The sequence below is a fragment of the Lactuca sativa genome, chromosome 3, assembly GCF_002870075.4.
Source record: "Lactuca sativa cultivar Salinas chromosome 3, Lsat_Salinas_v11, whole genome shotgun sequence".
NCBI classification, from domain to species: Eukaryota; Viridiplantae; Streptophyta; class Magnoliopsida; order Asterales; family Asteraceae; genus Lactuca; species Lactuca sativa.
The window spans coordinates 243,737,589-243,809,677 of record NC_056625.2 but is presented as its reverse complement, the minus strand read 5'-3'; the positions used below and the strand labels follow the sequence as shown (position 1 = coordinate 243,809,677).

At 36.9% G+C, this 72,089-nt stretch overlaps 1 protein-coding gene across 2 annotated transcripts; it reads right to left on the bottom strand.

The window, feature by feature from the left end:
• Positions 1-39,514: 39,514 nt before the first annotated feature.
• Positions 39,515-42,960, bottom strand: LOC111883511 (hydroxymethylglutaryl-CoA lyase, mitochondrial). 2 transcript variants are annotated; one of them, XM_023879828.3, is made up of 9 exons: positions 42,803-42,960; positions 42,197-42,384; positions 41,881-42,079; positions 41,606-41,785; positions 41,349-41,429; positions 41,096-41,259; positions 40,791-40,927; positions 40,550-40,665; positions 39,515-39,889 (listed from the first exon to the last, which is right to left on the bottom strand). In XM_023879828.3, exons 2-9 carry the CDS (start codon positions 42,361-42,363, stop codon positions 39,665-39,667), a joined length of 1,269 nt encoding a protein of 422 aa, XP_023735596.1. In that variant the 5' UTR covers positions 42,364-42,384; positions 42,803-42,960; the 3' UTR covers positions 39,515-39,664. The 2 variants fall into 2 exon arrangements, with proteins under 2 accessions (XP_023735596.1, XP_042756302.1); XM_042900368.1 differs by lacking the exon at positions 42,803-42,960 and adding an exon at positions 42,670-42,692.
• Between the last annotated feature and the right edge of the window lie 29,129 nt (positions 42,961-72,089).

Here is a 72,089-nt window from a genome sequence, read left to right as displayed (position 1 = left end):
AGTATATGTGAGTTTATTCCAGTTGATATGTTATGATATGCTGTGTTCAGTTAGCTTTGGACTTCGGTCCGATGGAGGGGACAAGGTCCCAGACAGTCAGCTTCGGACTTCGGTCCGATGGAGGGGGCAAGGCCCCAGTCAGTTAGCTTCGGACTTCGGTCCGATGGAGGGGACAAGGTCCCAGACAGTTAGCTTCGGACTTCGGTCCGATGGAGGGGACAAGGTCCCAGACAGTCAGCTTCGGACTTCAGTCCGATGGAGGGGGCAAGGCCCCAGTCAGTTAGCTTCGGACTTCGGTCCGATGTCAGCTTCGGACTTCGGTTCGATGTAGGGGGCAAGGCCCCAGTTAGTCCGGACTTCGGTCCGATGCAGTGGGCAAGGCCCAATATGCGCTTTATATGTTTTTGTGTGGTATGTGGTAGATTGGGGGAGCTCACTAAGCTTCGTGCTTATGGTTTTCAGTTTTGGTTTCAGGTACTCGGTTTTCAAAAGAGGAGCTCGGGAAGATTGCAGAGCACACACCATAGTCAGTTAGCCTGGGAATGTTTGACTCTGATAATGATATTATGTTTTGAATTTAATACTCGAAAGTTATGTTTGACTTATGATACGTTTTATAAATCCAGTTTTAGTAATGTTTTAAAAGAAATTTTTAGTCGTGATTTTTGGGTCGTTACAGACTTAGAACACCAAAATCGGACCAAATGGGGAGTAAACATGAGTTTATGGTCTAAGGATGTTCTTAGACCGTAAACCCATATTCTTAGACCATAAACACCTTTTAAGGTGTTAAACTACCCCTCAAACACATCCAAAAGCTTCCACGAGTGCTTAGAGCCTTGTAATCCTTCGTTTGATGCACCAAAAACATGATTCATGGGCTGACATGAGTTTAATGTCGTAAACTCATGTGTTTAAGGTAGTAAACTCCCCAAGAACATCTTCTTAGACCGTAAACACCTTTCCAAGGTGTTTAAGTGCCCTAAACACCTTCCTATGCTCATAAAAGTGACTAGAACCTTACATGCATGAGTTAGAACCACCAAACAACAAAAGAAATGGACCAACATGAGTTTACTACCGTAAAATCATGTGTTTATGGTCGTAAACTCCACAAGGAGCAGTCTTAGGCCGTAAACTCCTTAAATGGCCCATTTTGAAGCCTTAAACCCTTCATAAGCACTAGAATTAAACCTAGCCTAATTCCACAAGCGTTATAAGACCTTAATGCATCAAAGAACACACCATCCAAGATTTTACGGCCGTAAACTCATGGGAATAAGGTCTTAGGGCCGTAAACTCTATAAAGAGTTTACTCTTGAAGAGTAAACTCCCTAACTAGGCCATACACACCCTTAGATGTTACCCGGGACACTCCTAGCACTTGACCAAAGTGTTTTCCGCACCTTAGGATACGTATACTTGTATAATTAGTATCATATGTACTAATTGTATGTAAACATATGTTATCATATGTTAATAGATCACTAAGTGTGTTCAAGTCTTTACTTGACACCGAGCACCCAACCGGCACCTCCGTTAGATCCACTTACAACAGGTGAGTTCATACCCCTGAATTAACCTTTTAAATGTTCTTACATGCTTTTATGGGGGGGGGAATACAAGTTAAAACATGCTAGTTATCATATCAATCACATGTGATTGATAACCCGCATGCACAAGGATTTATTACACTGTCAACTGTTTTACCGAGTATGATACTATAAATGGTTTTTCCAAAACGTCTTTACTTGACCAATACTTTTCTCAAATTGTCTCTTGCACTGTATGTTTTACTTCAGATTCAGCTATAGCAGTATTTTAAATAAAGGATTTCTTTACCTATAATGTTTTATCAAAGTTTCATTAAAACTTGTTTATGAAAGGTTTTCAAAGGATTTCTAAAGGTCTTCAAACTCATTTTACAAAAGATTACCAAGCCGTGATTTTCTTAAGTATAAAAGTTTTCCAAAGTTTTCATCAAAGTTTTCTTCCATGTTTTTATACTCCTACTTTGTTAGATGTTACTGTTTCATTATACTTCCACTTAGTTAATGCTCTTACATAGTTAAATGCTACTACTTTGTTAACGCTTTTACTTCGTGATACACTTTTACTTCATAATACGCTCCTAGTTATTAACGCTCCTACTTCACGATACGCTCCTACTTCACGATACACTCCTACTTCACGATACGCTTCTACTTCACGATACGCTCCTACTTGTTAACACTTCTACTTTGTGAAACACTTCTACTTCGTTAAACACTTCTACTTCGTTAAACACTTCAACTTCGTTAAATGCTTCCACTAAGTTAAAAGTATGCCTGTGCTTATATAATTTATATAAATAATGTTTAAAGGACTTAGGAAGGCTAGTTCGCCCTATTTCCTTTTCTTCGTTGAGATGTGGTCTGGTGGGATCGGGTATCCATCCGAAGGTCATTTGATCATTAGTTATATATTATGAATACAAGCTTATACATATAGGGTTACGTCGGTCAGTCCAGTTATGAGTCTCTACTGCTAGTCCAGCAATTACATCAGAATTCACTATTCGAGATACATCTTCAAGACGCGGATCTCCCCGTCGTCGAGTTGGTAACCAGAGTCTCTTGTAGGGAGAGCGGACATTGTGTGTATAGATCTATACGGGATTGACACCCCCGCACCCTGACTGCTAGCTACATTCCATGGCCTACCAAGCCAAGGGGTGACAAATGTCATACTTACACCGACGCTTGTAGGGCGTCAAGTACCCTAGTGTCGATTAGTATGGTTACGAGTATCTCCATGTTACCTTATAATTCATGGTCTTAAGGTAACAATATTTAACACTGTATGCTGGAAACACACTCTTAGAATTACACTGTTTTAGACCTTGTCAGCTGTATCTTTCATTTGATATTGTCTGGGGTCTGTATTCATTGTTTTAGACCTTGTCAGCTGTATATTTCATTTGATACTGTTTGGGGTCTGTATTCACTATTTTAGACCTTGCTAGCTGTATCTTTCATTTGATACAGTCTAGGGTCTGTGTCTCCTTTCGTTAGAATGAGCCAGGCGTACCGTTCATTCGATACTCTCCTGGAGTCTATGATTTCTTTTGCCTTAGTCAGTAGTCTTCACTACTGAGGCATATGTTATTTTCCCTGATATTCTCCTACTTTCTTTAAAAATCAACACTGTATTTTGATAATGATAGTGTTAGGGGAAAAATTACTTTTTACAATATAACTTTGTCCAGTCTTGGTAGAAGACTGCTTTTAATTAGAAAATATAGGATTTTCTGGAAAGGACTCTAATTCACTGTATACTCTAAAACTACTACTTATATAAAGTTATTCGGATAAAATGACACTAAATACTTATGAACTCACCAGCATTTGTAAAAATGTTGATACTCGCTTTCAAATAACTTGTATTCTTAGGTCAGCAATAGACAGGTACATCTCAGTCGCTTTTGGTGAAGACCATTTAGTACCAAGCTGCATCTACATTATTACTTGTATTACTTTGATGATTTTATACAATGTAAAACTATTACTTTAATGCAATGATTTTTGTACTTTGATTACTATACTACATATGTTGTGATACTTGACATGACGTCATCCACCCCAGAACGTTTCCGCCGTTCCGGTTTTGGGGTATGACAGATTGGTATCAAAGCATTGTTTATAGTGAGCTAAGTATATCAATTCATAAAAGATATACAGCCTATAAATACATAGGGATAAAACACTCTGACCAAGAATTATACTTTAAAATATAACCATATTATACCAAAGTATAAGAACATCCAGAATCTAAACACTCGAACACAAGTATCACAAGAAGAACAAGAATAAAAGTCTTCGGATGTTGAGCATTACCGTCAAACCTGGGCAGTTATGTAATCGTAAGCTGGAATAAATGTAACCTGATCAACTACATTTATTCGAGATGCGATGAACGTGTGCTTGGGAGTGATAGTGGTGTTGCAACAAGTCTGAAACTTACCAACTAGGAATGCTAGAGCCAAACATAAAGTTTAAAATACGATGGGAGTATTTCGGAATACTAAAAGACTCACATTAATCCCAGAATCATATTCAGAAGATAAGAAACAAACAAGAAATTAAAATACCATAGGGGTATTTTAGGATCCATAGATAACCTTGTGTGAAGAACTAAAAAGATCCTTATTGATATACCTAAAATTACAGAGGGTATAATCCCAGAGTTATATATAATAAGGATCCCATAGGCTAAGAATGTGTGGTTTCGCTCTACTTCCTTTTCCTCGTTGGGATGTGGATATAGAGTAGTATCACATATTCGAAGGCCTATCGGATCTAAGCTATATATGATTTGTGTACCCTATGTAATCATAGCAGGACTCGATATGGATCACCCAGTGAAACGTTAATAATCTCTTAGGATTCTCTAGACATTTCGATTCTCGCACGAACCCTGTAGAGAACCCTGTCCACTTCAGTATTCGGCAGAAGAGTTGATTCCGACCCCAAAGAGGTTCATTGAGAAGATTTCTAGTTCGGAAATAAATGAACCAGGTCGAGACTATTGAAATCACCAAGTGCCTATATCTTTTAGGGACATCGGTGAGAAATTCGCCTGAAATTCCGAGATTTCCAGTCATCCATCACGAAGTGATGACACCCAGAGTCAGTATCGGAAGTAAGGCAGAGTAAAAATTCAATATGTCTATAGGAGAAGAGAACCCTAGGTAACTACCCGAAGGAAACCAACGCCGGTCCCAGTCAAAGATACGAGGTAGACAGAGGGAGCCAATACATGGAACCCAGGAAGTGTCTTTTCCTCGTGATTCGTCACGCTAATACATCCATAAAATAATACAATTTAGTGAGTTAGTGATTACACTACTCACTCTATGTGTTAGGTAAATCGCCTTTTTCCCGTTGCAAGTAATACGCTTAGAGCTGATCCCCACACCTCTGTTGAGGTTGTTTAGCCATAAGTCTTCATGAGCCTTTCTTCCCGCGGTCTTCGTTCCGAGCTGTTCTCAGATCTTTCCAGGCCGGAGAGTGAAACCTTTCCCAGTATAAAGGTAACTTAGTAGGAACGACTCCCATCTTATGGCTTTTTCCGATACTCATACTCCTACCTTGAATACTCGGACTACATCATAGGGATGTAGGTCGACACTCAGACAACCAGTATCCGAAGCACGGAAAATTTTTTTGCCTAATATAGTAAGGATAGATACGTCCAGGGTTAACCTTCGTCTCTCATCAGCTTGTGTACCTTTCCGTGTAGGAAGAACCATGCCTCCGAAGAAGCGTAACCCATCCGCCGGCAAGAAACCGACTCTCCTATTCGACGAAGCTACGTTCCAAGCTGCAGTCTCGACAGCCATAGCACCTGCCATGGCTCAACTGAATGCTAACAACACCAATGTTAGCCAGAAATTCTGATCCTAGCAATGGACAGCAGCAACCAACACCTGCATACCCAGCCACCTAAGGACCTCAACCAAACCCACTGAAGAGAAAACTCAAGATCGAGGAGGGAAGTACCTCGGCTCAAGGACCTTTCGAAGGAAAATGAGCTGAGACAGTCAATATCCATGCCAACCCTCCCATCCCTACACCTAGGAGACCATACCTAGGAAACCTTCCCCACTTCAGCAAATGTAGCTACCATCACCATGGTATATGCCGAGAACTCTATTGTGCTAGGTGCCACATGAAGGGGCATATTGCTCGCGTCTGCAGAACCCCGGTTGAGTTTATTAGATCAACCACCAATGTGGCGACCAATACAATTTGCCACCTATGTGGTGAGATTGGACACTTCAAGAAGGACTGTCCAATTGAAAAAAAAAAAGACAAGGACATAGGAGGAGTCTAACTCTAATGCTTAGGGAGAAGCATCAAGAAACCCGGTAGATTTTTGGTACGTCTCTCAATCTCAGGTAACTAACCAAAAACATTAAAAGACTAATTCAAAATGTAATTACTTCCCCGTTAAGGCGAAAGTCGCAGCATGGTTATAAAATTTAAAATTTCATCAGGTAAAACTATAATGGCTAAATATATACGTTACGGTCATGTATAATTGAGATGGATAGACCTAGAGTGAGTGAAGGCCGCCTCATTTCCTGTTCTTCGTTTGGTTGTGGATTTAGGGCGGAGTCGCTCAGTCAACAGTCCTCCCCACCTTAATTATACATGACTAGTATATGTTAGGCGATTATAGAAATGCCTCGTGAGAATCCATTCATGAAAAGTACTCCACTCAGAAACACTCAGGATCCTCTATAGTTCTGCGTTAACTCTATCGGTCCAAGTATCCGCAGCAGCGATACACGGGACAAAACCTGAGACGTCTAGAACTTGTGTGCCCGTTCGGCACATGACTCTATCGACCCTCATTCTATATCATGTCGAAGTATGCCAACTTCAACGCCTCTATTAATCATGGTTCGACTTCGTGCAACCATGTGTAAATCCTTAGTGCTGTGTAAAAAGAACATTCCCCGTAGCCATTCGGCAAATAAAGGTTCTTCCGAACCTAAACAAAATAAGAATAATGAAACCTAATGCGATCCGTCAGTTGTCCCTCTTATTTCAAACCTTCCGAAGTACCCAGGAGAAGGGTACCGCATGCTGTTAACCAACCCTTCTTAGACAGATAGAAACCGAAGCGAAAGACACTGCAGATATTCTGGAAGACGATAACCACCCGAAGCATACTCTGTAGATCCCCCAGAAAGACCCTTCGCACTTCGCAATCCGGTTCGTGAATCAAGAGGATAGAACTAATGGGACTGACCACTATAACTGGGTATATGCATAAGGGTAGTATATAATTGAGATCAAAAAGATTTAAGATGTGTGCTTCCTCCCTACTCCCTGTTCCTCATTGGGTTGTGGGTCTGGGGTGGAGTCACACAACTGAACATCCTGCCGACCTCAATTATATACGGCTCGCATACATCAAGTAGTAGTGGTTAAGCCAAGTATGATCCCTACCACGAACCTCATAGTAAAACCCTTCATCCTATCCCACAGAATGGGAGCTTGAGTCAAGAGAACCACTGCGGGTTGAGCTACTATAATGACCGCAAATCCAAAATTTGTTGTCATCCCGATTAAGCCAATATAGTAGTTAACACCCTCGGTTGGTAAAGAAATCTGGGTCGTAAGAGTCAAGGACATTGACTATGACCATCCATTCACACTTAATCCCACGAATTAAGCATCTCAACGGATTTCTCGGAAATCCAGAAGCTGCGAGGAGTTAAACTCCGAGAAGAGTGGGTGAGTAGATTAAAGCTCCGAGTGATGGAACCCTATACTCACTAGATTTGACCTAGATAGAGAAAACTCAAAACCTTCGAAAGAGTAGTTGCAGAAGATGTTCGCACTACTCAGGCACTTCGTCCACCCCGTTACCGACGAGTAGTGCCTAGGACACTCCGCCCTCTCATGTGAAAGAAATCACCGTCGCCCGTAGACGATAGACTGCATTCTCCGAAGTGAACACTAGGATACCGAGAACCACAGGATAACTCCGCAGCCAATAATACTTGATTTAAAGTGCGAAGGTAGGTTGCGTTAAGCCTTATAACCCAGATCCTAAAGAGATTATAGACTTGACACCAGTCTAGGTGTTAGCCTATGGGTTATACCAGAGCACACAATTTCTGCAACTGAAACAAACCAACACATTGGGGAATAGGACATGTCTTAGAGATTCATTGGACTACTAGGTGTTCCACGAATACTATTTCGCACAGAAATAGTAGAACCACCTCCCGAGATAGTCCAACACTTGACTGGTGAAACCCTATCTCCCCGACCCTGAGGGTTTCCGTAGAAATATCTCAAGAATCAGAAGTGCAGGTTTATTTTGCACAAGATTGAGATAGACACTCTGCAGCAAACAGATACCCGTAGACACACAATCCATCTGATGATCTAGAAAACCTTGGAGAGCCAATCAACAGGGAACATGAATCCAAGGACAACCCGAGCTTTCTAAGAAACAACTTGAAGTACTACACTTCCAGTATGAGAGAGAACGTTTGGGACTTCGAAATGGCGATCACGCCAGTGATGATCTCGCCATAGAAGTACACTATGTTTTAAGTACTGAAAAGCCCTACCCTTCCGAGAGCTTAGGACCATCCAAGATTCTTTACGAAGATTTGTCCAACCCTCGTCAGACCACTACTACTTTCGGAAATTCCACAAGTTTCACCCCAGATCAATCCACTTCTTAGACTTGATAAGTGTTTGCCCGACATCACTCTTTGTATCCCACTCATCTTGATAGAAACCATTGGGAACTCTAACTTCATAGACGAACCTGTAGGAATCGCTAATGACACGAGACGGAATCCGCATCCCGTAAGTGAAGTTTTGTTAGAACGCCAAGCAAAGGCCAGAGTTCACTTGGGAGTGCGAGGACCAGCCAAATAGGAAGTACCCTCATACCACTACTCGATCATTCATACCTACTTCCGTGCCTAAACCTGAATTTCGGGACGAAATTCCCTCTAACGGGGGGATGATGTGACAACCCAAAATTTTCGTTAGTTTTAACGTCGAAATTAACGTTGAAATTAACGTCGAAATCTATTACGTCAAAAAATAGTCAAACTATACCGAAAATATTTTTGACCGGATTTAAAACCGTTGAAATATTTTAAATAATATTCGTTAAGCAAACAAAAATTAAAGCGGTATAATTTTAAAAATTCGCCGTGATTAAGGAAGTGGTGAAAAACCCGTTCGCGGTTGGTGTCAGGAGAACCCCAACCTTACATGCATGAGTTAGAACCACCAAACAACAAAAGAAATGGACCAACATGAGTTTACTACCGTAAAATCATGTGTTTAAGGTCGTAAACTCCTCAAGGAGTAGTCTTAGGCCGTAAACTCCTTAAATGGCCCATTTTGAAGCCTTAAACCCTTCATAAGCCCTAGAATTGAACCTAGCCTAATTCCACAAGTGTTATAAGACGTTAATACATCAAACAACACACCATCCATGATTTTACGGCCGTAAACTCATGGGAATAAGGTCTTAGGGCCGTAAACTCTATAAAGAGTTTACTCTTGAAGAGTAAACTCCTTAACTAGGCCATATACACCCTTAGATGTTACCCGAGACACTCCTAGCACTTAACCAAAGTGTTTTCCGCACCTTAGGATGTGTATACTTGTTTAATTAGTATCATATGTACTAATTGTATGTAAACATATTTTATCATATGTTAATAGGTCACTAAGTGTGTTCAAGTCTTTACTTGACACCGAGCACCCAACCGGCACCTCCGTTCGATCCACTTACAACAGGTGAGTTCATACCCCTGAATTAACCTTTTAAATGTTTTTACATGCTTTTATGGGGGGGGGGGGGGAATACAAGTTAAAACATGTGATTGATAACCCGCATGCACAAGGATTTATTACACTGTCAACTGTTTTACCGAGTATGATACTATAAATGGTTTTTCCAAAACGTCTTTACTTGACCAATACTTTTCTCAAATTGTCTCTCACGCTGTATGTTTTACTTAAGATTTAGCTATAGCAGTATTTTAAACAAAGGATTTCTTTACCTATAATGTTTTATCAAAGTTTCATTAAAACTTGTTTATGAAAGGTTTTCAAAGGATTTCTAAAGGTCTTCAAACTCATTTTACAAAAGATTACCAAGCCGTGATTTTCTTAAGTATAAAGGTTTTCCAAAGTTTTCTTCCATGTTTTTATACTCCTACTTTGTTAGATGTTACTGTTTCATTATACCTCCACTTAGTTAATGCTCTTACTTAGTTAAATGCTACTACTTTGTTAACGCTTTTACTTCGTGATACACTTTTACTTCGTAATACGCTCCTACTTATTAACGCTCCTACTTCATGATACGCTCCTACTTCACGATACGCTCCTACTTCATGATACACTCCTACTTCACGATACGCTTCTACTTCACGATACGCTCCTACTTGTTAACACTTCTACTTTGTGAAACACTTTTACTTCCTTAAACACTTCAACTTCGTTAAATGCTTCCACTTAGTTAAAAGTACGCCTGTGCTTGTATAAGTTATATAAATAATGTTTAAAGGACTTAGGAAGGCTAGTTCGCCCTATTTCCTTTTTTTCGTTGAGATGTGGTCTGGTGGGATCGGGTATCCATCCGAAGGTCGTTTGATCATTAGTTATATATTATGAATACAAGCTTAGACATATAGGGTTACGTCGGTCAGTCCAGTTATGAGTCTCTACTGCTAGTCCAACAATTACATCCGAATTCACTGTTCGAGATACATCTTCAAGACGCGGATCTCCCCGTCGTCGAGTTGGTAACCAGAGTCTCTTGTAGGGAGAGCGGACATTATGTGTATAGATCTATACGGGATTGACACCCCCGCACCCTGACTGCTAGCTACAGTCCATGGCCTACCAAGCCAAGGGGTGACAAATGTCATACTTACACCGACGCTTGTAGGGCGTCAAGTACCCTAGTGTCGATTAGTATGGTTACGAGTATCTCCATGTTACCTTATAATTCATGGTCTTAAGGTAACGATATTTAACACTGTATGCTGGAAACACACTCTTAGAATTACACTGTTTTAGACCTTGTCAGCTGTATCTTTCATTTGATATTGTCTGGGGTCTGTATTCATTGTTTTAGACCTTGTCAGCTGTATCTTTCATTTGATACTGTCTGGGGTCTGTATTCACTGTTTTAGACCTTGCTAGCTGTATCTTTCATTTGATACCGTCTAGGGTCTATGTCTCCTTTTGTTAGACTGAGCCAGGCGTACCATTCATTTTATACTCTCCTGGAGTCTATGATTTCTTTTGCCTTAGTCAGTAGTCTTCACTGCTGAGGCATATGTTATTTTCCCTGATATTCTCCTACTTTCTTTTAAAATCAATACTATATTTTAATAATGATAGTGTTAGGGGAAAAATTACTTTTTACAACATAACTCTGTCCAGTCTTGGTAGAAGACTGCTTTTAATTAGAAAATATAGGATTTTCTGGAAAGGACTCTAATTCACTATATACTCTAAAACTACTACTTATATAAAGTTATTCGGATAAAATGACACTAAATACTTATGAACTCACCAGCATTTGTAAAAATGCTGATACTCTGTTTCAAATAACTTGTATTCTCAGGTCAGCAATAGACAGGTACATCTCAGGCGCAATGATTGTAAACCGATGTAAAACTATTACTTTAATGCAATGATTGTTGTACTTTGATTACTATACTGCATATGTTGTGATACTTGACATGACGTCATCCACCCCAGAACGTTTCCGCCGTTTCGGTTTTGGGGTGTGACATGAAATGCTCTCCCACGAACCTTCGGTGCCTCGGCCTTCACCGGCCAAACCTCGGTAGCCCTAGCAGCAGGCGCAGATCCCTGATGAAGCTGCGGGCACTCGGCCTTTCGATGGCCGGTCTGGTTGCAATGAAAGCAAACCTAAAATCCCTTGGGGCAATCCCTTGTGATATGCCCCTCCTTCCCACACTTGTAGCACACACCAGCCCTGCACGACCCCTCGTGACTCTTACCGCACTTCCCACAAGTGCGGCCCTTTGCACCCTCAGATCTCAAATCAGCGGGTCTAGCTCACTTGGCTGTCGGTTGAGACTGAGTCAGCCGCCGATCCACCCTCTGTGACCCAGCCTCCTCCCTGGCCCGAGTCTCCAACTTGATCTCCCTCTTCCGGGTATTTGCCTGGAGCTCAACAAATGTCTGGTAAGTCGAGTTCGCCACGAACTCTCGAATATCTCTCCTCATAACACTCAGATAATGGCTCATACGAGCCTGCTCAGATGACACCTGCTCAGGGATAAACATCGCCCTCTCATGAAACTTCCTGGTGATCACTGCCACAGAATCAGTACCTTGCTTGAGGGTCAAGAACTCCTGAATCAACCGTTCCCTCTCCACCGGGGGAACATACTCCTCTCTGATCATAGCGGTGAACCTCTCCCAGGTCACCTCGGAAATCTTAGCCAAAGTGAAGTTCGTCGTCACGAACTTCCACCAATCCTTCGCTCCCAGGTGGAGCTGGTTCAAGGCGAACTGAACCCTCAAGTGATCTGGACAAGAACACGTATAGAAACATCCCTCGATGTCAGAGATCCACCTCATAGTAGCAATAAGGTCCTGCATCCCGTCGAACTCTGGTGGCTTCGTGTTGCTGAACTCCCGGAACAACAACGAGTCACCTCCCTGAGGTCTGGCAGCAGCAACAGCAATAGTAGCTGCAGCTGCAGCAGCCTCAATCAACGTTGCGTACCGCTCATCAAAAGCCCCAATCAACATGGTCTTGATATCCCCAAACATCTCGGGAATCTCAGCCCGGATGGCAGCAGCCACCTCTTCATGAATCAATCGACGGATCTCCTTGTCGCTGGCACCACTGTTCTCAGGTGTGTGTCGAGTCCCAACCATGATGCCTCTGAAATACAACAAAGAAATTATCAGAGACTCAATCGAGCATACACATACTCGATGATGCAACCCTACTTGTCCTCCGTTGTCCAAAAGATTCTTACTTGGAATGCCCACTGATCCGGTGTCTTTAGTAGTACGAGCCCAATACTACTGACCACACCGCATCAGCATTCACTCCAAGTCCTCCTCCTTGGATCTTGGATTACAAGTACTCTATCTTCACGAGCTCCTAACTGCTATCTACTCGCTCTCGAAGCATCTCGGCAACAGAAATCTCCTAGGCTAAGGCATCACAAATCAGGCCACTCTAGTGCTAATATGTATACCTAGCCTACTCTATCATGCATAATGTAACATAACATATCTCATAACACATAATGTAAGGGTACTTTTAGGGATTCACCGTTCGGGCGCTGGCTGATCGTACACATAGCTCTGCTCTGTTTGTCTCAAAACTCTTTTTCTTCTTTTCAAAAATTTTACTTCCTTATCAAAATTTTCCTCAAATCCTCAGTTTGAGTTCAGATACGCCCGAAGGTGTATCCGAATCCCTCAAACCAAGGATCTGTTACCAACTTGTAACAATGTAAATTTTCAAAACAATTTTTCATTTTTAAAACATAACTTTACTCATAAAATATTGTCAAACATATTGTATCAATAGTTATCATCACAAAACGTCTCCTCATAATCTCAAACATAAACTCCATAAGTGTATACGAATCATGTCGGCGCCTTCCCGCGCTCATCACTAGTACCTGAAACACATAACACCACAACTGTACGCATAAATGCTTAGTGAGTTCCCCAAAATACCGCATACAACATATACGCCACTCGAGGCTATAATACGACCCTCCGGTCGACGTGTCTCAACGGGACCCTCCAGTCCCGTAGCTTGTTGGACCCTCTGGTCCGGTCATAGCTCATTGGACCCTCCGGTCCGGTCTATAACATCATACGCATACATATATCACATAGCACATAACTCATACATAACACATAAGACCATTTGGTCAACACATAATACCACTCTAGGTAACGTATAGTGAGAAGACTCACCTCGATGTCTCGGTAAGTATCTGACTCGGTAGAAATGTGATCTAGCCTCCGCCTAATCACATAAAGTAAATACCCTCATAAATACAATTGTTCTCAACCCTAAAAGTCAACAAGGTCAACGGTCAAACTTTGACCCGACTCGTCGAGTGCACTAGGGAGACTCAGCGAGTCCACACGTGTCCACTGACTCTCTTAGTCCCTCTCTTGGCACGTCGAGTAATTCCCCTGACTCGACGAGTTCCACCTAGCATGAATCGCGGGGCCACCCCGACTCAACTCGCCGAGTCTCAAGAACAACTCGGCGAGTTCCAACTTGAACTCAGACTCCCCTGACTCTCCCTGACTCACCGAGTTATTCCCTAACTCGGCATGTCCACTCACTGAGTGATTAACGGGCAACCTTCATACTACTCGCCGAGTCTGTTCTTCGGACTCGACGAGTTCATGCCATGCACAAACTCTATAAAACTCCTGAGGTCAAATCTGTTCCATACAATCATAGATCTGGCCTCCCCAAGCATGATAATCACGTAAAGTTTGGACCTTGGCACTCATATAACATCTAAATGGTCCAAAATGGTGATATAGCCCCAAAAATGACACTCCTAGATCATGGCTCCCAAAAGGACTCATAAAGCTCCAAGGGTTAAGGCCTCTAGACCTCCTTGGGTCCAGATCCAGAACACAAACTCGAGAAAGGACCAAATGCTCCACTTAATCAACCTCTAAAAGGGTTAGAAAACCCTAACACTAAGAATCAACACCAAAAACTAAAGAAGGTCCGAGAAAATACCTCAATACAACCTCTATGAGCTCAAAAACCACCAAAATCGCACCTCCTCCAGCCTCCTCTTGCCTTGAACACTTTCTTCTTGCAAAAACACCCACAAAAGGTTCAAGAATAGCCTCTCCTTCCTCACAGACGCTCTAGATCTCTTAGGGTTTCTCTCTGGGGGTTGGTGGCCGCAAATGACGGCCCTAAGACCCTTTAAATACGTCTCAAACCTTGGAAATTAGGGTTTCATTAAACAGCGTGGACTCGCCGAGTCCACTCATGAACTCGCCGAGTCCAGCTGTGAAATCGCATACGAATCCGCGACCATACTCGGCGAGTCTAGACGCCAACTCGCCGAGTCTCCCCTCAACACCCATAATAAAAGAGCAAAAATATAATACCTGGGAAACCGGATGTTACAACTAAAGATGAGATATGGGATGCTGACCGGTGGAACCCAAATTAAATTTCTCAAATATGGTTTCAGGTTTAGGATGAGGAGATACAAATATATGGGGTCTATTAATTTTTTTAAATATATAAAAAATAAATATATAAATAAGAAAATTAATTAAAAAATAAATTAGTAAGGGCACAATAGTCTTTTTAGTTAAGATATGGACCAAACGCACAACAAAAATAAACATTAGGGACCATCCGAGTTAAAAAAATAAATTATGGACCAAACGCACAAATTCACCCAAACTACAGGGACCATTCGTGTAATTTACTCTGACTATTCGTTTTGTTCATATTTGGGTAACTATTTTTTTACTGATCTATGTAACGAACTTGTTAAAAGTGTTCACATATAACCATTTTGACCGGATGTAACCTGCTACAGCAAGTCATAATTGTCATATGTGAACACTTCCAACAAGTTCGTTACCTAGATGTGTACAAAAAAATAGTTACCCAGATATGAACAAACCGAAAAGTTAATTACTTTAATAAGTAATATTCTCATATTATTAATTGAATAAGAATCGCGTAGTATGAGTACGGGATTTTTTATATAACTAAATTTTATACATTTTTTGTTTTTATAAACTTCTCATAACCTAATTTTTATTTAAAATTCTATTTTGTCATGCTACATCCACATATCAAATATATAGACACTGAGTTTTGTTTTTTCGTTTACATTACCCCTATGACATGTTTAGTTTTTTCGTTCACATTACCCCTACAACTTGTTTAAAACTATACACATTTAGTCGTTATGATCGATATTTTAGTATGGTAATATATTTCTCTCTATGCACACATTTAGTCGTCATTATTATTATTATTATTATTATTATTATTATTATTATTATTATTATTATTATTATTATTATGACAAAATTGCAAGAATGGTCCCTGTGGTATGTCAAAACTAGCATGTTTGGTCCAAAATGGGTTTGGCTCGCAAGGATGGTCCAAAAGTTTGATTTTCTTGCGAGTTTGGTCCGTTACATAATTGGAAGTGTATAAAATGACCTATTTGCCCTCTCTATTTTGTTTTCCTTTTCTTTTTATTAATTTTAATATTTTCGGATTAATAATTAAACAAAAAAGAAAAGAAATACAACCCTACCCCATCCAACTCCCTTTCTATGCTTCCAACTATTCTTGACTGCATCATACTTTGTTTCAAGAAAATGCAAAAAAAAAAAGAAACACATAAATATTGGTCTTGGAGTTCTCGATGATTGAGTTTCTTCTTTTTCTTGTTTGGTTCCTCTTAGAGATTTATCAACTGGAGAAGGGGATCGAACCATCGACTAGGGTCCGTCCGACTGTGATGGTGGTTGTCGTCGTTGAAGTTGCTGTTCCCAGAGGGATGTTGTGGTGAAGGAAAAGCGATCCTCGACCTGCGAAAAGATGTGGTTGACTAAGGGCGACGTATCGAGAAAACAGGGAAGGCTACGATCGTTGTCGACGATGTTTCGTTGGAGGTGCTTTATGGGGGAAGTGACATCTCGGAGGTGTTTTGTTGGGGTCGGCGGTTGCTAGCCGTAGACGGCTGTTGGTGGTTGAGTTACGACTGTCAATGGGGTTTGTCCAGTGGTAATAGTGGTGGAAGAGTAGCTGTCGGCGACCATCAAGAAGATGTGGGTGACCGGTGATGTTTTGGATCATGTCACCGGAAGCAGGGGCTTGGATGCGTAGGTTGGAGGAGGTGGTTAGTTGCGATGTTATGGCTCCAGCGGTGGGGATGAAAATTGTTATCGGAATTTTCTTCCGATCGATTTGTAGGTTTCAAAAAAAGAGAGAGAAGGGGAAACGGGGAGACCATTTTACATACTTGTATATATTGGAATCGATTTTAGGCCATGAAATTGTTGTCTAAATCTGTATAATGGTGGGTCTTAATTTACTCGATTTATTTGAAGATAGATTTGCAGGTGGGTCTCAGTTTATCTCTATTATTAGCCAAACAAGGAGACGCCCAAAATACAAGGTTCTTTCATCTGGTTTTGAATGTTTTATGTACTTAAAAATTGCTGAACATTCATAGATAGATAGGTGTTTTTGAGTTTTGAATTTGATTTTGGTTATGAATGCTAAATATTTGATGATTTCAATCGAATCAACTTTTCTGTTGCAAGAATTTGAAACAACAAACAAAAACGATTTTTGATTTTTGATTCTTTTCTAGTGGTGGCATCCGGTGGTGGTGGTGGTGGTGGCGGTGGTGGCGGCGAGGGGTGGTGATGGTAGCTGTAGGTGGTGGTTAAAGAAGGAAGTGGTGGACAGTTCCAATAGGGAGAGAGAGAGAGAGAGAGAGAGAGAGAGAGAGTGTGTGTGTGTGTGTGTGTGTGAGTGAGAGATAGATCTATTTTCTTTTTTTGTTTTTCTTTTTTTATTTATGTAATAAAAAAATTGAAAAATGGGAAATACCAAGGGCAAATCTTTCATTTTAAAAAGTTTCAAAATTTTTGGACCAAACTCGCAAGAAAATCAAACTTTTGGACCATCCTTGTGAGCCAAACCTATTTTGGACCAAACATGCTAGTTTTGACATACCACAGGGACCATTCTTTCAATTTTGTCTATTATTATTATTTGCAAAATAACTGTTTGTTATTTTTGTACACGTTTAGTATTTATAACCATTTTTTAGGTGTTGCCCATGACATACTTCGTGGGACAATTATTAATGAGGTATCCAGGGTTGTTGATGCTTATGACCACCGTGGCCTTGGTTGTTGGTTGTTTAGATCTTGTGGTTTGACTTAGGTCTTATGTTTGAACATCGTAATTTCTTCATACTATCTCATATTTTAACGATATTTATATCTATGCATTTGTATTTCAACTAAAAAATTCATTTAGATTACTCTAGTTAAAAAGTGATATATTTTTACTTACAATCTTTATATCTACACATTCTTTATTAATGCATCTATAAACATTTTAGCAGTCCAACAAATCATGAATAACATATAGATATAAAGATCGTAAGTACAAATATATTACTTTAGATTACTTCGGTTATTAGTGTTAAAAGGTAATATAATTTTACTTATGATTCTATAAAAAAAACGTCCATACAAACATTCATAAAAACCGTGTAGATATAAAGATCGTAAGTAAAAAAATATATTACTTTTTAACAAGAGTAATCTAAACGAAAGTTATAGTAGACTCAAATACGAATGCGAGGATATAAGGATCAGTGAAATCCGAGATTATATGAAAAAGTTACGACGTTCAGAACGCAAGACCTAAGCCAAACCACAAGATCTAAGCAACCCTGCACCCGGAGCCATGGTAGCCATAAACATCAACATCCCCGAATATCTCATTAAAGATTGTCCTATGTAGTATGCTATGAGCAAAAACTAAAGAAACTGGTCATAAAGACTGTATATGTACAATAAGGTCTTGTTTTGTAACAAGAAATATTAAGAACTAAATGTATACAAAGTAAGAAATATATTACCGTATTAAATCATTTTCCGGCTTACCTAGAGTAGTGAGTCATTCTAACTAAATGTGTACAATTTAAACAAGTTGAACGAGTTGAATGGGTAAATGTGGAAGAAAAAAACTCAATGACTAAATGTATTCAAATAGATAAGTATATTACTTTTTTAAGTCATTATTCCTTTGATTTTTTTAGTTTTATTTTTTGTAATCGGCTGATGCAACAAAAGGGTTTTCAGGTTTTATCTTTGATCTTTTTTTTTTTTTGGGGTGGGGGGGGGGGGAGGGGGCATAAAAGGTGGATTAAAGATGAGTATGAAAAAGAAATATTAGGTTTAAGGGGTGTGAATAACACTTTAGAGAAACACAAGGATACTATAGTAACATATAAAAAATAAATGGACATTTTAAAAAATAGATAAAATTAAAGATTCATTCTTGGTTTAAGTGTCAAATTACAAGTTTAATCAATATTTTCAAAATTAATTCAGATCATTCCTTATAACGTTAAAAGTTACACCACTCGTCCCTAAAATCATTATAGACTTAAAAGTCCATTTTGCCATTATCCATTTTTATAGTTATATATTTAATAATTGCATATAAAAACGGGTCCTCATTTTTCCAAAACATCTTTGGCAACACCATCAAATCCACACCCACTCCTTTTTATCCTCTTAAGACTCCAATATATATATATATATATATATATATATATATATATATATATATATATATCCCTCTCTCCTCTCATTCTATCTTATAAGCTTTTCTCTCCCTCTCAAGACTCCAATTTTTTGATAGACCTGGATGAAAAAGAAGAACATATTTTGTTAAAGAACCTAGATGAAGAAGAAAGAGCACAAAACAGGTTAAGGATAATGAATTTTAAAAACTAACTCAAAGGGAAGATTACTAACGTCTTGGTTCTTTGATTAAGCCCTTGTAAATTCTAGAACATGCAATAGATGAAGAACCCAAAGTAGAATCTCTCTAATTTAGTTACATCCACAAACTCCAAAACCTAACAAGGATTAACCTTATGAAGGGTTTATCAAAAATCATATACCCTAAGAGTAGGGTTATAATTTTTGCAGATGGGGAGGGAGGAAGAGACTATGGACGGTATTAGGATGGAGAATTAGCCTCTAGGGTTTGACCCCTAGCAGTCTATTTATAGTTAGCAAATAAATCCTTTAGGATTTCAAACTCTTCATTATAATCCTTATCTGATACAAAAACTGCCTTATCCTTCTCCAAGGGATATCAAAATCATCACATATAATCTTCTAGGAGCATCAGGACTATTCCAATTAATATCTAGGATTTAATTAATATTTAAGCTCTAATTAACTAAAAATGTTTAATTAATTACCAAAATTATATCTAATTCATTTATTAATTACTTAATAAATTAATAACTTATTTTCTCCATTTGCTTTTAGCTATTTGTTTTATGATGCCAACCCAAAAGGATTTTGCTATTATTAGAATTGTTACCAAACAGTTAATGACCTTGAAAACTATTTTGAACGCAACCCACAACCCTTTTCCCACTATAATCATCATGGAGTTAATCGGGGACCCCTTAAGTGCCATAAAAACCAGTCTCTTCTTTCACTCTCACCTAGTCTGTCTTCCTCGTCTTCTTTTTCTCTGCATATCGTGTTATCTCTTTCTCGCTCTCTCCCTCTCTTAGTATCACATCAGCACACACACACATGTGCGTGTATGTTTGTGTTTCTTTGCTCTCTCTGATCTAGATGTGGGCGTTTGGAAGTGAATGAGGTGGATGGGTGGGTAAAGTGAAGGGCGGAGTGATGTAATGGGCCTTTTTTTATTTATTGAAAATAACATTAAAAACATCAAATTAATTGAAAAATAAAAACACAAGGGTATTATGTTCATTTTGATTCTGGTACAGACTAAGATCACAACAAAATCATCGTTTGGGGATGAAGTGTGCACGTTTAAATCAAACGAGTGACAGTCCAAGTTAATTTTTGAAAAATAAGGATTCAATGTGCCTTTTGACACCTGAACGAATGAACCATTCATGTAATTTGTTCTTTTAAGGAATAATTCCAAAACACGATTTTTAATAAAAATAAATTAAGATACAATATATAAAATAAATTAAAAGAATATGTTAATATTTTCTTATATTTTACTCATATTATTTTATGCATGTAACTACTAACCAGTTGTGTTAAAATTTCTTTATAAAAATATAAATTTTTCAAGTTTACCTATGAACATGCGCAAAACGATATTGTTTCAAACAAAAAACACATGTTGACCTACGAAATTGTTAGTCTTATTATGAAAATAATGATTTGTTTTTCGGAAAATTATTTTTCAAGGTTTTTTTTAGAAATGTTTAAAGCAACTTACACATTGCTAAAAAAAGGTTACAATGTAGTTTTAGGTTGGGACATATTTTACAAAATAAATAAATAAATAAATAAGATGGTGAAACACAAAACACATATTTGAAATGAATCTCATTGAAATTTATCAATTAATTGTACAAGCAAATAACTATTTAATGTAACTTTATATAAACTAGAAAGTTTACCCCGTTATGCGGGGCCAGAAGCTTTCGATACTGTTTGTGAATCGATAAATATGACAGACGTAGAAAGTGCAAGGATGAAAAGCCCGGACTTTGTCCCGAACCGTTTTTTCATGTTTTTATGAAAAAATGTAAAAGTTTTGACTACAAGGACCAGAAGTGTCAAAATGGCTAAAGAATTAAAGGGGTAGGAATTAGCAATGTTTTAGAAAAGGGATCAAAGTTGTCAAATCGTTAAAGTTTTGTGGCCAAACTTTAAATATTAAAAGGTTTCTAAAAAGTGTAAAAATATTGATTGCAAGGACCAAAAGTATCAAAATGGTTAAAGAATGAGAAGCAAAGTTGCCAAAAAACATCCAATTTTTATGAAAAAATGTAAAAGTTTTGACTGCAAGGACCAGCAGTGTCAAAATGGCTAAAGAATTAAAGGGGTAGGATTTTCAACTTTTTAGAAAAGGGGTCAAAGTTGTCAAACCGTTAAAGTTTTGTGGCCAAACTTTAAATATTAAAAGGGTCCTAAAAAGTATACAAATATTGATTTGAAAGACCAAAAATGTCAAAATGGTTAAAGAATGAGGAGCAAAATTGTCAAAAAACATCCAAATTTACTATTCCTAACTTTGAAGCCCAACAATAATACAGGGACCAATTCTGCCAAAAAAATGACAAGTACAATATTCCTTTTTTTGAGAACTTTAATATATATATATATATATATATATATATATATATATATATATATATATATATATATATATATATATTAAACAGATCAAACAGCCCTCATTCTTGAGTTCATGGTCGTGAACCCTTCAAATCTTCAAATACCGAAATCATTTCACGGCCACAAACCCATCAAACCTTCATATTTTCTTCAAGAACACCAAGAACATGCAATAAACCTTTCAAGGGCCGTAAACCATTCAAAGGGTTGTTCACAGCCGAGAACAGTTCACGACCGAGAATAGTTCACGGCCGCAAACCACCCTAAGCCGTGAACTTAGCTAAAACCTGCTTTTTCCGATTTAATCGAGTCCCGATAACATTTTTAAACCAAAAGCAAGTGTTTACCAACACTATAATTAATGGTTTCGCTAATAATAAGCATATGTGTGGTTAATTATTATTAGGATTCCGTTAATTCTGCGTACAACAACTCGAGGGTCCTCATTTCAGTTTCACAGTCCGACACCTTCACGCAACCAACGGTGAGTTCATACCCCTATGTTTTTACTATTTTTAGCGTTTTCAGGGTGGAATACAAGCCAAACATAAATGATTTTGTGAACTTATACAAAAGAATTTCAATAGGTTTAAAACTTATGCAATTGATACAGCCAAAAGATTTCCATATTTTATAAAATATTTATATAGTTTATCCTTTTTGTAACATGTTGAGCATAAGGGACGTTTTCAACTTACAGCCATAATTTCATAGTTTTCAGATCAATACATGAACCAAGTATATAACATGCAAACTATAATAGGTATAGTTTGGGATTTCAATACACAGTCTTACAAATTCAGAGCTTATACATTACTACTTCAGATTTCAAGAGTACAATATTAAATAATTATTTAAGTTTAATTATTATTACTCTTCCAGGTATACAAACGGATTCAAATACAAGATAACAATACAAAACTACACGTAAACTAGTTAATACAGGATTGTGAGACATCTCTTCAATTGTACCCTTCGGGGTACAAAATAAATCCTATCATTTAGTGTAACCAGAGTCTCCTGGAGGGAGAGTGTGAGATTTGTGAATAGATCTATCCGGGACTGATAATCCCACACCTAAACTGCTAGCTACAGTTAGGCAGGCATGCCTGGGGTGACAAATATCATACCGTCTGACGCTTGAAGAACGTTGCAGAAGTCATCAGCCATATCAAGCATGGTTATACAACTCACAATAGTATAAACTAATCTTTGTTTACTGGATTTCATTCTTCATTAGTTTTATTTTAATTAATAAAACTACTATACATTACACTGGAGGATTCCAGGGGATACAATACATGGTTTTATTTTAAGTAATGAAACTACTATACATACTGGTGGTAACCAGGGTTTTCAAACAGAACATTCTATACATCACTGGTGTTAGCTAGGGCTTTCATACAAAGGGTTTTCATTCAAAACAACATTATACAATACAACTGGTAGTAACCATACATACGAACTAATACTTTATGGTATACAGTAACAAACATATATGTTAGAAAATATTGAATTTTCTTGGGAAGCATACAAATACTCTTTTACAGATTCAATGACAGGTTTACATTTCAAAAACATTCTTATGAACTCACCAGCTTAATGTTGATACACTTTCAAAATCGCTTATATTCTCAAGAAATCAGTAGACAGGTACTCCCGCATGCTTTTGAGAAGACAGAGTGTAGAGAGTCACGTCTTTTATATTTTTGCTATACTTTTGATGTATACAAACGACGTATCAAACAGATGTAAATATCTATATTTCAATGTAATGGTTGTGTTTACTTTGATTACTATGATGCAATTATTATGATACTGTACATGAAGTCATCCACCCTCGAACGTTTCCAACATTTCGGTTTGGGGGTGTGACAAAGTCCCCCACCAATAACTCGAGGTCTGAACGTAGCCAATATGCATAACTCTTTTGCTAGCTTTGCGTTACTCACAACCTGTCGCGCACCTGCTAAATCAACTCAATGGTCTCGAGTACTACCTCAGGACTCCCCATGAACCGATGTTCGACCTCCTCCTCCCCCCCCCCCCCAATAAAATGGGGTGTTGCACCTCCTACCATATATACAACATCTCAAAAGGTGGTCGGTCAATACTATCATGATAACTGTTGTTGTAAGAGAACTTGGCCACTGCAAGGTAAGTATCCTATTTCCATTAAAATATAATACACATGCCCGAAGTATATCTTCGAGCGTCTTAATCGTCCACTAGCTCTGACCGTCGGTCTATGGATGGTATGTCATACTAAATACAGCTGAGTACCTAACTCCTCATGAAACTTCCTCCAAAACCTGGAAGTGAAACGAACATCCTGGTCTGAAACCACCAAAACTAGCACTCAATGTCGAACCACCACCTCTTGTGTGTGTGTGTGTGTGTGTGTGTGTGTGTGTATATATATATATATATATATATATATATATATATATATCAGATAGCTTCTCAGTAGATATACTCTCAGCAATCGGTATGAAATGTGCACTTTTGGTCAATCTACCAACAATGAACCAGATAAAATCGACTCCACCTGCCATCCTTGGCAACTTTGTGATGAAATCCATGCTAATCTCTTCCCACTTCCACATGGGAATGGGTAACGACTGCATCTTTATGTGAGGTCTCTAATGTTTGGCCTTGACTCTCTTGCCAGTCAGGCACCGCTCGACACACCAAGTTATCTCCCTTTTCATACAAGACCACCAATAACTCAATTTCATATCCCTATACATCTTTGTATCCCCTGTATTGATCAAAAACTTTTACTTATGATTCTCATCTAGAACTATCTCTCTCTCCCCACCACTTATCGGAACCTAAACTCTACCATACTGATTCAACAACCCTCGACAGTCTCTGACAAATAAAGGAATCTGCCCCTCGATTCGCTCAACCTTCCAATTCTCCTTTTTCAATCCCTCCGCATGAGCCTTTTTTTATCAAATCCAACAAAGGTGAAGTAATAACCATCCTCAAACAAATATCGATGATAAGAGCACTCACTACCTTACGGCTCAAAGCATCAGCCACCACATTGGCCTTCTTAGGGTGGCACAGGATCTCGCAATCATAGTCCTGTACCATATTCAACCATCTCCGTTGCCGCACATTCAAATTCCACTTATCCATCAAGTACCTCAAACTCTTGTGGTCATTGTAAATATTACACCTAACCCTATAGTGCCTCCAAATCTTGAGAGAAAAAGCCACAGCCCCAACTCCAAATCATGCATAGGGTAATTCACCTCATGAGGCTTCAGCTGCCTCGATGCGTAAGAAATCATATGACCTCTTTGCATAAGAACAGATCCCAAACCCGAAATAGAGGCATCACAATAAAGCGCAAAATCATCCAAACTCTTGGGAAGCCCGAGAAATGGGGCCTCACATAATCTCTGCCTTAAAGTCTCAAAAGGCAACTGTTGATCAGCCCCCCACTGAAAAGTCACATTCTTCGTCGTCAAGCAGGTCAAAGGCACTGTGATCTTAGAGAAATCCTAGATAAATCTCCGATAATACCCCATGATACCTAGGAAACTCCGAATCTCAGATGGGGTCCTCGGAACCTCCCATCGCATCATAGTGTCGATCTTGGCCGGGTCGACCAATATACCCTTCTGATTGACGATGTTCCCCAAGAACTGCACCTGCGCAACCAAAACTCACATTTGGAGAATTTAGCATAAAGCCTCTCCCTTCTCAGGGTCTCCAACACCTCTCACAAGTGTTCTTCGTGTTGCTCCTTGGTCTTGGTGTAGACCTGAATATCATTTATGAATGCTATCACTAACTGATCCAGCATCGACCTGCAAACCCGGTTCATGAGATCGATGAACACTGTTGGTGCATTGGTGATCCCGAATGGAATCACCATGAATCGTAATGACCATAACGAGTCCTGAGGCTGTCTTTTTCACATCATCATCTTTGAACCTCATCTGATGGTACCCCAATCGCAAATCAATCTTGGGAAACCAAGATGCACGATGAAGCTAGTCAAACAAATCGCCAATCCTCGGGAGTAGATAACAGTTCTTCACCATTAGCTTATTCAACTCCTGGTAGTCAATGCACATCCTGTGCGAACCATCATTCTTTTTCATGAACAGGATCGGTGCTCCCTATGGAGAACTGCTCGGTCGAATAAAACCTTTGTCTGGCAGTTCCTGAAGTTGCGTAGATAACTCCTGCATCTCTGTTGGTGCCAAGCGACACAGTGCCTTGGCTATTGGAGCCACACTAGGAACGAAATCAACCTGGAACTCAACTTGCCTCTTGGGAGGCACTCCTGGTAATTCCTCAGGAAACACATCAGGGAAATCCCTAACAATGGGCACTTTACTCAACATCATCGTGCCCTCTCCCCGAGTATCCACCACATAAGCCAAATACCTTTAACAACCTTGTTGATGATATCTCATGGTACTCGCACCTGAATAGAGAGTCAGACCATGCAAAGCTCCCTTGCTAGGAATAACCAGTTTTCCCCTAATTGGGGTTCGAACTCTCACTAGCTGATGCTCACAGTCAATCATGGCCCATTTAGGCCCAATCAATCCATCCTGAGAATAACCTTCAATCCTTGTAGAGGAATCGACACCAAATCAATAGAGTAGCTCTCACTAAACAGATTCAGAACACTCATAGTACGGTCATTCACAATCTCAACCTCCAATGGGTAATCTAGAGTCCCGGGAGTATCACAAAACTTCTTGCTAAGCGCAAGAGATACAAAGGATCGGGTAGAACCCGAATCAAACAGAACATGAGCAGACATAACATTGACCAAAAAGGTCCTTATACAAAATCAAATATAAACATGAGCATAAATAGGGAAAGCAATAAAAGTTATGAATAAGTCACATGCCAGTAACCACATCTGGTGCTGCACGAGCCTCATCGGTGGTCTGCTGAAATGCCTTGCTTTTCACCACAGGTGCCTCTGCCTTGGCCTGATGGCCATTAGTAATCCTCAAGGTGGTTGGCGTAGGCACCACCACTCCTACCCCAAACAATCTAGGAAAATCGACATTTTTATGGTCGGTCTGATTGCAATGAAGGCAAATTAGACACTCTTGGGGAATCCCCTACTCATGTGGCCCGATTGTCCACAACTAAAAAATACTGAACCCATCAATCGATACACCCCACCGTGCGACTTGTTTCACTTGCCGCAGTGCCTCCGACCCTGCTGGCCTCTGATTAGAAATTCGAAAGCCTTGGGCCTCTTAGCCTAGCCCACTGCTGACTGCACCTGCTCCGTCTTCCGCTTCATTCGAAGCTCCAACTCAATCTCTCGCTCATGGGCCTTCTCAATCATATCATTTAGCGTCTTACACCCCAAAAATCTCACAAACTCCCTGATATCCTCTCTCAACATGTCATGGTATCTCGCCTTTTTCATCTCCTCATCTACAGCATATTGTTGAACCAGCAGAGCCCTCTCTCAGAACTTGGTGGTGATCTCCGCCACAGTCTCAATAGTCTGGCTAAGCATAGAATACAAACAATCAACATATGACTCATAAGAATTCTCACTACATAGTCCTCCTTAGAGTCACCAAGTCTGTTCTCATCTCAGGTACATTTCTTATGCTTCTAGTAGTACGCGACCAATACTACCTTTCACACCTATTTGTACCTTCCTCAAGAGTCGTCCTGATTCCTCTAATTCACATACTAGAACTACACACCATTCCTATGCTAAATAGCATACGTATCCTAGACTTTCCTAGGAATCCTCAACTCCCACCGCTCATAATACCGAGAACCTCAATCAACACCGTTGGTTTCCTTATACATGCAAGTTTTACACAATTGGAATCACATAGACTCTCAAATGATGACTCTACCCTAAGTCCACAACCAAACAAGGAACATGAAATGAGGCCAAATCAATCATTCTAGGGCTATATGATCCTTGTCGTATACAACTTTGAAAGCATACACTTAGCAATTAATTGAGCTGATACAAATTCCAAGTAATACATAACATCAAATTCCCCTAGGCTATAAGGCATCACACAAATCAAGAAATTTTGTCATATGATTCCTAAAGGTATCCTTACCCCATTCTAGTATACAATTTTTATATTAAGCATACTAATCACAATACATGGGTATGGGTAACTTGGGAATGACTTACTTGAGCTCGGCTAATTGCACACATCACACCCCCTTTTTACTTAGTAAAAATATTTTTAGAAGTTCAATTTTGTTTTCTTTTAAAAATAATATAATTTCCTCAGTTTAAGTTCTTACACACCCGAAAGTGTGCTCGAATCCTTTAAATCAAGGCTCTGATACCAACTTGTAACAACCTGAAAACAGTGATAAAATTTTTCATTCAAAGACTATCAATTTCATTCATTAACTGTTTCAAAAACCATCATCAAATATGATATTCAAAACATCAGAGTATAATTATTCAAAATGCGGAAATCATGAGGGGAGGATGTTGTTCCATCATGTCGGGTCCTTCCCTTTCAAACCAGAAGTACTTGAAACCATAAACATAAACTGTAAGCACAAATCTTAGTGAGTTCCCCAAAGTACCACATACCAAACATATAGTTGGGCTTAACCATGGGGTATAATGCGACCCAATATACATATATGGGCCCTGCCCTGGGGTGTACTTCAACCCAATCAACATATATGGGCCCCACCAGGGCCCTCGCCCTATGGTAACTTTCAACCCAATCAAACAATGGTGGGCCCCACCCTGGGGTCTATTTCAACCTGAACATACGATATTGGGCCCCGCCCTATATATAAGCCACATAACAACTATCACCCTAAATAATACAATAATGGGCCGGCATCGGTGCCTTCGACCCATGGATATAGTGAGAAAACTTACCTCACAATTGGGTGAGAAGCTGAACAAAATGTTGCTCCCAAAATCAACTCTACCGGTCACCTTCATGAATAACAGTGACCCTAACTCAGACTACATCTCAAAATACCCAAAATACCCCTTAGGTCAAACTTGGTCAACTCCTGGTCAAAGTCAATGTACAAGTCAACCGAGTCAATCGGGTCAACTCGGCGAGTACGCAGGGCATACTCAACAAGTACACGGGGCGTACTACGCGTTTGAGCAACATCGAAGGTTGACCATGTACACACAACGTACCTTTTAATACGCCAAGAGTATGCGGCTACCACCCATTCTTTCCATTAAGAGCTTAATCCTTAAGCTCTTTCGTCCAAAATCCAGATCTAGACCTAAAAAGATATCCTTAATCATAGAGTTTCCAACTTTATGATCTTACATGGCTATTAAGTGCCCAAAACCAAAAAACCTTACTTCTAACCCATAAAACTACATTTCAGAAAAAAGTTCACAAGTTTTGGTTAGAAATGAGTGAGGTATGTTTGTTCAAAGTCGAAGGTTGAAATCTGCCAGAATGTTGAAAAGTAGAACTCATGGAAACGTGGTTCAAAATACTGTTTTATCAAATGGTTTAGGTTTCCTTTGAATATTTTGAGATAAAAGAACATTATATTGAAAATATTTTGTATAAAAAAACTTGTTTCTAACCATTAGAACTTGCATGCAACAAAGCTAAATGAGAGCACACGTTTGAAAAAATCAATTTTTAATTCTAGATAAGGCTTACATGTGCTCATCTTTGCTCTTGAATTTGGTTTCATTATTGATCACCACCATTTCCAGAACATGCATCATGTTTTTGGTGGTGATGTACAAACATCAAAACAAAGATTCCTTGCAAGAACATGCCCTAGAAATCGAATATGTAAGAGAAAATGACTAGAAACTTTTGTAGACACTACTAGAAAATAGACCTTTAATGACGCGCAAACAATGACACTCGTTGATAGAGGACGCGCATTGGTGTGTGCCCTAAAAAATGATGTCAATTTTGCAAAATTTGAAGGATAGTGGACACGCATTTGTGCGTGCCCTAAAATTAGTGTAAGAAAAGAAAAAAAAAAAAAAAAGAAATGCGGAGGGCGCCTTTCATAAAGTGTGCGTCCTCTACATGTGTCGCTTTATATTTTTTTTCCTAAACGCGCGTTTTTAAAGGGGGGAAATGAAATCGTCTGAAATTCTAAAATTTTGAAGAACCCCGCTTCTACCCTCTCTCCTCAGTATCTCCCTTTTCATTCACTCCTTCCTTCTCTCTGTAAACCCTAAGCCATCGCCACTGCCACCGCCATTGAGCCTTAAAAACTCAATCCACACTAGAATCCTACAATAGAACCCTAATAATCCTTTTGAATCAACACATCCTTTTGAATCGGCTCGTCTTCCTTTACCTCTATACTCTCTCTCTCTCTCTCTCTCTCTCTCTCTCTCTCTCTCTAAGCCCTAAGCTGCCACCACCAACATCGAACCCGATATGCTTTAAGAGTTTAGAGTGCATCTAGAAACCTAAGCACACACTTCCGCCATCTCAAGATACCAGTTCAAGATCGAAACACTAATCCCTTTACCTCTATACTCTCTCTCTCTCTCTCTCTCTCTCTCTCTCTTGAGGACCGACTCTCGTAGGTACGTTTGTGTAATCAGAGTGGCAAAGGGAAGAAAGTTGACCCATGGAAGAGCATTAAGTCTGGGAAGAAATCCAGTGGGAGTTCAGGATCTAGGGAAAACATATACCTCCCACTGGTGCCTTCGAAGGATCCGAATTCAGGTTGAGTTTGGAGTGCGTCTAATGAAATCTGATCATCGGCGATGCAATAACGGTTCTCTCTCACACTCGAACCCTAGATCTCGCTTCCTACCCTCCTTCATCTCTATTCTCTAAGACAAAGGATTCCAATAAGAAGGATGTGGGTTTATTTGCGTTGGAGATGGCGCTCCTAGAGATGAGCTGCTTCCTCCTCCAATAAGAAGTATGTGGGAGCGATTCTTAATGTATACTGACGTTATCACCTTCACCTCCCCTCATCTATAACTTCACTGTGGTTCTGCACCTAGCTTTGCCACCGGTCGCTTCTAGCTTTGCACTCATTGGTATGGAACGCCACCTCCCGTTTAGTTTGGAGTGCCTATGTTGAATCACTCTTACTACTCTTATTCCTTTTCTCTTTGCCGCCACCTCCTGTTGTGCACCGTTGCTTCTCCGAATCCTCTACCGCCACCTGTTTCTAGCTTTATTACCCAGAAATTTGAGGTTTACTTTGGTTTAGGTGCGATTCTTCTTCCTTTTCACATCGTATAACTTTATCTTCACTCTAATTCTCATCTTTTGCATTCCGATTTTATTTAGCCTCTCAAAATCGATCTCAAGGTCGATTTTGCATGTATTTTGACTTTAATCAATTCACTTTGACATTTGACTTTAATCTATTTTGACTTTAATGAAGGTCACTTTAGTTTTGGTTTATTTATTTATTAAGCAATTCGCTTTCATATTTGGAAATTCAGGGGTTTGACTCTTTATAGTTTAAAGGAGGCAAGAACCTGTACTAAGGTTCAAATTTAAGGATTTACAGAATTGTGAAGGGGAGAAGTCGATTCACAGACTAGGCAGCGAGACCAACATTTGCTGATTGGAATGGCTCTGTAAGTAATACACCTTTTTCCTTTTATTATTATATATTTAACGAGGGTATTTTGGTCTTTTCATTTAAAACTTTACAAACTCCACTACTTTCCAGGATGTTGCAATGACAATTCTTTTAGAACAAGATTTTCATCTAGAGAATCTCTATGAAAAAACAAGAAGGAAGGTGAAATGACAGCTGTGTCCTTATCCATTTCCAGGCCTTCATCAAATTATAATAATAGGATGGAATGGGCAATTGGACCTCAAAAAGGTATCAAGACACTGATACCTTAACTTTTAACTGAATGTTTTTATTAGAAGTGAAACAGTAAAACTTAATGATAAACTTGTTTGTGATTTCCTACGGTTGGTCCTGTGGTTGTGGTTCCAATTGAAAATGCTGATGGAGAGGAGGATGCCATTTTTGGTTTTAATAAAACCCCCTCAAACTCAAATGGTCCTGTGGCTGTGACCATGAGTGAAAAGACGTCTGAAGCATCTGAGGAGGCTGATGAAACTATAGAGGATCAAATGCAATCCAGGTTTCTGTTACTTAGGTTGTATTTCATATTGGAGTAGACAACAGTTTCTGATAAATGTATGTACTTTAGTGGTTCAGAAATGAAAATGCTGATGGAGAGGAGGATCATCTTGAACAACCTACCACATCTTCATCTAATGTACCCAAGAATTTACCAACGGAAGGTGACATGTCATTGAATACGGGACCCGAGTGCAGAGAGTCAAAGCAAGAGACTTCTTCTTCTTCTTCTTCTTCTTCTTCTTCTTCTTCTTCTTCTTCTTCTTCTTCTTCACTCCTTACTCCAAGTCATCAATACCTAGCTGTTCATACATCACCAAATCCAAACTTCAGTTTTGGGTTCATGCCACCAATGATTGGAAGCCAAGTTACATCTTTTGAAAACACCAAGTCTCAGGCACACGATGCTTCTCATGTCCCAAGCTTTGTAGTAAGACCTTACCACCCTTATTTATTTATTTATTTATAATCCATTAATTAATTAATTAAAAAAGAAAATGATTTTTTTGAGAAAATTATTTACAGGTTTAGCAACCGTTTGATCCAGCAAGCTATGGACCGTATGCTTCAGCAGCCCCTACTGGTTATAACTCTGCTTCGGTTGCTGCCAATTCCATGGAATCTTTTAGGTCATAATTATATTGGATCAGAGCACTTGCTTCCATGTTTGCTTCGTGAAGGGGAAGGTGTAGCAGCTCGTGTTCTTGAGAATTTAGGTGCTGACCCAAATAACATTCGCACACAGGCAAGTGTGTTCGCTTTATTTTTCATGTGCCGGAAATACCCTTGTCTTATGTGCAATGTTTATACTTGTTGAATGGGTGATTAGAATGGTTGGGGAGAGTGCAGAAGATGTGGGTGCTGGAGTTGGTGGTGGGAGCTCTGGAAACCAGATGCCAACTCTAGCTCTAGAAACCAGACGCCTTATCAGCACCACCACCAGCTTTCGATTTCATCAACGGATGCTTCCCGTTCTTCTTCCCCATCCCATTCGCCACCAACCACCGTGACCCCGCCTTCTCTTGTTTCACATTCGACCCCCACCCCCAAACTACACTGTACAATTAGATATTAGGTTTTGAATTTTTTTTTGCTAGATACCTATATTGATAAATGATTTTATATTTGTTATTAATTGGCTTATTTTGTTTTGCCTTTGTTTATTTTATTTTGCCTGTGTTCCATATATTTAGTTGGCTTTGTTTGCATTAGGACTCAACATATATATAAGAAGTATTCTTATCTATTAACCAAGTAATTGATTTAACTTTTACATTATGAAGTGCAGATTATAGTAGGATCATCAATTAACAGTTTTTCTTATCAATTACAAGGTATAACAGAGAATGCAATTTAATCACGACAATGTTAGGCCAGTACAGGTATTCTTGCTTGCCATATGTTGTTTATCCGTAACTCTATGCAGTTAATTTATACCCTTCTTATTTACATGGCAGTTGCAATCTGTGGAAGTGCTCCCTAAAAAGGCTGTTAATATCTTGAAGGAAATTAGGTAGGCCTCAAAGGATAAATTTTTTCTTTATTTTGACAATTCAAAGTTTTTATTTTTCTTTATGTTTCCTGAACATGGTTTTGATTTTGTGATAAATGGATCTTTCGGGGGTTCTTTCTGGATTAACCAAGGAGTCCAACATTGACAAGTTTCTAGGGGTATTTTTGGAATCCCTCGTGGAGTACAGTCATGATGATGATTCGTGCCTTAAAGTGTTGCTTTCCATGATAAAAGTCGTTCCTGTTAATGTTTTAGTTGGTCGTTTAGTTACAAAACTTCTTTCAACATGCAATTGACAAGTTAATAAATCATATGTATTTCTTGTTAATTTACAGGATTTCTTGAAATACAACGAATCATCTCTAATGAAGCTGCCTTGTAAGATATTTGATCCCATTCCACTTGGTGAAGCTGCTGTTGTTGGGAGGATGAAGGATGCAAATTCAGTAGCAATGCCTGAAGGTTCATCTTTATATGATTTGGTTCAAACGAGAATCACTACCACACATGCTTCTGTTGGAGTGGTGGTTTGCTTGAGGGAAGAGTTGTCTCTTGTAAAAGATAAACCTGCTCATTTTGCAATTGACCAAGTGAGTTGACTTTTTCTCTTTCTCTTTGCAGGTTTCATATTACTGTTATTTCTAACCATATATATATATATATATATATATATATATATATATATATATATATAGAGAGAGAGAGAGAGAGAGAGAACAAAAGTTCAATGCTATAATTGACAAAAACTTAAAAGTACACTTCTATGAAAGGATAATGCTATATTCCGCAAAACATCATTTATTTGTTACTTTTGTTATGTGTGTGCATGTGTGTTGCTGTTTGTGTATAACAGAAAAAAAAACACCTTAACATACACACACGTATTTATAACTCATAAACATTATAAAAAATGACCTTTATAAAAAAGAATTGAAACAGGGATTAGCATTGTTGATAGCTTTACGAGTTCTTATGGGTGGTGTTAGATGGAATTGTGATGATATACTCTCTAGTTCATAGGATCAAGAATTGTCATTGTTGATAGCTTTACAGGTAATATTTACAATTTGTATGAGGGTATTCTTGTCATTTTGATTGTCATTGTTTAAACACACAACGGAAATTGGAAAGCGAATGAAAATAACAAGTGATTTTGTGTTGTGTTTACAGGGTTGATGAAAGCGAATAGCTCTCGAGTTAGAAGTGGAAAAGAAAGCTCAAGCCGAAAGAGATAAGACGCTGAAAATGCAAGTGTTGTATTCTTCATTTCAATTGTTAGTATGAAACATAGAGTAGATTAGATGAATGCAAATTTATATATTGTAAGAAATAGAATTGTATGACATTAAAGTTTATTCAATGGATTGTATTTTTTTGTATATGGTATTTTATTTCTATTATGACACATTAAATGCAAATTTAATTTAAAAATTAATAAATATATAAATATATATATTTTTTAAATATTTAAATTTACGATACGCAAAAATGTGTGTCATCTTCATTTATGACATGGCCTTTCTTGACAGGGGCTTTCTTGATACGCATTGCGTGCCATTAACACGTGCGTCGTAAGGTTACGACACGCGAATGCGTGTCGTCTTCCTTTATGACAGGGCCTTCCTTGATACGCATTGCGTGTCGTAAACGCGCGTCGTAATTGCGCGTCGTCTATAGATGACGCGCAAAAGCGCGTCGTCTCTCTTTATGACAGGGCCTTCCTTGACGCGCATTTGCGCGTCGTCTGAGCCTTTTACGACGCGCAACGAGAGTCGTAAAAGGCTGTTTTTCTAGTAGTGAGAGATCATAGGAGTTTGTGGTCCATTACCTTAGCTTGATTTGTGGCTTCAAGAACACCCAAGAACATCGTAAATCTTGTAGCTTTATGGCAGAAAAGTGGTTGGAAATAGAGAGGATTTCTAGAGAGAATAATTGTTGTTTCTAGAGAGAATGAAGAGAGAAAGTGAAATTATGTCTCTCTGGATATCCTATCTCTTTCGTCATCTCTTTGGGGATATACTTCACCAAAATGGGCCACAAAACTCCATAAATGTAGATATGCTTATTAAAAATGAAGTGGCTAAATCTCTCCCAAATATCTTGGATCTAATGTCACTTATTTTCTCTCTTTTTGGCATGCAAAACTGCACTCAGGAATTTACACCAAGGGAGAAAAAGATGAGACTGTTGTTGACTTTAAGCTAGCCAAGCGGGAGAAGTAATTGAATGTGCTTGCTTGCATATTTGGAAGGGATTCCCTTGGGGAAGTTTATAACGTTTATAATATATAAGTATTTTATTTATGTAGTTACTGAATCATGTATTTAATTAATAGTTTTAATTCTTATAATATGTGTATAATTTGATCATATTACAATTAGAACACATTAAGTTTATTTAATTAATAAAGTAGTTAAATACTTAATTAATTTGATTAAGTATTCCAAGTATTCTTTTCCTTTATCCTAAAGATGCAATTTGATTGACTATATGTTATAACTAGTTATGAGATTTGATTTTTGGCATTTTATAATATAGTTCAATCATCTACATATCTATATGATTTGCTAAGTATGTCCTAAGTTGTTTTTAACTGTTTCGAGGTATCTAGTGTGTTGCGACTTAATTCTATAATAGAATCTAAACTAAGTTACGTCTGCACATGAAAGTTGAGATGTTCACGTTGGGTAATAACCTGAGTTTTGATGGATGTCACAGCCTTCTAGAAGAATGTTGTCACAGTCTTTTAGAAGAATACTAACATGTGTGAGATTGTACACATTCAAAGCTCGACTGATTGCAAAAGGTTATATAAACTATGAGGAAACTTTCTCACCAGTGGAAGTGTTTAATGTCACCGTTCACATTACTATGTTTGTTTAACTTTTTTTTTAGATTTAAGTAAAAACAATTCTTGAAACTCTATAATTGTTAATCAGAATTCAAACATGTTTTTGAAATTCTGACGTTTTTTCTTTCTCCGAAATTTCAGTCTGAAACCCGGATTGTTGGTTCGAAATTCAGTCTGAAATGTATTTTTTTGTCAGAAAAATTGTTTTCTTGGTCAGGAATGCCCGTTTCGGACCAAATGATTATTTTTGCTAAAAACATATTCTTTTTTCTTCAAATACACATTAAATTATGGTTAGAGTACTTAATTTCCCATATAAAAATAGTAGTTAAGTATTATGCTAAAAATAAATATATATGCATTAAGTATAGTTGAAAATGATCCCAAGTAGTTCAGCTTGGTGTAAATGATCCCAAGCAGCTAACTGTGTGTGTGGTGTTTGTTAAAGATAGGATTTGACACAAGTAAAATTTGAAGTTACCATATTGCCCCTAATTTATCATATATTACTTTTTGTCAAAATTGCAAAAATGGTCCCTGTGGTTTGTTAATTTATTTGGATAAGGTCAAAAAAAAATTATTAGCAAAAAATGTCCCTATTTGATGGTTTTGTTGTGGTTTTTGTCCCTACCTCGTTAAGTTTAACAACTTGGCTGTTAAGTTTTTGAAAATGACGCATTTACCCATCGGAATCATTTCTACGGTTTTACTTTTTACACAACTACAAGGACCATTTCTGTAATTTTTCCTTTTCATTTTATTGAATTATTGTATGTTAATTCTTTTAATTAATTTTTTAATTTCTTATATATTAATAAATATTTGTTTAATATTTTATATTTATATATTAACAAATATTATTCTATTATATTATTAATTTTTTTAATTAATTTCTTCTTTATTGGATTAATTCTTTTTCATTGGATTATTATATATTAATAAATATTAATTTTATTATATTATATTTATATCTTAATAAATATTATTTTATTATATTTTTATTTTTTTAATTGATTCTTTTTTCCTTCTTTATTGGATGAATTTATTTTTATTGGATTATTATATGTTAATAAATATTTTGTTAACATATAATTTTTCTATTAATTAGTATTACTTTATTATATTATTAATTCCTTTAAATTGTTTTTTTATTGCGTTAATTCTTTTTATTGGATTATTATTTTTAATTTATTATTATTATATATAATAAATATCATTTTATTGGATTAATAATAATAATGTATAATATTAAATTTTTTAATTTTTATTGGTTCCATCATAAAGTAGTCAGAATATGCAAATGGATCGCGTCTCATCGTCGAAAATTGGCAGGACAACCGTCAATCATCTTCATCGATTGTTCGACGGAAATTCCACCAACTTGTTACACCCAATGTCGCCAATAGCCACCTAGGACATCCTCATCACAATGCACCAGAATCCTCTATATCTATCAAGCCAGCCATATTCTACTACAACCACTAGGAGGTTTGATCGAAACACCCCTGGTTAACTCCTCAATTCGTTGCCATCTACTACATTGACTCGTCGTATCATCTCGCTGGAAATCGCCGATCATTGCCTATATTCAGCCATTATCGATGAAAACTACATCGGTCGACTATCCACACAATGCGCAACAAACCCCAATAAGGGTGTTCGTTTGGATGGATCGGTTTGATCCGATCCAATCAAGTGAATCCAAATTGATTTCGGTTTTCAAAACATGGATCCGAATAGTCCAAACTAAATTCAAATCCGATCCGATCCGATCCAATTACAATTCGGTTGGATCGGTTTTTATAATTCGGTTTTCAAAAACCGAAACATTTTAAAACAACATATAATTATAATATTACCTAATTTTACACAAGAAACGAAAAAAATTATTTAGTTGTGATTTGAAATTTACGTACAAACAACTACTAAGCAGATATATTATAGTTAAATATTTTAAAGATAGAAAACTTTTGAGAGATAATACATATTGATGTTTTTTTATCGGGTGAAATGTTTTAAACCTATATGAAAAAATAAATTACAAAATCAATAGATAACTATAGATATATATTATAAATAAATAAATAATAAATGTTTATTCGGTTTTTTTGGACTATTCGGTTCTTATTTTATAAACCAAAACCAATCCGAAATCCAAAATAATAATTCGGTTTTGTTGAAAACAAATCCAAAAATCCGAATATCCGAACCAAATAGTCCAATCCAAATTGTCCAATTGGGCAATTCGGTTTTATCCAAATAGTGAACAGCCCTAAACCCCAAAAAACATATAGCCTCCAGCCGACAATTCATTACCGATACCGCCATCGATGGTGACAATGTTAATCGAGGGTTTTCAAACCACCATAGCCACTATATATGGTGGCAAGGTTGTAAAACTCGTTATTCGGTACTCGTTTGGCCAACTGCCGAGTATCGACTACTCGAATTTGGTAATTCATGTAGAAATATATTTAGGAAAATTATATATGTCAAAATCAAAAGTTAAAATCTTAAGGTTATTGAAATATATAACAAATTTAGATACACGTGAATACACAAAAACTAAAATACACACGAAGATCTCACTTCGTGAATAATTACTGAAAATTATATATATATATATATATATATATATATATATATATATATATATATATATATATATATATATATATATATATATATATATATATATACTAACTGGGGTTGGAGACAACCAGCTAGTGGTAGTGGTGACGAGTGATGGTGGTGATGTTGTGCAAAAATATGTTATCTTCCAAATATTTAAAATACATTAGGAGATGTGGGGTAGGTGAGATTTTTTTGGTATTTTTATTTAAAACTATAAAGAATGCAATTAAAAGAAAACAAAAACAATTCAAAAATAATATTTACTATAAATAAAAATAATAAATATAAAGTAATAATCCAAAAAAAGAATTAACACAATAAAAAAAATTAATTAAATGAAATTAATAATCCAATAAAGTAACACTTACTAATAGATAAATATGATATGTTAAAAATAATATTTTTTAATATATAATAATCCAATAAAAAAGAATTAATTCAATAAAGAAGAAATTAAAAGAAAAGTAATTAAAAAAATTAATAATCAAATGAAGTAATATTTATTAATATATATATATATATAATATATTAAAAATAATATTTATTAATATATATTAATCCAATTAAAAATAATACAATAAGAAAAAAGTTAAAAAAGAATTAATTAAAAGAATTAATATACAATAATTTAATAAAATGAAAAAGAAAAATTGCATAGTTGGTCATTGTAGTTTGCTAAAAAGATATCCGTGGGGTAAATCCATAATTTGCCAAAACTTAACAGCCAAGCAGTTAAACTCAACGAAATATGGACCAAAACCACAACAAACCACCAAATAAAGACATTTTTTGCTAATAAACTTTTTTTGGACCTTACCTAAATAAATTGACAAACCATAGGGACCACTTTTGCAATTTTGTCTATATTTTTTTATAGTTTTTACTAAATAAAAATAACTATAAATGAAACTTGTATGGTACAAACAACCAAAAATAAATATATCTAGTGGCAAGAAGCATCTTACCACCAGCAATGTCATATACATGAATTCATATCAAAGTGAACTAGATTCATACATTTCTTTATAATTATTCCAATATATATTACCACATAATGGCGTGATAATTTTATATTTTAGCGGCGACTGCAACTTTTGATCCCGAGGGGCGGCCCAAATTCTTGCAAATGAAGTCCCCGGTTTGCAAAAGCTTTGTTAAATCAACATTTGTTTTTATTCCAAGGCCATTAAGCATATATACCACATCTTCTGTGGCAACATTCCCCGAAGCTCCCTTGGCATATGGGCACCCTCCTAATCCACCTACGGAGGAATCCACTATGCTTATTCCCATCTGTTGTCAATTAATAATGTTAAAATTTAAAACACGTCTGTTTGGTTGGATGGAATGGAATGATGAAAATATAGAATGAGGATGATAAAAAAATGTCAGTAGAGTAAAGTAGTACGTTGCTAGTCATTGATGCAATGCCCCTTTCTATATTATATGCAAAATCGATGTATAGTTTAAAATAGGGAAATCTCCAATAAAGTCCTAACATTTTAGTCCAGTTTGCGGTTTAATCCCATTTTTTATTTTTTGAATAGAAAAGTCCCCGATTAGTCTATATTTTGTCAAAATTAACGAAACAATTTTTTTTTCAATAGAAAATGACAAATTATCGTATAAAATTAGATAATTGGAACTTTTTTGTTCAAAAATAAATGTTGGGATTAAACCGTAAACTGACCCAAAATATTGAGGCTTTATCGGGGATTTCCCTTTTAAGTATACTTTATACATTATATGTAGTAATAATTAGTTACAAAACAATAGTTAAAGATAATAAAAGCTCATCAAAACCCAAATAAGATTATAACAGAAATATATTTTTTTAGCTTTATTAAAATAAAACTGTAATCTAATTAAAATCGTGAAATATGTAAGAAAGATTTGTCATTATTGCAATTCTTCATTACATTACATTGCATAAGGAGTAAATTGTTGGCTTACTTGGAGGGATACTAAAATGTTTGGAAGAGATTGGCCATACGTATCGTGAAAGTGAACCGCAAGCTTCTCAATCGGGACAACCTCCATGACCGCTTCAAGCATAGGTATCACAGTTCCTATAAGAACGGATGCAAATTAGGTAAAGATTATACAAGTCACAAGAGTAGTGAAACTATTTTATAATAACCATAAGTACATGATGCAGTCTGCAACAGTCACATTCACAGTCAAAGTCACTAACCTGGTGTACCGATCCCAATTGTATCACCAAGTGAGATTTCCGAGCAACCCATGTCATGAAGTTTTTTCGCGACATATGCAACTTTTGACGGGCTCACCGCACCTTCAACTGGACACCCGATCACACATGAAACGTACCTGTTTATAAAAAATCGATCAGACCAGACCAAACCATACCAACTGGTCTGAATGTCTGATTCGACAAGCCCGGACCGGTCCAACACTTGGACCGGTCCGGTCTGAACCGGGCCAGACTTTTCAGACCCGGTTCAGCATGGAGCATGAACAAAAGGAATTAGTTCATACCCGCGAACAGGAATCGAGAGCTTTGTTGCAGTATGAATAACATCACGGTAACGAATAAGACTTTCTTCAATAGTACAATTAATGTTTGCCTTTGAGAAGGATTCAGAAGCCGAAGCAAAAACCGCAATTTCCTTTGCTCCGGCTGCAATAGCAGCTTCAAAGCCCTGCTCAAAACCAACAATAAACATTTAATAAATTCTCACAAGTGAAGAATATATATAATTTTTTTTAAGTATGGATGAATAATACACACTTTTAAATTTGGTGTCAATACTGGCAATCTTGCACCTTCCAAATGTTTAACTGCTTCAACAACCTCCTTTGCATCTGCCAGCTTTATAATTCAATGATTGTAACTTGTAAGTAGATACACATAGTAATAACTTTCTAAAAGTTATATATATATATATATATATATATATATATATATATATATATATATATATATATATATATATATATATATATATATATATATATATACATCATAATTGGAAAAAGAAACAATACCTGAGGTACCCATTTGGGGGAAACAAAGCTTGTGGCTTCAACAACAGATAATCCACAAGAAAGAAGCCTATGAATTAGTTCTATCTTCACAGATGTAGGTACCAGATTCTTCTCATTTTGTAACCCATCTCTTGGACCAACTTCCACTATCTTCACATACTTTGGCATGCCCCTAAAAATCTGATGTTATAACAATAAAAAGATTAGTGTATACTGTATACAACTCAAATCTTGATATGAATATGTGTTTTAAAATATAGGGTCAAAGAAATCACCTTATTTGTCATGTCTCGTGGGGTTGTATCATTGGAGATTGAGCTATTTTGAAGATTTGGTATATGTCGCGAATGAGAACGATTTCCATTTGTTTCATGGTTCCTTCCTTCGATTTCCCAGATGATATCATTGTGTGTGATTTCTCTTGTATGGTGTCTCCAAATGAAAGCTTCTCTCATGTATTCTTTCAAATCTTCCCTGAGAATGTGAGCAGATTGGTATCAGATGCATTTGTGAAGATGAAAGAACAACATGTGAAGTCATTTCTATATGCAATTCAAGAAAAATAGTATTTTTTTTTTAAAGGAAACATACTTGTAGCTATTGGATGATCCCCAATTCTTTCCTTCAATCCAGCAACATCCAAATCCAGTCTCCTCTCCACTAGTGCTGCAACGTGTAGATGAAAACCTTCTTGAAAGATCAATGGTGCTTAGGCTTGGCAATTTGTCCAAACCAAGGGGTTCTTCCAAGCTCGACATTTCGGGATTTGAGAAAAAACACTGTAATGGAAGAATGATAGAAGTAAACCCACTGACAATTCAACAAAATTTTGAAATCTGTGCTTATAGAAACAGCAAATTCGAAACCCTAAAAGCATTGATTTACGATAACTGAGACTTAATTCAACTCCGAATCAACACATTTCATAAACTCATCAACTGACCTAGTCAACGAAAGCAACTAATTCTTAATCTCAATTACTACGATCTACAATTCGAATTTACCAATTCCGAAACAAACGATGAACCTGATTACCAGAATCGAATTGAAGAAATACAATGAACCTGGAATTTGATTGTGAATAGACACAAAGGGGAAGGAAGGTGATGATCTTGTTGTAGAAATTATGGGTCGTATAAGTTAAAATATTAGTAAAGAAAGACGATGATTCAGAGAAGGTGTTGTTCGAAGCATTACCTAACTTTTTTCTGAAACAAGGCTTCTTCAATGGCCACAGATGGAAGGTAGTTTTCGGTTGGAAGTTGGTCAATTTCTTCTGTACATTTCTCAACTCCTTTTCTTTTTATATTACTTTCGTCAAAGCAAATCTGGTGGTGATGATTATGTACACATATAAAATTCTAGTAACAACACACATTTTTATTTATTTATCTATATTATTTATTGTTTTTTGTTTTTATTATAGAAATGTAGTTTTAATAATTTTTTATTAAAAATTAAAATATTATAATTTGAAAACAATCTCTGATTTTAATATTACACCGTTACACGTTTATATATCCTTAAAATTTTATATATCTAATTTCTCAATAAGATTAGTTTTGTATTGAACGTCGAACGACATAATAATAAAATATATTTAATAATAACAATAAAAAGCATTTAAATTTTTTTATAAATATTATCATAAAATGGTTTATTTTATCTAATACTTTATATTTAAATGACTTAACTATTTTATAATATACTCCGTATTGCATAAAAATCAATTGAATTGAGATTTGAGAGGGAAATAATAATAATAATAATAATAATAATAATAATAATAATAATAATAATAATAATAATAATAATAATAATAATAATAATAATAATAAAGAAGAAGAGAACAAATACATTTTTGATTCTATTGGGCTCTTACGAGGATGATTGAAACTAAGGGACCAATGTGAATTCCGACCACATAGGAGATTAAATTGAAATAAAATCATGTGACTGATAAAAATACTATAATTCTGGAAATTGTCAATCACATTCTAATATGGATTTTACCCTTTTCCATTTACAATTAGTGAATGTAAGACATTCAATATTCTAGAGGCTAGCATTTACTTGAAAACACAAGATGATTGAAACCAAGATATGAGGACATCTGGACATTGGAGAAACACAATAAATATCTCTTATATCTTAGGGGACCATTTAGCGAATGATTATAGAATTATGTGAAGGAAATATGTAACAAAAGCACAACTAGAGGAAAATTCTTAAATAGCCCATAATAATAGAAGCTATGAAATAAGAGCAAAACCTTCATAAGTTTATTTCTTAAGTAACTTAAGCAAATTCTACATTCTAACTTTCATTACAATATAAAATGCATCTCATCCCATAATAACTGTATCAACGGGTTGACTGTGAATGGGAGTTTATTAGGCCACTTAAAAAGGTGGATATATTTATTTTCTGGCTTAACTTTTGCTGGTCCTTAATAAGTTCAAAAAATAATAATCAAATTAATCAAAGTATGTTGTTATTTTTTGCTTTTAAAGTATTATTTATGTTGTTTTAATTAATATTTTCATAAAAAAATATTTTATTACAAATATGTTTCTATGAATCTTCAGTTAGATATTTTGTACTCATTTATTGCCTGAAAATCAATTGAATCTGGACATGACAAAAAATAATGGAAAGCAAATACGTTTTTATTCTATGATACCCCTTGACCTCCAAGGCCCAATTCAAGGCCCGGCCCAATGCATGAAGTAACGATCTTTCTAGAACCTGTTAGTGTCATCAATACGAAATAAATATTCTATCTTCATTAGTGAATGGAAGACATTCAATGTACGCCACGATTGCCTTAATTAAATTCACAAAATAATTGAAGCCAATATATGAGGACATAAGAGAAAACCAATAAATATCTCTTATATCTTAGTCCCCATTTAGCCAATGAGGACAACCTTACGAACGAAAGAAAAAAGTGTAACCAGAAAAAAAAAAATATCAATAACTCTCGAAAGATAAGTCATAAAGTGACTAGTATGTGAGTGATAAAAAAATATGCTAACGTATTATTAGATTGGATGCATAATGAAATGCTAAACTGCAACAAAAAATAGATAAGTGAGTAATCTACACTTTATAATTGAATTATGTCACAAAAAAGATTATTTTTTTTTTCATTTTATAAAGTAACCACATTCTCGGAAACACATGGTTCCGGAAAGGTTTTTGGAATTCCAAAGTACGATTTCGAATTATGGTTCAGAACACTTGTTTTTATTTATTTATTTATTTATTTATTATTTTTAAGGGTTAGATTTACTCAATTTCCCTTTATATATTCATTTCGGACAAGCCTCTAAAACACCGAAGATTCATAACGTTTTTTTATTGTTATTTGTATAAATGTATTTTGTTGTTGTTATTATTATTATTATTATTATTATTATTATTATTATTATTATTATTACTACTACTACTACTACTATTATTGTAGAAGTTTTGTTTATATATTAGATAAAATACAATTGATAATCTTAAAATCAACAAAAACCAATTAAATTTATAAACTAAATGGATTTGTTTGAAGTAATATTATAATGTTCAAATCATCTTATTCCTTGTACTCCAAAATATTTCCGTCGGTCGTTTACGATATGACAAAGCCAATGTACCGTTTGGACCGTCTATAGAATACGACATATCGGTGATCAACGTCTCTAGAAACCAACATAAAAACACCCTACAATCCCATATGCTGTCAATCTGTCGTGGTACTTGTAACGCCTTTTTGAGGGTCATGTTGAAACTCTTAAATGAGATTGAATCACTTGGGTTCGGTATCCCAGTAGTTGATACCCATTAACAGTCTGTGGATGTGGGCTCACATACCGACAAACCAATCCTCAGTATTTGAAAAGTAGTCGCTCTTCCAATGACTAACGTATATTGTCATTTGGAAAGCCTTCAAATTCAAAGCACCCAAAAACCAGTGATAAATTGGTATAGTGATTGGGATGTAAAGCAACAAAAAAGGTTAGAAATAATTAAACATCAAATAACCTTTTATTACATACATACTTAGGTCACCGAATCACAATTATACCATATCACAGTCTGCACAAGTTGGGTAAATAGATCCGTTAGCCATGTCACTCCAATAAAATGCATCAGTGTTTAAAGATATCGGTACAACCGTCCACCGAGCAGCATCCTGTTTACACTCCACCAACAGTGAGATCCACACCATGATGTGTTGCCAATTAAAAATATGTGTTGTTAAGTGTTGTTAGTAGAAGCATAGTACGTAATGAGCAGGCTAATAATGTAACTTACATCACATTCTAACCACTCTGCGTGACTATCTGTAACAACCGTAAAATAATGATAAAACTTTTTATTGAAAGACTATCAATTTCATTCAATAATTGTTTCAAAAACCATCATCACATATAATATCAAGAACATCATAGTACAATTATTCAAAATGCAGAAATCATGAGGGAAGGGTGTTATGCCATCATGTCAGGCTCTTCTCTTTCGAACCGGAAGTATCTGAAGCAGTAAACATAAATTGTAAGCATAAAGCTTAGTGAGTTCCCCAAAGTACCACATACCAATCATACAACTGGGCTTAACCTTGTGGTATATTCCAACCCATATACATATATGAGCCCAACCCTAGGGTCTTGCCCTATGGTGTATTTCAGTCTAATCAACACATATGGGCCCCGCTAAATGGGCCTTGCCATGGGGTATCATTCACCCAATCATACAATAATGGGCCCCGCCTAGGGGTCTATTTTAACCCAAACATATGATAATGGGCCATGTCCTGGGATTTATTTCAACCCATCATACAAACTCATATAAGCTACATAATCTTTTTCATCCTAAATAACACAATAATGGGCGAATATTGGTACCTTCGACCCATGGATACAGTGAGAAGACTCGCCTTATAGACGAATGAAAAGTTGAACAATATGTTGCTCCGAAAACCAACTCTACCGGTCACCATTACAAATAACAGTGACCAAAACTCAGACTATAACTCAAAAATACCCAAAATACCCCTAGTTCGAACATAGTCAAAATTTAGGTGAAAGTCAACCGCGTCCAATTAGTGAGTACCCCACATACTTAACATGTACACGGGGCATACTACACATTTGCCCAAAGTTGAGGGGGTGACCATGCACGCGCAGTGACCCTTTGGTACGCCTAGCATACGTAGCTATCAGCCCTTTCTTCCCATTAAAAGCTTAATCCTTCAGCTATTTCGTCCCAATTCCAGATCTATCCCTTAAATGATGTTCTTAACCATAAAGTTTCCAAATTTATGGTCTTTCATGGATATTAAGACCTTAACATCAATAACCCTTGCTTCTTGACCCATTAAGACAACCTAGATCATGCATGGAAAAGAAACTAATGCCTAACATCACATTTTTATGACTTATCACACCCTAAAACATATGAAAGGACAAATCAAAGGTCCTGGAGTATTCTATACTCATAAGGATCAAGATTTAGGACAAAGGATCTAAAGGAATATTCATCAAGGTTGGAGCTTTATACCTCTAAAAGATGCATAAGGGAGTGTAGATGGTGGATCTAAGGCCTTGAGTGAAACACCACTACTTCAAGATTCTTTCTTCACCACTAAGAGCACCAAAATGACACTCCAAGCTTTAAAACACTGTCACACTGTAACATCTCAAAATTCAAGACTAAAAATTTCTTTTATAAAACATTACTTAAAACATAATTATCAATCCATAACTTAATCAAAGTATTAATTTCCAAAACATATGTTCTAATCTATGGTGTGTGCCATGCGATCACCCCGAGCTCTTTCCACCGCTATCAGAAGTACCTGAAACCAAAACTGAAAACCGTAAGCACGAAGCTTAGTGAGTTCCCCAACCTACCACATACCTGTTGGGTTTTGAGCATTCTAACACTCCTAAGTGTACATGCAACACTAAATACCTTGGATCTATGTTTTCTCTATTATACATGCAAATATGAACTTCCAAGGTATTATCCTAATCTAGCATACAAAACAATGAATATAACAAGATAGAATACATACCTCTTTGATGTAGAATATCTTCATTAAGCTTGAGTGCCTAGTACCCCAAGTGTGACACCTCAAATGGTTCACACAACATCATATGCTTTTGGAATAACCTTGGGAGAAATGTAGAACACATGAAATCGGCTAGCCCTTCTCTATCTCACATAGTGGCCGATTTTTCCAAGAGTATGATCTTTATATATTGTTACAATTAGGGAAAACCCTAATTGTCATGACTTTCCATTTCCTTGGATCCATGGGTTCAAATACACCATGGAGCATCCATGGAGCATCCTATGAGTTTTAGCCCAACTTGATAATCCATGGAGCATTAGCCCACTATATAAGTATGGATGATTTACACAATCAACCCATCTATTTAATTAGTCTTCTTTTGATCACTTAATTAATCCTAGATTAATTCTTGATCAATACTAATTAAATAATCCTATTAATATATTAGAACTTATAATATATTAATAATCCTTAAGTGTTATTTCTCTCATTATAGTCTATCCAAATGCATGATGCCATGCAACCCAAATGAACCATGCCGGGTCGGGTCAAGTCTCACCAATTATAGTTATGGACTTAGACATTAATCCAACAGTCTCCCACTTGGATAAGTCTAAAACTATTATTGCGTGTGACTTCAAGAACTGACTGGCAATCGTAGCTCTCAAAAGCTTCTATCGAACTCTGACCTTGTCGATGAACTCTGACCTTTGTCAATGACTTGTCCATTAGATAAGGGATCATATATTCCTCCATTCTAGATATCATATGGACTGAGACATGGATTATAATCATTCTCTCTGTCCATTTGTTGTTTCCCGATTTCTGATTTATGACGACTGACTAATTGAACAAATCAAATCAGTCCTGGCCCGGCCGAGCACTTCCATTTGTCATCATCAAATCATCGAGGGGCCCACAGATATCGCTTTTATCCCGAAGGTAAAAGGAATGGATAAACTTCGACTCATATGGCTTGTTCTACTACTTGTTGAATCATACACAAAGACACATTTTATAACACCGAGTTACCGAATGCGTTTTCGTGCAATCAATGTATAACCAACTCATAGTAACAACTAATATCTCTAGGTTTGAAGAATATAAGATATTATCGTCTCATGATCACTCATGATAAAATCCATGAAGTGATTCCAATGAGCGCAGGTTGAATCCAATACTTAGAACTTATGAGCACTCATGAGTGTTGTAGCCCTTTGTCCAACATCTTAGATCTCTACAAGCCAACCCATGACAGTCTTAATTCATATCTACTTCCAACATATGACCGACTGTGGATAATTTGAATAACTTAGTCAATCAGGAAGAACGACCTAGTTATTCTGGAAGTCAAAACATGCAAAATGAAACACAATAATAATGGAATCTAATATGGTCTCAGAACTTATGAACATAAATAAAACACCTTTTATTTATCACCATATGATTACACATTATTCATTGTATATTGTTTCAGCTATCAACTTTATTCTTGAATTAAAACAATAGTTGTCCCATGCTCCAAGCATGTACACTATGTTTTCTAAACACTAGTCATGCCATACACCAAGTATGCATACTATGTTTGTCTATGATCTTCACTTTGTGAATGAGATCAATTGAACACAACTCTAATGATCCTCTTTTTTCACAGTCCCAAATCCTTACTACAAATGCAAGAATTCCAAATTCATGCCATTTACTGAAATCTGTTAGATTCTAAACTTATATGCATTGATCCTCTTGTAATGATTACGCACAAAGTTAGAAAGACTTGACAACAACCATTACAGAGCATTCCAAGGGAGATCAGCTCCTTGGAAACATCATTCTTGCATTAAGTTTCCTAATCTTACACAGATTGAATAATTTATAACTTTGAAACATTTCTAGATTCCATTTTGACTATCACTTCTAAACAAGAGTTGCCTCCTTACAAAATATGTCAATATGGTCCTTCCAGAATTATCACTATACTCTCAACTGTCCTTGAGCACCCAATCTTTGGTAAACCTTAGATTGTCCTCGACAATTGTTTAATCCTTTTAGTCATATCCAATTCTAGTCATTTTCCCTTCTTAATGCCCCAGGCATTTGGAAAATTTTAGAAAGGATGAATATAGCACATGTAATCGATCCTATATCCGAAGTATATGGGACACAATTCATGATGTCTCACATAAAGACTAAACTAGTCTTTTGCTATAACATTTCCATTTCTATTTGCCATGTTCTTATAATCCAGGTTATGAAAAGGGATGTCGTAATCATAATCGAATTTTAGAACGCAAATAATGGACCCATATACAGAATTTCCTTATGTTGAGCCATTCCAACATGAAATTCATATATATATATATATATATATATATATATATATATATATATATATATATATATATATATATATATATCCTTGACTAAACGATTAAAACCTCAATCTAAGCTTTTAGATTTGAGATGAAGTATAATTTCCTCTCCCTTAATTATAGCAAAACAACTTTTTTCCAATTGAAACCTTTTGTTTTCTATAATTAACATTGCTAACTTGCAATACTTATCATAATTACCATGCTCCCACTAACATGATGATTATTAGCATAACACTTATGCTCCCACTAGCTTTGACATGTACTTAGAAATCAACTGACTTTCTTACCAAAGTTCAGATTTTTGATACTAGATTGTTTTGATAAAACTTTATCAAAATCATACATCTTCCCTTAGATAGCACACTTGTGTGTCTAAAAAATTATGAAGAGGGATGCCATAATCATAATGGTTAGACCTTTTTGCCACTTCTCACAAGTCCAGGTTAGCGTGCCGGTAAACCACACACGCTCCACTAACGACTTTGAGAATGCAAATATTACAATTGCTATCTAGCTAAAATCTACTTAGTGAAAGTGTTTCCTCACCATCATTTTCAAGAATCGGAGAGAAACCTTATGACACTTAGATTTACTGGTGTATGTGTTATTATCCATGTGAATTGTAAAAACCATAGTCACAAGACAAGGATAATGACAAATCCAAAATCATATGGACTGAACTCAATCTTAATTTCTTGCCACATGGCAGCTCAAGGGCCTGCCATTGCTTCCAAGTTGTTGTGCAACAAATTGAGAACTTTAAGAACTCAGATGCAAAGCCAACTTTAACTGGAATGGGCACATAATATGTCAACACGATAGGTTATAAACCTCAAGTCGTGTGCTAGTGAAGAACTTTAGGTTTTATTCTTGATTAGTTCTTGAGACTTTCAAGACCTTTAAGACTCCCACTTTCCTTTTGACATATAAGACTTTCTTGTCAGATATTCATGAGAGAGTGTGGTTTCTAATCAAGACAAACACTTCACACAATTGGCCTAAGTTGGTCTTTGTTTTATCCAAAACATTTACAACTTACCAATTTCAAATGTACAAGAGTAGAAAACTTTTACTCTTACATTTGACAAGTGTTTTAAACCTTCTTTAAGACATATCACTCAAATTACAATCTTGGAGTATGACTGTAAGACTTGTATTGGAACGAAGTATGACTCATCTTCTTGATTTAACCATTTCAACAATTCAAGTTCCTCTTCTTAGTCATAAGAATGCACTAAGATTTCCTTAGAGTACTAATTGTGCTATGGTTTCTTAATCATTAAGATGATCACAAAACTGATACTAAAGTACTCTCCCATCTTTTTAGATTTGAGAAACTTTTATCTTTCTGCCTAAGTTGATTCTTCTTATTCGCTCTGCCTTACATTGGAACCTTTTCCAATGTCTCAGAATTACACTTAAGCTTGTAAGTATAATCATATTTACTGAGCTTTAGTAAACTATGACGAATAGTCTTATCGATCTTTTGTGGTGGACTTAATCAGTGCACAAGAATGTGTACTCGATCCCTTAGTCCATTACTTGACTCACACATCCATGTGAACAAGTAATTAGTCTTAATTTTCCAATACTTGAAAGTTCTCATTCATCATGCTATACGACTTGCATGATTCCAAGTTCTGGTCCAATTGAAACTTGGGTGATGAGAATCTTTCCTTATTTGGTAAATTTAGACACTACCAAAAATGAAAGAATCAATTTCATATTTCCACTCTTGCTATTAATGGAATCCTATAAGCAACAAAAATTTTTCACAGATGCCATTGTAAGGATATTTTAAAATAAATAAAATCAGAAATTTTCCTTTTATTTTAAAAACTTTGCGGAAAAACTTATCCTTACAATCCATATGAAAACTTGTTGTTGTCTATTCCTAAGCAAAAATATCATAACTCCTAAGAAGTAGCTCAAGAATCCAATCTTCAAACTATGCGATAGAAATCCATCTACGCGATCAGATTCAGCATATTCTTTCTTTAAGTTTCTTTACTTTTCTTTGATTCTTAAAACATCAACATGTGACCCAGTCACATCATGTATCAAGAATCTCATAATAGAAACTTAGCAGAGTTAGATAGTGGATTTTACCTGAAATAAAGTCAAACTTATTGACTTTACCATCCTTAGGTAAAATTGACAGCTTCGCAACTAATGCCCATTCCTTTGGCAATATAAACATATGGACTCTTTGATAATGGTACATGAGACTATTACAGACTTAGCATTTCTCTTTACCAATTGGTCAACTGAATTGACTATGGCCGATCCCTTTCCATTGGGAAGAGAGAGCCTTATTGGATATCCAATGTCATCATTGTCAATGTCCATAAAGTTTAAGGAAGTTGATCTTAGCAAATGGATAAGATCATTAAGGGTCTTGTCTTAGTCTGTTTCATAGGAGTCCCAAAGGAACTTACTATGAGACTTAGAAAGTAGTTGAGCCACAAACTTTCTCAAGACTTTGACACCCAACTCTCCCGGCTTGTCAAAATGTGACTACATCTCCAAGATGTGATCACACCTAGACCTTGCTTTGCTAATAGGGCTTGAGTGACCTTAAACTTTTCAAGAGCTTGTGGGTTTGGGAGAATAATTGGAGGAGGTGAAAGAAGTATGATTTCCATGGGACATCATCTTCATTTAGGAAGCTTGTTTCAAGAGATTTGGGAAGATCATAAATGTCTAAACCAGACATCGTTTGGGAGATATTCAAGATAGTTGATCTAAAGTCCTTAATATGACACCCAATATGAAATATTAAGGCTAGGACCCAACAAATTATTTTATAACTTAGAAGAGGGATGCCGTAATCCAAGCTATAAAATATTTGAAGGTAGGTGAATGATGATTCACCAATTTCCACCAAGATAAACAAAATTTATTATTAGGTTTTAATTGGATTTGAAACTCCTAGATCTTTGAGATTCATTGAACTGTTCAATGGCATGTTTCAATCTCGAGTGTGCCCTTCAGGTTTTGTGATCGGGATGCCGAGGATCACAAAACAAGGTGTGAAGTAACCATGCAAATTACTTGATACCCTTAAGTGTTTACCCCTCACACGCTCCATCGATACTATGATAAACATTAAGTTACCCTTTGCCTACCTTGTTAAATACGAGTTAGTGTACCGGTTAACAACACACGCTCCACTAACCGACTTAAGCAAAGTGCAAAGTGTAATTTCATGGATTAGCACCTTATTCGCATTTTCCTAAGTAACTAAGATGGGGTATTATTAAGAGTTTAGTTACTTAGTATTTATCATTAATACTTTTAATGAAGGGAGAATTACAGTCCTGTCAAACCCGTTCGGCTAACGACCCTCCACCGGTCAAGAAAGCGTTGGGTGAGAGTGGAAACCCATTAAACTGCCATTTTATAGGTAGTAACCTTATACCCCCCTTATAGACCGGCTTCGTGAATGAGGCCTACTAACAGTAAGACTGACTTGCTCTTATACATATATATAAATATTATTAACTTATAATATTATAAAGTATAAGGGTTGAATTTTAACTTTTAAAATTCTAAGGGCTAACTTGGAATTAAAGCATTCATAAGAGAAAACTTTACAAATTCCAAAACTTGAGGGCAAGTTTTGAAACTATTCAAAACTAATTAATTCCATAACTTATGTGTTTAAAGTAGTTTTAATCCAAAACTCTTCAAGTTCCATAACTTGAGGACAAGTTATGGAAGACTTTAAACTAATAAAAGAATTAACTTATCTTTATTTTATAACTTATGGAATTAATTAAGGTTACACATTTTATTACTTAATGAAGTGACTCTTGAACTTCCATAACTTGAGGACAAGTTATGGAGTCATAAAACCATTCAATGAGACAAGACTCTTCATTTTTGTAACCTTTGCCAACTTTTATGAGTTTTATGAAACTTAAATGTTACTTTTCATATAACTTGAGGACAAGTTACGAAAACACATTTTAGAATCAACTCTTAGATTAAAATGGATTGAAAACACATAATCAATTAACTTTTCTATTAATCTAAGCAACTCATAAGAACAAAATAATTCAAATCAACCTTTTTTCATGTAATTAGCCTAATCACTAAACTAATTTAAAACATGAATCTATTGACAATTATCTCTGAAATTGGATTAGCATGAACATTACCACATAAAAAACAAGTTTATAAGTCCAAAAACATCTTAGGGTAATGTTCCTAGTCCAATTCCAGCCAAAAAACTCGAAAATATGCTGTCTGGGGCTCTAACTCGTCGAGTGCATGAACCAACTCGGCGAGTTGGATGCTTTTTGCCTTGGACTCGGCGAGTCTGCTGTGCAGACAACATCAAAACTCGATTTTCAGCTACTTTTGCAAGTATATCAAGAAAACAAGCCTAGGCTCTGATACCACTGTTGGGTTTTGAGCATTCTAACACTCCTAAGTGTACATGCAACCCTAAATACCTTGGATCTATGTTTATTCTATTATACATGCAAATATGAACTTCCAAGGTATTATCCTAATTTAGCATACAAAACAATAAATATAACAAGATAGAATACATACGTCTTTGATGTAGAATATCTTCATGAAGCTTGAGTGCCTAGTGCCCCAAGTGTGACACCTCAAATGGTTCACACAACATCATATGCTTTTGGAATAACCTTGAGAGAAATGTAGAACACATGAAATCGGATAGCCCTTCTCTATCTCACATAGTGGCTGATTTTTCCAAGAGTATGATCTTTATATAGTGTTACAATTAGGGTAAACCCTAATTGTCATGACTTTCCATTTCCTTGGATCCATGGGTTCAAATACACCATGGAGCATCCTATGGGTTTTAGCCCAACTTGATAATCCATGGAGCATTAGCCCACTATATAAGTATGGATGATTTACACAACCAACCTATATATTTAATTAGTCTTCTTTTGATCACTTAATTAATCCTAGATTAATTCTTGATCAATACTAATTAAATAATCCTATTAATATATTAGAACTTACAATATATTAATAATCCTTAAGTGTTATTTCTCTCATTATAGTCTATCCAAATGCATGATGCCATGCAACCCAAATGGACCATGCCGAGTCGGGTCAAGTCTCACCAATTATAGTTATGGACTTAGACATTAATCCAACAGTTCCGAACTGACAAGACCATAGCTAGGGATCTGACCAGACCATTTCTAAAACTATACAGTTCCGAACTAGCGAGACATACCAAGTCCCTCCGAGGCATGCTATAGTTACTGCATCCTACGTAACCTTCTCCAACAGAGCCCATCCCTTAACTACTATTCATATATCCAATGTATGCAGATGGCATATAACTCGATCACAAGCAAGCCGCACAAAATTAAAATACTCATACCGATAACGATGCAGAACCATAACAATATAATCATGCATAAATAAAATAGAAAACGGAAGTCGCATACCTGCAACATCCGACGCTGATCGCGTCTGAAAGGTAGTCAATCGGAAAAGCCCTGCCTCCTACCACAGGCGCCTCTGCACGGCCCTGACGACCGTCTGTGATCCTCAAAGTTGCAGGGGCAGGTGCCATCACCCGTCCTGCTGAAAACAAACTGGGGCACTAGGCCTTCTTGTGGCCCTGATGATTGCAATGAAAACATATCAAGTCTGGTTCCTGTGTGGTGGTAGCAGTACAATCCCTGCTAAAATGACTAGTCCGACCGCAATTGAAACAACCAGACTCACCACCGCTACCACTCCTGCACACGCCCCCGTGTGCCCTGCCACACTTCCCACACCGGCTGCGGTCCTGATAATCCCTCGATCTCGAATCCGATCCCTTGGGCCTTTTGCCCGAGCCTGTGGCTGCCTGAACCTCATCCGGCTTCCTCTTCCGGATCTGCTCCAAATCAATCTCTCTCTAGCTCGCGCGATCATATCCTCTAACGTTTTGCAGCTGGACCTGCTCACAAACTGCTTGATGTCATCCCTCAACATCTCATGGTATCGGGCCTTCTTCATCTCCTCATCCGCGACATACTGCGGTATAAGAAGATCCCTCTCCCTGAACTTGGCGGTGATCTCCGCCACAGTCTCAGTCATCTGCGTCAAATCCTGAAACTCCCGTGCCAACTGCTGCACCTCAATAATCGGCGAAAACTCCACCCTGAACCTGGCCGAGAAATTGCTCCATGTCATCGCGTCCAATGCGACATCATCCCCCAAAGCATAACCGATCTCCTCTCACCAATCCCTCGCTCTGTCCTTCAGAAGACAGGAGGCGAGTTTGACCTTGTGCCCCTCGGGACACCGACGCGTACGAAATGCTTTGGCGACATCGGCCAACCACCTGCTGCTAGCAATGGGGTCCTTAGCCCCATGATAATTTGGCGCTCCGCAGGCTCTAAACTCTCGGAATGTCAAAGTACGAGCTCCCATCAAAACCATCATCTCGGTACGGAAGGCTCCCAGCCTTTCATCCAAAATCTCCAGTATACCCTCCTTGACCGTGCCAAAGATCACAGGAGTTTGATCTAGAATACTGTGTGTAACCTCCGCTGATATCAACTCCCTCATTCACTCCTTGAGCTGCTCAGCTCCTGAACCCGAGCCTGATCCCTCTCCGGCGCTTGATCCGCCCGCTGGTCTCTCTTGCAATGTCACCATGCTGAAAACATATCGCAATACCATCAGAATACTCATCACTGCCGAGGGATCATACACACACACACACTACAAGTTCCCCGGTCTCGCCTTGCCATTTCTCGAATCGAGTACGGATCCTCTGCTTTCAGTAGTACGGGCCCATACTACCTTCCACATCTATCCGTACTTTCCTCAAGAACTGCTTTGACTCCACCAGGTCCCTTTTCTACCACTACTGCTCTCCGTACTATCTCATCCTAGGATTACCCTAGGGAATCCTCTGACTCAACTCAAACCAATCCTCAGCCGCTGAAGGCCTCTTTGTGATGCCAATTAGCCATCACCTAAATACCATAACATGTGACGAGGCTTAGATAATCCTTCGAGTAAAAGACTCGTCCCTACAACGGTTGGACTCAGACAAGAGCTGCGCAATAGGGCCAAATCTAGCACTCTAAGATCATTCCACCTTGATTACATGTGACGTGACGTATTCACCTAATGGCTAGCTCCCATCACTCAGAATCCCACAATGCACAAAGCAAGCATCATTCAGACAAAGGAAAATCTAACCCTAACATACTTAAGCAATCATATCCACAAAGCTAGAATCTGTACTAGCATGCAACGTACGCTCATATAATCAGGCATAACCTAAACAGGCTATCCTACTACTGTCTAAGCAGCACTATCAGGCAGCTCAAGCACATATAACAGGCACATAACGCATCCTCCCTAGATCCTTAGTCCTAATCTACCATGCTGTTCTACAAGCTGATAAACATAACATAAACTTGTATGGGTACTTTGGGGTACTTACTTGAGTTCGGTTGATTGCATGCACCACACCCTTTTCTCTTATCAAAATTCTTTCCTTTCTGAGTTCTTTTCATTTTTCTAAAATTTTTTCATTTCTAAAACTCTTTTTACAAAACTGTCTTTTCATTTTGAAAACTCTTTATCCAATCCCTTAGTTTGAGTTCAGACACACCCGAGAGTATGTCCGAATCCCTCAAACCAAGGCTCTGATACCAACTTGTAACATCTCAAAATTCAAGACTAAAAATTTCATCTATAAAACATTACTTAAAACATAATTATCAATCCATAACTTAATCAGAGTATTAATTTCCAAAACATAATTTCATTATCAGAGTAAAACATCCCAGACTGTCTAATCTATAGTGTGTGCCATGCGATCACCCCGAGCTCTTTCCACCGCTATCGGAAGTACCTGAAACCAAAACTGAAAACCCTAAGCACGAAGATTAGTGAGTTCCCCAACCTACCACATACCATGCATAACCACATACTGCACATACTGGGCCATGCCCGCTATTCTGGGCCTTGCCCTCTACCTCGGGCCTCGCCCGCTACAACGGCCCCGCCTGGCTTCGAGCCCCGCTCGGACACGGATCTGTTTCACTTAGGCCTCGCTCGCTAACATATAATAGCACATAAACATATCACAACACATAAGCTAAACATATACTAATGGATCCTGTCCTAAGGCCTCGCCTATCCTGGGCCTCGCCCTTGTCCTGCTACTTGATGAGTCATGGAACCCCATCCACGCTCCTACTGATAGTGAGACACGGGCCCAACCCACACTCACTCTTTCCCTAACTTGGGCCTCGCCCCTGTTCTGCTGCTAATGAGATGTGGAACACCATCCACACTCTGCTATTGGTGAGATACGGGACCTCACCCATACTCACCTCCCTACCAGGCACATACATGTATCACAAAAACAACAAGTATAAACTATCATATAAACCATTCCTTGGGCACCTGCCCGCTATCATTGGACCTCGTCCTGGATATCATACTAGCATACTGTTCTTAGGGCTAACCCCCGGGTCTTCTACTCATGACTACATGGTTCGACATTGTGGCCTTAGACCCATTCACACAAAGGGAAACTCACCTGCACTTGCTGAACTTGCTGAAACCCCTCGGCTACTGCCCGACCACTCTCTTGAACTGCGGCTCCACTAGCTCCCCGAGCTATCAATATCAATATAACACTTAGTCTAACTGTCCTACGAAAGTCAACTAAGTCATCTCTGGTCAAAGTCAAAGTCCTGGTCAAAGTCAACCTTCCAGGTCAACCCTACTCGCTGAGTCTGCCTACTGACTCGCCGAGTTCAAATGCTCAGAGTCCTTCCATTCGCGACTCGACTCGCCGAGTCAGCCCATGACTTACTGAGTCCACCGATTTCCGAGTCCTGACATGTCCAACTCACTGAGTCTCCACCTGACTCACTGATTTTAGTGTTACCTCAAAGGGTTTGGGGTTTCGCGACCAGACTCGCCGAGTCCAAGAACTGACTCGCCGAGTACAATGCAAACTTCAACAGACTCTCCGAGTTGTTCTTCCAACTCGTCGAGTTCCTGCCCAACTTCATCCGACTCGCCGAGTTCACCCATGTGACTCGCCAAGTCGCTTTAGCTCTTAGTCCATGCAGTGGCTTTTCGAGCCAAATAGGGACTCCAACTCATAGATCCACTCTCCCAAAGCCCATTCCTTACGTAAAGTTGCAAACTTTACATATAACTAGAGAGATCTAGGCTCAAAACACTCTAGGGCTAGGTTTTAGGACAAAGGGCTTCACCAACTACTCAATATCTGATGCTTTACGACATATTGGACCATCCCAACACTAGTTCTGAAGTGGCAAGCTCATATCTAAGCCCCAAACCCGAATTAGATCTCAACAACCATAAAACCCCCAAATCTCATAACAAAATAGATCTTGATGCAAAGGAGGGAAGATAACAGCTTATTACCTCCAGGATGAACACAAACTGAAGTAGATCTTGGATCTACACCTCTCCTTTGGAGCAACCCTCTTGATCTTCAAGTTCCTTTCAAAGGTTCCCTCCTCCAAAGCTATTTCTTTCAAATGATGGAAGCTCACACGAAATCAAGGGTTTACAGTCTCTCTAGGATGATATGGAGGCTGAGGGAGGGACATAACACCCTTTATATAGGATACAACTCCCGGGATTAGGGTTTTCTCATTCAGACCAGACTCGCCGAGTCCCCTTAGCTGACTCGCCGAGTCGGTTACTTAATCTATCCCCCGGATCCCGCTCTGACTCGTCGAGTTCCTCCCTGGACTCGACGAGTTGACCCTTTGACTTAGGGTTTTCTTTCCTTTCTTGGCCTTCCTGATTTTGGGTGTTACACACACACTTTAGGGTTTTGAAATAGGGATAGAGGTCAAAGTTAAGGAAGGGTATGGGGCTATAATGATGCTTAAATAGGGTCCAAACCTTAAAATTTAGGGTTTACGCCCTGGCCACGTAGGCCTAGCGTATGCTGTGTACGCCCAAAGTACACAAGCCTGACCCAAAATTATAAAAATGCCCCTTGGGACTAAATTGAAAATCGTACTTAAATCAAAGGTCAAAATGGAATACCTGGAAATCAATATGTTACGCTATCTGCGTATAAGCCATCTAAAATTCAATCGTCGGAATGCTAGTCAAAAAACGGTGAGTGAACAACAACGAACCATCCTGTTGTTTATAAAAGAGTGTGTATGGCATGTTCTAAGAGATTTTCCAACAATGTTAGATGTTGTCGTACAACATATTTCCTTTTCATTTGTATCCATAGGGACTTATACCATATGGACATTACTTTTTTGCACATACAACACTGAAGTGATGCCAGAGGTGTTTTGTATTGATCCCACATAATCTCTTTTACATCCAACGAATGAATAAATGGAGATGACTGCTTAGGACCATCATCCAATGGGTTTTCAGGTGTTCCTGACCCGTAATCATGATCCCATAAGTCATTATCATTGTACTATGTGGTAACAAAATCTTCTCTGGGAAAATTATCGATAAGGTTTAGAACCATGGCTAAAGTAGCGACATGCTCTGCTAAACATTCATCCTGTTATCTCAACTATTTGTAACAATCACTGAGCTCATTTTTTAATTGATGGACCTCGTTTTGCAATTCACTAATAATTCGGTCATTGTCAGTTGATGTGTTAGCGGCTGACGGTGGTGGTGGTGGTGCCTTATTTTGTCGAGGCTCATGGGTAGGGGAGTTTTTGAGTGATGGTGTCAGGGAAGGTGCCCTGTGAACTTCATTGTCGGGTAATTCAGGGCCATCAATCAATACCGAGCTAACTATCAATCATTCAGCACGCATCTCAACTTCTGTGGGCTCCAACTTCTGTACAAATCTATTATCATGCTAACAAAATTATAAAATTATAAATAATTATGAATCATAAAATAAATAAATATTTAAATAATTAAGTAACAACACGTCATTGATTTGTAAAAACTAGTTGCATTCAAGCTTTTATAAAGGCATCTGTTTTGACCATACAACAACCTAGGGATCACATTCTGTTGTCGGGTACCAAACAAACTGCTCACCGGAAAAGTCTCAAGAATCCATATCTAAATGTTAGCAAACAAATAAATAAATAATTGTTACAAGGTTAGGAAACAAAAATAAATAAATAAAATTTCATCATATACTTACCTTAAAAGCTTATAAAAACCTTTTTATGATGTAGGTCATTTTTTGAGATTCTTTCTCTTTCTGGTTGACTAGATGTATATGCTTGCCAACCTTATTGAATACAGTAACTAGTTATAAGTACATCTGATCCCAAATTATACTCCCCATGGATATCTGCCATAAAAAGTTAATTAACTATTAAATTTCTATAAAAATATTAGTAATGATACGTAATAATAAACAGTAATCATAAAATAGACGACATTATACATGTTGAATACATCAAGGTTGGATAGAAAATTGGAATACTCTTCTTTAACAGGTTGTTTAGGCAATCTCCAATTCAAGCACTTCTATAACATGTATAAAAGACATATACTGAATGCATCCTTGTCCGATAACTCATTAAGTGAATCCATGAATATTTAAACACAATAATAACATCATCTAATTTGACTGAGACATTCCTCGGGACCATAGGAAAGGAATGGGAATGGAAGGTGACATCAGATGTTGAAGCAGGAAAATAATCACAAAACCAAAAGTCGGTGATAAGACAAAATTCTTTTATCTCGAAAGACAGCTCATAACTTCTAATCTACAAAACCATTTCCTCTACTTGGATTCGGGGGTTGGTGAAAACTTCATGGAAAAAGACGTAATGTAGAAGAAAAGGATCCATATCCACATTAGGAATGTCTAACCACCTCCCAAAACAAGTGTTCCAAAATATAGTCTTGCATTCAGGTCTGTCTCTAAATGTCGCAAGAATTTGCCCACTGATTTTGGGTTTACAAGAAACTGTAATAGATGCATCAAAAACCCTTTTGTATTGTACAAATAAAAAAGGTGTTATCACTTCGGTTCGAAATGAAAATGATCAATATTCCAGAGTAGTTATGGACCAATTCCTCATGTTCCGGAACAGTTCCACACATTTTGGAGGCTTCCGGAATGAATTTTTAAAATCTAGAACACTACATTTCGATATAAATTAACAGTACCCAAACATCTAAACTACTATTTAGTTGGTCCTACAACAATGATATCGTTAATTTAAACACTAGAACGTTTTCATTTCATTCCGGAGGTGTTCTACGCATTCTGGAACAAAAATTGTAGATGAATAGGCACCTTATACAGACAAGCAAATTAGGTAAATAGAAAGCGAAGAACGAAGCCATAAAATAATGGGGTTATAGTGCTCTTCTTCTGTAACATTCCGTTTAAAATAGAATAATTAAATAATATACCCGGAACCCCGAGAAGGGATTATTATTATTATTATTTTATATTATTATAGCCCAAAATCAAATAATAAGTAGCGGGGTTATGGTTTCAGGAAGCCAAATGGCATGATTTAGAGTTTCGGGGGTTAAAGTGTGATTTTGGGACTTATATTGACTAGATTTTAGGGGCTAAGGGACTAAATGGTAATTTATGGACCTTTTTTGAGAAGAATGAGAGGAGGAGGGACCGAAAACATTATTATTGAGGAAGTTCTATTTTGGACGGGGTATGTAATCCCGTCACCCTCTCACACCCTAACCCTAAACCTAACTTCTCTTGAAGCCGCCACCTCCTAGATGTGGCCTTCCTTTTGGATTAGATGTCTAAGCCCAAATTATTATTGGTATGTATTCGACCCGACTTGGCATGATCCATTTGGGTTGCATGGCATCAGAACAATTTGGATAGACTTTTGTGAGAAAAGGATATTAATGATTTGTTAATATATTATAAGTTCTAATATATTAATATGAAATCATATTATTCAATTACTATTAATCAAGAATTAATTTGGAATTAACTTTGTGATCAAAAGGAGACTAATTAAATATATGGGGATTGATTGTGTAAATCATTCATTCTTATATATATGGGCTTATGATCCATAGTTCTTCATGTTGGGCTAAACCCATGGAGTAACCCATGGATACTCCATGTAAGTTTTAACCCATGGATCATGAAGAATATGGAAAGACATGAGTTACATGGTGTAACCCTAATAGCCACCATATATAAGGACCCCATGGCTCAAGAAATTGGCACTAGTGTGTGTACACATGAGGGCTAGCCGATTTGAGCATAGGAACCTTTTCTCTCAAGTTATTCCAAGATGTTGGTGATGTTGTGTGAACCATTTGAGGTGTCACACTTGAGGCACTAGGCTCTTAAGCTCCATGGAATCAAGCTACATGAAAAGGTATGTCTTCTAACTTGTTTATATTACTAAAGTATCAATGATTGTATGCTAGTTAGGGTGATACCTTGGAAAGTTCATGTTTTCATGTATAATAAAGAAAACATAGATCTAAGGTATTTAGGGTTTCATGTACACCATAGGAGCGTTAGAATGCTCAAATCCCTTCAGTGGTATCAGAGCCTAGGGTTGTTTTCAATTATACTTGATGCAAATTGCTGAAAAATACTGAAAAATTCGATTTTTTGTTGTTCTGGACAGTGGACTCGCCGAGTCCATGCATAAAATCATCCAAATCGTGGAGTTGGTTCATGCACTCAACGAGTTGGACCCCCAGACAACATATTTTCGAGGTTTTTGGCTGGAATTGGACTAGGAACATTACCCTAAGCTGTTTTTGAAATTGTAAACCTGTTTTTTGATGTGGTAATGTTCATGCTAATCAAATTTCATAGATAATTGTCAATAGATTCATGTTTTGTATTAGTTTAATGGTTAGGCTAATTACATGAAAAGTGTTTGATTTGAATTATCTTGTTCTTGTGAGTTGATTTAGATTAATAGAAAAGTTATGTGATAATATGTTTTCCATCCAAATTAATCTAAAAGTTGTTCATAATATGTGTTTTTGTAACTTGTTCTCAAGTTATATGAAAAGTCATATTTATGATTATTAAAACTCATAAGATTTCCATTAGTTGTGATAAATGGAGAGTCTCATTTTTAAATGTTTTAAAGTCTTCCATAACTTGTCCTCAAGTTATGGAACTTGAAGAGTTTTTCATTAAAACTACTTTAAACACATAAGTTATGGAATTGAAAAGTTTTTGAATAGTTCAAAACTTTCCCTCAAGTTTTGGAATTTGTAAAGTTTCCCCTCATAAATACCTTAATTCCAAGTTAATCCCTTAGAATTTTAAAAGTTAAAATTCAACCCTTATACTTTATAGTATTATAAGTTAGTAACATATATATGTATAATAAAAAAGTCAGTCTTACCGTTAGTATGCCTCATTCACAAAGCCGGTCTATAAGGGGGTATAAGGTTACTGCCTATAAAACGATAGTTTAATGGGTGTCCACTCTCACCCACCACTTCCTTGACTGGTGGAGGGTCGTTAGCTGAATGGGTAGGACAAGGACTATAATTCTCCATTCATTAAAAGTATTAATGATAAATACTAAGTAACTAAAATATTATGAATTGCTAATCTTAGTTACTTGGGAAATTGTGAATTCGGTGCTAACCCATGAAATTACACTTTGCACTTTGCTTAAGTCGGTTCATGAAGCGCGTGTGGTTAACCGGCACACTAGCTTGATTTAACAAGGTAGGAAAAGGGTAACTTAATGTTTATCATAGTATCGGTGGAGTGCGTGTGGTTAACCGGCACATCGATTGAGTGGTAAATATTAAGGGTACCAAGTATATTTGCATGGTTATTCACACCTTATTTTGTGATCCTCGGCATCCCAGTCACAAAATTTGAAAGGGCACAATCGAGATTGAAACATACCATTGAAAAGCTCAATGAATCTCAAAAGATCTAGGAGTTTCAAATCCAATTAAAACCTAATAACTCATTTCGTTTTTCATGGTGGAAATTGGTGAATCGTTATTCGCCTACCTTTAAATATTCTATAGTTGGGATTACGACATCCCTCTTCCAAGTTATAAAATATTGTGTTGGGTCCTCGCCTTAATATTTCGTATTAGGTGTTATATTAAGGACTTTAAATCAAGTATCTTGAATATCTCCCAAAAGATGTCTGGTTCAGACAACTATGATCTTCCCAAATCTCTAGGAACAAACTTTCCTAATGCAGATGATGTCCCAGAAATCATACTTCACTTCCTCTACCTCCTCCACTTATTCTCCCTAACCCACAAGTTCAAGGTCACTCAAGCCCTGTTGGCAAGCAAGGTCTATGTGTGCTCACATCTTGGAGATGAAGTCACATATTGACAAACCGGGAGAGTTGCGTGTCAATGTCTTGAGGAATTTGGATGTTGACTAATCACTTCCTAAGTCACATAGTGAGTTCTTTATGGACTAATATGTAAAAGACTATGACATGATCGTTAATGATCTCATCTATTTGCTTGGTGTTGCCAAATCAGCAATGATTTGGAGCACTAGTAAAACAAATTTGATTAGAAGATCAAGTTCCCAAACTACAACGGACATTGGCAATTCGTAACATTCGATATCCAGAAAAGCTTTCTCTTCCTAATGGAAAGGGATTGGCCATAGTCAACTCGGTTGACCAAATGGTAAAGAGAAAGGCTAAGTCTGAGATAGTCCTGTGTACCATTCCCAAAGGGTCCATATATTTTTATTGCCAAAGGAATGGGCATTGGTTGCGAAGCTGCCCTAACTACCTGAAAGATCTGAGAGAAGGTCAAGTCAAAAAGTTTGACTCTGCTTCAGGTAAGTCCAGTATCTAACTCTCTTAAGTTCCTATTTGAATATTCTTAATACATTTTGATGTATGGCAGGATCAAGCAAAGGGAATATAACTTAAAGAAAGAGTACGTTGAATCTGATCGCGACTATGGATTTCAATCGCATGGTTCGAAGATCGGACTCTTGAGCTACTAATTAGAGAGTTATGGTAGATTGCTAGGAAATATGTAATAGCATAGTTTCCATTTAAAGTTGCATTGTAAGGAAAAACATTTTTCTGCATCTTATAAATAAATACATTTTTTGTTTTTTTATCTCCTTGAAATGGCATTTATGGAAAATTGATGTTTATATGTTTCTAGCAATAATGAAAATATGAATTTAATCATTTCATTTGTGGTAGTGTCTAAATTTACCAAATAAGGAAAGATTCCCGTCACCTAAGTTTCAATTGGACCGAAACTTAGAATCATGCAAGTTGTATAGTATGATCAATGAGAACTTTCACCTTTGAAAAAATAAGACTAATTCCTTGTTCACATGTATATGCGAGTCAAGTGAAGATTAAGGGACTGAGTACACATTCTTGTGTACTGATCAAGTCCACCACAAAAGATCTATAAGACTATTCGTCATGATTTTTAGTAAATATGGTTATACTTACAAGCTTAAGTATAATTCTAAAACATTGGAAAAGTTTCGATTTATGGCAGAACGAATGAGAAGAATCAAAATTAGGTAGAAAGATAAAAGTTTCTCAAATCTAAAAAGATGGGAGAGTAATTTAGTATCATGTTTTATGATCATCTTAATGATTTTGAGACCATATCATAATTCATCCTCTAAGGACATCTTAGTGCATTCTTATGGCTAAGAAGATGAGTCATGAATTGTTGAAATGGTTAAATCAAGAAGACGAGTCATACTTCGTTCCAAAACAAGTCTTAGAGACATACTCCAAGATTGTAAATTGAGTGACACATCTTGAAGAAGGTTTATTAACACTTGTCAAATGTAAGAGTAAAATGTTTTCTACTCTTGTACATTTGACATTGGTAAGTTGTGATATTTTGGATAAAACAAAGACCAACTAAGGCCAATTGTGTGAAGTTTTTGTCTTGATAAAGAATATGCACTATCTCTTGAATATTTGGCAAGAGAGTCTTTGTGACAACCCAAAGTTTATTCCGTTGTATTACCCCGATTCCGTTAACGGAATATTCCATTTTATAAAAGTTCCGTTAATTTGAGGTCGGTAAATAAATAAATGTTTTATTTATTTATTTATATCTTATGTCGTTATCGTCGTGATAAAATAAATAAAGACAAGTAACTTACATTTCCATTTGATTGGAAAAAGTTAATTTTTATTACGACCATTTAACTCGGGTAAAAAGTTTAAACCTCGTTAAACACTAGTATCGGGTAGTCGTATACCGGGTGCAACACTTAGGGCATATATATAGGGAGTTGAATACTCCATAGGACCCTTTTACCACCCTAAACCCACTTCCTCTCTCTACTCACTCTCATCAAGCTCAATTTCGCCTCAAATCCGCGAGTTTCCGCCTCCAAATCGTAAGTTCTTGCACCCTAGCTTGTTTTACAACCCATTGCATGTCATTATAGCTCAAAAATCGTCCAAGAAGGAAAGGAGTAAGGAGCTTATGGCCCAAGAACACTCTAGGGCCGTAAACCCCTAAAATGATGCCAAACTTGCCCTAAAACTCCTCCTTAAGATTGGAAACTAATTTAGGATTAAGCCTAGAAGTGTTTGAACCTCAAAACAACAATTTTTAGAGCATAAAATAGGGTTTATGGCCCAAGCACATGCTTAGGCCGTAAACACCGTCTAACCATGCAAAAATGCCCAAAAACACTTCCAAATCATGTTTAAGCTTGAGATATGACTTAGGGAATTTCCATTTCGAGTTTGGAACAATTAAACATCATCATTTGAGGAGAAAACTAGAGTTTACGGCCCAAGAATATGCTTAGACCATAAACTCCCCCAAACCATGTCAAATGAGAGTTTAAGTCCTCTAAATGGCCCTATGCCTTCACTAGAAATTGTTGGGGTTGAAACAAGGACCTTAAATTCAAAGATTGGAGGGCGCACAAGAGTTCACGGCCTAAGCCATGGGGCTTATGGCCGTAAACTCCCAAGGAGTGGCCTTTGGGCCGTGAACTCCAAGGGATTAAGCTCTTGGACCCTTAGACACCCCTTTGGCCTTGGATAATTCCCTAGAACCACTTCTAAATCCATATGAGACTTGAAAGATATCAAAAACACTCCTCCCGTGAGTTTACGGCCGTAAAATCATGGGGGATGTGGCCTACCAACCGTGAACTCACATAAAGTGAGTTTTAGGAGAGTAAACTCCTTATCCAAGCCATACACACCCTTAAATGTTACCCGGGACACTCCAAGCACTTAACCAAAGTGTTTTCCGCACTTTAGGATGCGTATACTTGTTTAATTAGTATTATATGTACTAATTGTATGTAAACATATGTTATCATATGTTAATAGGTCACTAAGTGTGTTCAAGTCTTTACTTGACACCGAGCACCCAACCGGCACCTTCGTCGGACCCACTTACATCAGGTGAGTTCATAACCCTGAATGAGCCTTTTTAAATGTTTTTACATGTTTTATGGGGGGAATACAAGTTAAACATGCCAGTTATCATATCAATCACATGTGATTAATAACCCGCATGCACAAGAATTTGTTACATTGTCAACTGTTTTACCAAGAATGATATTGTAAATGGTTTTCCTAAAATGTTTTCACTTGTTCAAAGCTCTTCTCAAATTGTTTCTCACGCTGCATGTTTTATTTCAAATTCCGTTATAGCAGCATTATAAACAAAGGTTTTCTGTACTTAAAATGTTTTTATCAAAGTTTCATTTAAAACATATTTTACAAAAGAATACCAAGATGTAATTTTCTCAAGTATAAAGCTTTTCCCAAGTTTTTCATCAAAGTTTTCTCCCATATTTTTATACTCCTACTTGGTTAAGATACTACTGCTTCACTTCTACTTAGTTTAAACTTCTACTTGATAACGCTTTCACTTCGTGATACGCTTATACTTGTTAACGCTTCTACTTCACTTATACTTGTTAATGCTCCTACTTCACAATACGCTTATACTTCACGATACGCTTACACTTCACAATATGCTTATACTTCACGATACGCTTATACTTCACGATACGCTTATACTTCACGATACACTTCTACTTCACGATAAGCTCCTACTTGTTAACACTTATACTTTGGGAAAATACTTCTACTTCGTTAAACACTTAAACTTCGTTAAATGCTTCTACTTAGTTAAATGTATGCCTGTGCTTGTATAGATATATATAAGTAATGTTTAAAGGACTTAGGAAGGCTTGTTCGCCCTATTTCCTTTTCTTTGTTGAGATGTGGTCTGGTGGGATCGGATGTCCGTCCGAAGGTCGTTTGATCATTAGTTATATATTATGTATACAAGCATAGACATATAGGTTTACATTAATCAGTTCAGTTGTGAGCCCCTATCATTAGTCCAGTATTTTACATCAGATCTCACTACACGAGATACATCTTCAATACACGGCCTTCTCCGTTGTCAAGTTGGTAACCATAGTCTCTTGTAGGGAGAGCGAACATTGTGTGTATAGATCTATACGGGATTGACACCCCGACACCCTGACTGCTAGCTATAGTCCACGGCCTACCAAGCCAAGGGGTGACAAATGTCACACTTACACTAACGCTTGTAGGGCGTCAAGTTCTCTAGTGTCTATCAATATGGTTACGAGTATCTCGGGGTTACCTTATAATTCATGGCCTTAAGGTAACGGGTTTTAACACTGTATTCACCGTATACACTGTATTCACTGTATTCACTATTTTTAGACCTTGCTAGACATATCATTCATTTGGTACAGTCTGGGGGTCTGTATTCACTGTTTTTAGACCTTGCTAGACATATCATTCATTTGATACTGTCTGGGGTCTGTATTCACTGTTTTTAGACCTTGCTAAACGTAATCATTCAGTTGATACTGTCTGGGGTCTGTGTTCACCGTTTTTGGACCTTACTAGACGTATCTTTCATTTGATACCGTATGGGGTCTGTGTCTCCTTTTGTTAGACTGAGCCAGGCGTACTGTTCGTTCGATACTCTCCTGGAGTCTATGATTTCTTTTTGCCTTAGTCAGCAGTCTTCACTGCTGAGGCATATGTTATTTTCCCTGATATTCTCCTACTTCCTTTAAAATCAAACACCGTATTTTGGTAATGATAGTGTTTAAGGGAAAATTACTTTTTACAACATAACTCTGTCGGGTCTTGGTAGAAGACTACTTTTATTTAAGAAAATATAGGATTTTCTGGAAAGGACTCTAATACACTGTTGATTCCAAACTATTACTTCTAATTAAGTTATTTGAATAAAATGACACCAAATACTTATGAACTCACTAGCATTTGTAAAAATGCTGATACTGGCTTTTCAAATAACTTGTATTCTCAAGTCAGCATTAGACAGGTACATTCACCTCAGAACGTTCTGTTGAAGACGGTTTTGTGCCAAGCTGCATCTATACTAGTTTCTATATTACTTTGATGATTCTATACAATGTAAACTATGTAAAACTATTACTATTAATGCAATGGTTGTTGTACTTTGATTACTATACTGCATATGTTGTGATACTTGACATGACGTCATCCACCTCAGAACGTTTCCGCCGTTCCGGTTTTGGGGTGTGACAGTCTTATATGTCAAGAGGACAGTGGGAGTCTTAAAGATCCTGAAAGAGTTTCAAGAACTAATCAAGAATAAAACTTGTAGTTTATCACTAGCACATGACTTGAGGTTTATAACCTATCGTGTTGACATATTCCTATTTCTATGCCCATTCCAGTTAAAGTTGACTTTGCATATGAGTTCTAAGAGTTCTCAATTGGTTGCATAACAACTTGGAAGCAATGGCATACCCTTGTGCTGCCTGGTGGCAAGAAGTAATGACTACACAAGTTCAATCCATATGAGTTTGGATTTGTCACTAACCTTGTCTTGATATTATGGTTTTGAAAAATTCACATGGATAGGATCATAGGAACACATAAACCATAAAATTTAAGTGTCATAAGGTTTCTCTTCGATTCATGAAAATGATGGTGAGGAAACGCTTTCACTAAGTAGATTTTAAGTAGATAGCAATTGTGATATTTTCATTCTCAAAGTCGTTAGTGGGGCGTGTGTGGTTAACCGGAAAATGTATAAACAATTGAGACTATGATTATGACATCCCTTTTCATAGTTCTGAAATTGTTTAGACACACATGTGTGCTATCTAAGGAAAGGTGTATGAGTTTGATAATGTTTTATCAAAGCATCTCGTATCATAAATTTGAACTTTGGTAAGAAAGTCAATAAAGTATTGGTTTCTAGAAGTCCAACTGATTTTTGAGTACATGTCAACGTTAGTGGGAGCATAAGTGTTATGCTAATAATCATCATGTTAGTGGGAGCATGATAATTATGATACGTATTGCAAGTTAGCAATGTTAATTATAGAAAAACAAAAGTTCAATTGGGAAAAGTTGTTTTTGCTATAATTAAGGGAGGGGAAATAATACTTCATTTCAATTCTAAAAGCTTTTATTGAGGTTTTAATCATCTTTAGTCAATGATATATATATATATATATATATATATATATATATATATATATATATATATATATATATGAATTTTATGTTGGAATGGCTCAACATAAGGAAATTCTTTATATGGGTCCATTATTTGCGTTCTAAAATTCGATTATGATCACGACATCTGTTTTCATAATTTCAATTATGAGAACTTGGCAAATAGAAATTGAAATATGATAGCAAAAATACTCGTGTACTATCATGTCTTTATGTGAGATATCATGAATCGTGTCCTATATGCTTCAGATATAGGGTCGATTGCATGTGCTATAATATTCATCCTTTCTAAAATTTCCAAATGCTCAAGGAATTAAGTGGGAAAAAGTCTAGAATTGGATATGACTAAAATGATTAACCAATTATCAAGGACAATCTAAGGTTTAACAAAGATTGGTTGCTCAGGGACAGTTGGAAGTATAGTGTTAATTTTGGGAGGACCATATTGACATATTCTGAAAAGAGGAAACTCTTATTTAGAAGTGATAGTCAAAATGGAAATATGGAAATGTTTCCATAGGTGGAAGTTATTCATTCTATCTATGTAAGATTAGAGAAGTTAATGCAAGAAGGATGTTCAAAGCAATGTA

Coding starts and splice junctions, on each gene's coding strand:
- LOC111883511 (XM_023879828.3), bottom strand. CDS start 42,363: ATGTCGAGCTTGGAAGAACCCCTTGGTTTGGACAAATTGCCAAGCCTA. Junction 42,080..42,196: donor GGATCATCCAATAGCTACAA/GTATGTTTCCTT, acceptor TCACATTCTCAG/GGAAGATTTGAAAGAATACA. Junction 39,890..40,549: donor ACATTTTAGTATCCCTCCAA/GTAAGCCAACAA, acceptor AATTGACAACAG/ATGGGAATAAGCATAGTGGA.